Source organism: Mustela lutreola, chromosome 1 (assembly GCF_030435805.1).
Source record: "Mustela lutreola isolate mMusLut2 chromosome 1, mMusLut2.pri, whole genome shotgun sequence".
Taxonomy (NCBI): Eukaryota; Metazoa; Chordata; class Mammalia; order Carnivora; family Mustelidae; genus Mustela; species Mustela lutreola.
In genome coordinates, this window is record NC_081290.1 from 126,498,453 (window position 1) to 126,570,541 (window position 72,089).

At 37.5% G+C, this 72,089-nt stretch overlaps 2 protein-coding genes across 3 annotated transcripts; one reads left to right on the forward strand and one right to left on the reverse strand.

Moving 5' to 3' along the window:
• Positions 1-8,864: 8,864 nt before the first annotated feature.
• On the forward strand, positions 8,865-26,800 carry TDO2 (tryptophan 2,3-dioxygenase). Of its 2 annotated transcripts, none has more exons than XM_059173837.1 (12): positions 8,865-9,003; positions 9,223-9,328; positions 10,537-10,660; positions 12,800-12,870; positions 14,756-14,883; positions 16,493-16,679; positions 17,959-18,066; positions 21,086-21,197; positions 22,041-22,098; positions 23,618-23,697; positions 24,449-24,539; positions 26,213-26,800. In XM_059173837.1, exons 1-12 carry the CDS (start codon positions 8,912-8,914, stop codon positions 26,364-26,366), a joined length of 1,311 nt encoding a protein of 436 aa, XP_059029820.1. In that variant the 5' UTR covers positions 8,865-8,911; the 3' UTR covers positions 26,367-26,800. The 2 variants fall into 2 exon arrangements, with proteins under 2 accessions (XP_059029820.1, XP_059029830.1); XM_059173847.1 differs by having other exon boundaries at positions 10,570-10,660.
• A 2,803-nt stretch (positions 26,801-29,603) lies between these two features.
• CTSO (cathepsin O) lies at positions 29,604-53,984 on the reverse strand. The gene is made up of 8 exons (XM_059173856.1): positions 53,791-53,984; positions 45,515-45,623; positions 44,417-44,556; positions 42,010-42,177; positions 40,230-40,351; positions 34,384-34,547; positions 33,728-33,820; positions 29,604-31,268 (listed from the first exon to the last, which is right to left on the reverse strand). Exons 1-8 carry the CDS (start codon positions 53,935-53,937, stop codon positions 31,234-31,236), a joined length of 978 nt encoding a protein of 325 aa, XP_059029839.1. The 5' UTR covers positions 53,938-53,984; the 3' UTR covers positions 29,604-31,233.
• Positions 53,985-72,089: the final 18,105 nt, after the last annotated feature.

Sequence of the window (72,089 nt, forward strand, 5' to 3'; positions counted from 1 at the left end):
GGCTATAAACAAATACATAACTTTATTTTACCAACTACCAACATTTTTTTTCATTTGTTTTTCATTTTTTTGGTAGGAGCAGGGAAGAACACACTTCGATTTAATCAATTGTTTTAAAAACAGAGTCACATGATAATTTACCTCAAATATCGGAAGGAGAATGAGTCATTTGAACAAAACTCCAACAAATGACATCTTTGCTCTTCTTTTACCTTTTAAATTCTTCTGAAAATAGAGTATCAAAATGTTGAGGATTTATATATTGAAAATAAGTTATTTACTCCCATTAAACAGAATAGTTTTGCATTATTTACTTTCAGAATTTTAGTTGACACTCTTGCTTTTGCTCATGGCAAGAATGTTCAAGAGCAATAGGTCAGGGCTAATGAGAAGTCTGTCTTCACCCTCCCAGCCTTGAGGATGCTTTCTGTGTAGGCAGGAGGAAACTCTGGTTTTATTTCACCTATGAGAAGAAGAGCTAAGCTTTTTTTTTTTTTTTTTAATTCAAGTCATCACCCATTACCCAGTATGTTTATAACTGCCTGAGGCAAATAAGAATACTGGTGAGCTTAATAGCTATCTGACTTATCTTTTTCACGCTAAGTGAAACCTGGATGTGATCACTGTGTTCTGTTGGAACAGGTATTTCACAATTATAGGAATAGATAAGAGTGCTGGCAGAATTAAGTGTCACATGTCCCTGTCATTATAGGCAAGCAGAACTCAGAAATACCTGCATCAAAACAAGTATAAACAGTCGCCATGTGGCCAACTTTCAGTTTTGGCTCCGGTCATGATCTCAGAGTCCTGGGATCAAGTCCTGTGTCAGGCTCCATGCTAAGTAAGGAGTCTGCTTGAAGATTCTCTCACTTTCCCTCTATTCCTCCCCAAGCTCACTCTCCCTCTCTTTAAAATAAATAAATAAATCTTAAAAAAAAAATACCTATGACACTATGAAATAAAAAATACTATGTAGAAAATACTAAGCCCTTGTTTCTACATCAAATATATGAGTCTTTGGGTATTCTACTGATATTTTATTTTATTAATTTTGGGTATGTTTTTTCCAATTTGGCTGTTTAAATAAATCCGGCCTGGAAGCCACTTTGGAACTAGTGAGACTTATTCTTTTACAGATGCCTTATTTCCTGGAGAAGCTAGTAAACTTTTCACATAGGTTGGATTCTGGATATTGCAATTTTGTTATGTCATTAAACAAAAGTTTAAATCAAAGTCAAATTAACAAATCACTACCATAAAAAAATGATTTCCTTATTGCACAAGATAATTAAAGGTATTCCTAATTTCATAGCAATGCAAAACTTGGGACTTGATCCCTGATAAAGAGGAGAATCAGTAAAGTACACAAAAAAGAAAAACTCAGTTTTCTAGGAGTTGTGTGTCCTTTTAAACAGAACACTTTACTTTTGGTCACCAAATGTGTGGAGGTTTTCCCCCTTCCCAGCAATTCTCTCTTTCTCTCTCTTTGTCCCTAGTTATTACAACCAGTGAAGATTTTAAAATCCCACTTGGAGGGGGGCCTGGGTGGCTCAGTGGGTTAAGGCCTCTGCCTTCTGCTCAGGTCATGATCCCAGGGTCCTGGGATGGAGCCCCTCACTGGGCTCTCCACTCAGCGGGAAGCCTGCTTCTCCCCACTAAACCCCTCTCCCACCACTGCTCTCTGCCTGCTTCTCTGTCTACTTGTGATCTCTGTCAAATAAATAAATAAAATCTTTTAAGAAAAATTCCACTTGGAGGGACGCCTGGGTGGTTCCATTGCTTAAGCCACTTCCTTTGGCTCAGTTCATGCTCCCAAGGTCCTGGGATCCAGTCTTGGACCAGGCTCCTCGCTCAGCAGGAAGCTTGCTTCTCCTTCTGTCTGTCCTTCCCCCTGCTTGTGCTCTCTCTCATTCATTCTCTCTCTCTCTGACAAATAAATTAATAAAAGTCTTTTAAAAAATCCCACTTGTACATGAGGTGAGAGGAGGACAAAAGGTGGACAGCAAATTAAACTGCAGATTGAGTAGTCAGGAGGATGTGGCCACTTATATTTCCACCAGACAATGGCTACAGGAAAGAGAAGTGGCCCTCATAGGCAGGATCTCCATCAGAGTAACAGTGTACAGAGTCCACCATGAGCTCCCAGTTAAACACATGGGAGAGACAAGAACAAAAAACATTTAAAAGGAAGGAAAAATAAAGCTGCATGCCAGCCGGATTTACTACAGTATGACTCAATTCAACACTATCTACCTGGAGATAGTGTCAGATCCAATAGGTTAAAGGCTCAGTCTCACAAAACCCCCAATTGCAAGTGGGTCTCCAGGTTACCCCACAACTTCTGTCCAATGTGGCTCCCATAGGAGGTTCCCATGATGCCCTCCTCAAGTTCAACCCATTTACTAGGGTGGCTCAAAGAAGTCAGTGTATTATTTGCTAAAGCTGACTAGTTTATTAAAGGACATGATAAAGAATACAGGTGAGCAGGCAGATAAAAAGGTACATAGGGCAAAATATTTGGGGAAGAGTGCAGAGCATCTATGCCTTCTCTGACTGTGTCACTCTTCCCACACCACCACCAGTTCACCAACCTGGAACCTCTCTTAACCTCTTACTACTAGAATTTTTACAGAGACTTTATCACATAGGCGTAATTGATCATTAACTACATTTTCAGCCCTTTTACTTTCTCAAGAGAATGAGGGGTGGGGTAAAATATTCCAGGCTTCTAATCATAGCTTGTTCTTTCTGGGAACCATCTCTCGTTCAGGAACCACCAAGAAGTTTACCCGGAGGAGCCCCGATAGAACAAAAGACTCTCCTCTCACTCTGAAAATGACAAAAGTTTTAGGACTTGTATCAGAAACTAGGGTCAATGACCAAATATTAGAACCAAAAATGTTCCTAGTGCTCTTACCACTTAAGGAATTAAAAAAAAAAAAAAAAAGATATGAAGTCTAACAGTTCAGAATTACAAGGCAGCAGATGTGGGAGTGGAAGAAAGGGAAAATACTTTAGAATGAGAGTCATCTGCTTATATTTTGGCTCTGTCCATTACCAGCATCTGTGGTCTCAGTTCTCAGAGGACAGAATCCATGAACCTATGGAACAACTCTAGCATAATGCCTGGCATATAGCAGATGTCACAAAAACACAGTTCTTTTCTCTTTTCTCCAACCATTTGTGATAATCATTTCACAAATATTGGCCAATTACTTGGAAGGATCAATTTAGTCTCAAACTCATGAGAATTCAAAATGCACAGAAGATCATTAACCCCACCTGAACTTTTACTGAGAAGATACTTAGGAAATTATTGAGTCACTGACCTGGCTTTGTGCACAGATTAACTATTACTATACAACACATGGTACCTGAAGTTTCATGGTTTTGTTTTGTTTTCAAAATTATTTATTTGAGAGAGAGAGAGACAACAGAGAGAAACAAAGCAGTGGAGAGGAGCAGAAGGAGAGAGAGAAGCAGACTCCATGTTGAGTGCAGAGCCCAATGTGGGACTCAATTGAAGCTTCACAATTTTTAAACAAACCTCATTGACTGGTTATCTATGTTTTACCTTCTTCTCTCCATGTTTTACCTTTTCATGTGTCTCAGTATTCTCAATAAGCTACTTCTCTGCTTGATACATGAACTTTTAAATGCATCTTGGACTCTGTGGAACAAAGGGTGATGAAAAGATGAGATTCTGTTCGTTGGGAAATAGTTGTGTCTTTATTTACCTGGCTTGAAGCAAAAGTCAAGAGGAAGAACACACAGTACTACTTGTCTTGAGGAAATACGACCTAATGAGTAAGACAGGCAGAAAACCCAAAGATAACAATGACATGGGATTAAGTCTAAGAATTTAAATACAAAGTGTTGTTGCGTCACTGAAGAGGTGGTAATTATGTTACCTAGGGTACATCATTTTTTAAAACATATATATATTTTTAAGATTTTATTTATTTATTTGACAGAGATCATGAGTAGGCAGAGAGGCAGGCAGAGAGAGAGGATGAAGCAGTCTCCCCTCTGAGCAGAAAGCCCAACTCAGGGCTTGATCCCAGGACCCTGAGATCATGCCCGGAGCTGAAGGCAGAGGCTTTAACCCACTGAACCACCCAGGTGCCCCTACCTAGGGTACATTCGAAAGAGGAAGTGATACTTAAAATGTCTTTTAAAGAATGGGTAAGAGTTCAGTAGGTGGAGGGGCAGAGAGATTACTCTAAGCAAGGAGAATTTAGAAGAGTCCAGAACTTAGTATCTATGCTTTGGATTTATTTCAAGGCATTTGGGTGGGAAGTGATAGAGAATGAAAACTGAAAATTATACAGTCTAAGATTGTGAAGTCTTGGGTTCTTTGCTAATAAATTAAGGCATTATTTATATTTTGTTGAATATTTAAAGATATAAGTTTATTGCAGTAGCATCAGAATTTGCTTCCTCTTCTTTTTCAAAGAACAGACTTGTCTATTTGAGCATTTTGCAAATTTTCCAGAATCAAAACCCCCTTTAATAGTATTTTTATGCATAGTATTAAATATTACTTTAATGATAATAAGATGAACCACATGAAATTGCTGATATCAACCATTTGGACTTAAAAAAGCAGTAATTTCTAATGATTCAAACTATATTATGGCCACTGTACTTAAGCTTTTTCATCATTTCATTGATTTTATTTGGTCAATTGATTATAAAGTATGTTCTAATGTTTTCAAAACTGATGATTATGATGATTTTATCATAGTTTGCTTCTGTACAAGTCATACTAAACAGATAATATTAAAATCATTTCTCATTTATAAATATCACATTCATCTAAAAATTATATTAAATTTGATACTGAAAAACATTACTTTATGACAAATTTAAAATGATAACGTATCTACTTTGACCTGGAGTCAAGAATAAATGTTAAAGTGTCGATTGGAGTTTTACAACACTTAACATCATCAAAGTGGACAAAAAACAGTTTTTATAACCTTGAATTTGAAGCTACTACAATTTACTGGGATGCCTGGGTGGCTCAGTTGGTTAAGCAACTGTCTTCGGCTCAGGTCATGCATGATCTTGGAATCCTGGGATGGAGTCTCCCATGGGCCTGACTGCTCAGTGGGGAATCTATTTCCCCCTCTGGCCTCCCCCTGCTGCTACCCTTTCTCTCTCTCTCATTCTCTCTCTCTTAAATAAATAAATAAAATCTTAAAGAAACTATTACAATTCACATTTGAAATATCAATGGAATTATTTTTTTAATGTCCACGGTTTTTAAGAAATAAGGAAAATAAGGAAATACAATATGAGTTTATCTGTAAACATTTTCCACAAATATCACATTCCATAGTCCAGGATAATAAAAAGGTCACCTGGTGCACAGCTCTTTTCTGATACTTTTGCTTTGTGAGATACACAGTTTTCTCACGCACACAAGGCTTAAGGCCACCCTTACATAAACACATGTCTTAATGTATTCTTTTTTCCCCTTGGAAATTAGTTACCTTAAATCCACATGAGTAAAGAAATAATCTCTTAATTGATCCAACTAACATTATGAGTACCCCTTCCATCGAAATTAGTGTCCTAATAGTTTCTTGTTTGTCTTTTCTTGGATTTGTCCTAATCATAACAAGCAAATATCACTTATGCATGGCCATACTCAAGTTTATAGGATTGACTTTGAAAAAAACTTCTATTGTATAACTAAATCCCAGTAAAGGGATTTAATTCTCTTCGGGCTGCCATCTTTGAGAATCAAACAAAACAGCATCAACAACAAATGGCTACTTTATACAACAAATGGTAACTCACTATCTCAAACAAATGAATGGCTTCTTGAATGGCTGCTATGTTCACAGAAACTTCTTAGCTGAGAAATTTAAAAATATTTTGAAAAATAAAAAAAGTAACTATTCAGTTCCTAAATGTATTAGATCTCACAGTTAATAAGAGCTGTATGTATTAGTTTGGCTTCTCCAAAGCAACGCCTGAGACAAGGACCTGGGAGACATTCCCAGGAATAATAGCGAGAGAGCAGGGAGCGCGAGACGGGAAAGGGAAGAAGAAAAGCCAAAGGATTCCTTAGTGAGGTCAGTGCTGTGAATAACTGGGATTCCTCCAGGATATTTGGAAAAGAGTGCAGAGTGCCTTCACAACTATCTTCTGAAAAATAAGATGCTGGAGCATTTATCCATGAGAACTCCTTTCTTGGCTTACCTTTCTGTGTCTGCCACAACACTTAACTGTTGACTAAGAAAAATTGTTAACAGTTGGGTTATAGGGCAGGGGTGGAAGTTGCAGGAATTCTAAGCTTTGAGAGTTATGGAATAGAAGAACATGTAACATTTTATAACTGGTTACATAGAGCCTTTTTTTTTTTTTTAAACCAATACTGTGATGGTTGAAGGAATAAAGAAAATTCCTATTCACTTTGCAAATTTAGCCCAACACCTGATCCAGCTAATTCTTGTCTTTATTTCATCTTCCAGGCTCACTTCTCTATATCCTAATCTTAAAAAAACACAAGGAAGAACCAGATATGTCTGTTTTGGTTTTAGTAGTCTTAATTTATTGTTTATATTCTTTTATGAGATAAATTTAAAAAAAAAAAAGTTTCTTTCTTGCTTTTTCTTTTTTTGGAGAGGGAGAGAGAGGTGTCATGGAGGGAAGGAGTGGGAAACAAAGAATCTTAAGCAGGCTATAAAGAGCCCAGTGTAGAGCTCAATCCCACAACCCTGAGATTATGACCTGAACCAAAATCAAGGGTTGGACACTTAACTGACTGAGCCACTCAGGGTGTCTCTCAGGCTTTTACTACTTTTACTTCTAAAACAGATTATGTTGTTCCTAGGCTAAGAATTGGTCATGCTGTGTGTCTTCCAAATAGGCTTTAACACGGTCCTTCTGTAATCAATGTGTACACAGAACTCAATGCATATACAGTGAGTGTAGATCTTACCACAAATGGTTGCCTTTTACCCATACATTCTCCTCTATTTAACTGCTATAAAGCCTGAGGCTCTCATACTTATATTTGATTCTTTGAGTGAGAGTGTGTTTCTAGGAGGTTTGTGTAAAATATGTGTATGCAAAATATCTTGGGGGCAGCAAATACTGTATTGGTTAGATGTTTTTCATCTGATCATTAAGGAACAATTTTCTAATCTGAGGTAAAGATCGGATTGAGAAATTGGTTTCCAGGGCCCCTGGGTGGCTCAGTGGGTTAAGCCTCTGCCTTCGGCTCAGGTCATGATCTCAGGGTCCTGGGATCAAGCCCCACATCTGACTCTCTGCTCAGAGGGGAGCCTGCTTCTGCCTCTCTCTGCCTACCTCTCTGCCTACTTGTGATCTCTCTTTCTCTGTCAAATAGATAAATAAAATTGTTTAAAAAAAAAAAATAGAGAGAGAGAAACTGGTTTCCCAGTGGCAAGATTTAAGTGTTGGCGAGATGCTCACCATATATTTATATATTTATAACCAGTCATAAATCTTATAACACTTTCAAATGCAAAAACTAATGGGAATATATGTATTTGAGGGTACTCCCATTATAGTTACTGTTCCGGCTAAAGACAACAACACTTTCTTAGATTAATTTATAATTGCTCTAATGCATTAAATTTAAGCCTTTGAATAATTGGTTTCTATGTTGCTAACATGAACCGCTGAATGGACACTATTTTGAAAATCCAAGTGGAATCCTATTTCAAAAGAAGAAGAAGACGAAGAAGAACGAGAAGGAGAAGGAGGAGAAAAGGGGAGGAGGAACGTAAACTGCAGCAAACACGGTCATTTATTAAGAATTTCATACAATCAGGATGTTGGGGTGGGTCAGGATCTTTGAAATTGTGATCAGTTTAGAACACTTTCATTTCTTTGGGTGAGGTAGTTGATACTTGGAGAAGTTAAACCACTTTTCCCCAAAGCATATGATTCATCCGTGGCAGAGTAAGGTCTAGAAATAAAGTTTAGAATTTCGGTTTAGAACTGAGACCAATCAATAATGTGTTCGAGGAAAATATACTTTATCACGGACATTGTTCAGAACTGTGGGCCCTTTATTATTGTTCTTAACTTACCTCCAAAGTACCCCAGTGTGGATGACCCCCAGGGTCCTATAATTGCTGTGCTACAGGTAAACAGTAAATGAATGATGTCCATGTAAGTTCCAATACAATATAGCAGCCCGCAGGGTGCCTGGGTTGCTCAGCAGATTAAGTATCTGCCTTCTGTTCAGGTCATGACCTGGGGTCCTGGAATCGAGTTCCCTGTCGGGCTCCCAACTCAGTGGGGAGTCTGCTTCTCCCTCTTCCTCTGCTCCTCCTCCTGCTTGTGCTTACTCTGTCTCTGTATCTCTCTGAAATGAAAAGATTAAAAAAAATTTTTTTTTTTAATACAGCAGCCCAACTGCTGCTAATTAGATGAGATTTAGGCCAGACGAACAGTAAAAATGAGATGGAAATGGGATTTGTGCATGAACCCTGCCTCTGTCATGTTCCAGGTCAGCTGTTGGCTTAGCAGTTACAAGAATATCCCAATCTGAAACCGAGAGACTAAATATTTGTTTTTTTACAAGCTCACGATATTATATATGCTAACACTATGCCAAGTGTGTCCTTGGAATAGAGTAACTCAATGCCATTTTAAAAATTTGGCCTCCGTTGATATATTTAATGTTTGTTATTTTGGATATAAAAGCAGAACTTAGCTAGTCAAATGATTTGGTCTGGCAGAATGCTCACTTCTTTTAGCAAACATACTGTCCCCAACACGGATCCTCTCCAAAGTTTACAGAGTTCAGCTTCTGTCCCAATTGAAACAAGAGCCTATCTAAGAGCACACAGGGAGGGCTGATTGGCTGGTTCCGAGAGAGCAGGAGAGATAAAAGGCAGCTGGAGAACATCTGGGAAGGTCAATGATATCATCGTTCCAGAGTCAAACTTCAGTGCTTCACAGACGGTGCATTTTCACCATGAGTGGGTGCCCATTTTTAGGAAACAACTTTGGGTGAGTATTTACCTCTATTTGAAGGATGGTCAGGATCTTAGAAATGCCAAGTAAGAACACTGCAATTTCTGAATTTCCAAAGCATTCAAAATTGCCATCCTTCTCTTGTTAAAAATCTCCTCCAAAATCAATTAGCGAGAGAATTTTCTTCTCTCATATTATTAGTTATTATGCTTTCTCAAGATCTCCTGTTTTTCTTCTCCCTTATTAAATCTGCAGAGGGGCTTTTAAAAAATTATCCATAGAAGGCAATGAAGAAGACAAATCACAAACCGGTGTGAATAAAGCCAGCAAAGGAGGACTTATTTATGGAAACTACCTGCACGTAAGTGGTAGAGCTTAGCTTTCACGGTTAGGTGCTAAATTCTGCGAAGTGACATTTTCATGTTTTGGATGTTTTCTTTTATTTTTCTCAATCACCAAAAAGTTTTCTGGATGTAAAGACACAGGTGTATGCTTTTCGACTTTTGTTAGCACAATTCAGGTGACTCCTATATGAAAATTCACCTCTCTGACAGAGGTCTGGTCGAAGCAGAGTGCAGAATCTTAAGCAGAAGAGCGTAAATGATAAGATAAAGTGGAGATAACTGGCAGACATTGCACAGCTTGCATAGATAGGACATGGTCTGTATATCCCAGCCTGGATAATTGCAAATGTATCCAAAAAGATGATGTTTTTAAAATCCCTTATTGGAAAGTAGAAATGTTGAAGACACATGTTTTCTTGAAATCATTAGTAAATGCAAGAAGAATATTACAAATGCAGTATTTGGAGATCATAAATGTGGCCTGTTTGTCTTCTATATTTTTTAAAAAGTTAAATGTTTGGAGCCTTTGGTGCTTTCATTGATGGGTTTCTAAGGATGAGCTGATAAAGAATGTTAAAATCTTCTTAGAATAGGTTCTTTGGGGTATAAAACAGTAGAAGATTAAACAGTGAGTTAAGTAAGTTACCAAGCTTTTATCATATTCATTTCAAGAGATAAAAGGGTTATGATTTCTCGTTGAGTACAGTTGTATTTGTTACATAGAATCCTACCCAATACAAGTTGTTCTGAAAAGAATAAAAATCATAAATTTAACTCATTCTTTATGATTAAAACTCATGAATTGTTTAAAAGATAGCTTCTAGAGAATTTGGGAATTTGGAGATTTTTTTTTCGATATTGTATTCTACTTCTTATTAAAATTGATTAAAAATAAGATTTACAATTTCAAAATTAATTTTTCTTTTTTTAAAAATTTTTCAGCTTTATTGAGATATAATGGATGTATAACATTGTGTAAACTTAAGGTATATAACATGTTCATTTGACACACTTATATATGGCAAAATGATTATCAACATAACATTAGCTAACATCTGCATTGTATCACATAATTACCATTTCTTTTTTGTGGTGAAGACGTTTAAGACCTACTCTCTAAGCAAGTTTCAAGAATATAATAAAGTTTATTAACTATAATCACTGTGCTGTACATTAGATCCCTATAACATGTCCATCCTATAACTGGAAGTTTATACAAAATTAGTCTTTCTTTTTTTGTTGTTTGTTTTGTTTAAAGTTAGAAAAGGTTTTGAATGCACAGGAACTTCAAAGTGAAATAAAAGGAAATAAAATCCATGATGAACATCTTTTTATCATAACTCATCAAGGTAAGTTGCACAAAAGATTAGATGGTAACTATTCCACAGGCATTTCCCCACGATAATGAGGAAAGCATGCTGAAAGATCAAGGAATCACTTCCCTTAGAAACGCTTCAGAATATTTTGCTGCCGGGTAAATTCTCATAAGGCATCCCTCTAGAATTTGTAACAATCTTCTTTATGTTACTTTGCTGCTAATTGGATCAGGTAGAACTTTAGCTCTTAAATCCAAGGGAACTTTCTATCTCTTGGAATTCACAAGGAATTTGCAAGATAAGATGGTACTGTTTTTCAGCTTGGAACTTTAAATCAAAGAGTGTGTGGGTGGCTCAGTTGGTTGAGTGACCAACTCTCAGACTCCTGATTTCAGCTTAGATCATGATCTCAGGGTTGTGGGAGGGAGCCCCACATCAGGCTACTTGCTGGGTGGAGAGTCTGCTGGAGATTCTCTCTCTACTCCTTTCTCTGCCCCACCTCCTCCCCAAAAATAAATAAACTATTTTCAAGAATTAGACATTCAAATTTATTGTGACTTTACATAATTATATATAGATCTAGTACTAAACAAAAATATAAAATTTGTATAAAGTGTGCATTTATTCTCTCCAGTCTTCTTACCTCTGGGCAGTGGTTTTTAATGTAGCAATCCATGATTTCAGGAGTTTGGAAAGTACCTGACTCATTGAAATTGTGTGCAGAATTTCATGAATATGTGTCTTAAAGAGGTCTGTGACCCCAGCATATTAAGATTTACTCTAAGATTGTTGGAGGCATAATAGTGTCCTCTGTCTGACCAGGTCCAAGGATTCATACTAGTCAGTGCTCCATTTCGAGACCTGTTTTCTTTCCCTACCTGTTCTTTGTGTCTTTTCCTCAAATGGTTGCTTGCTTCACTGACTGGTTAAAATGATCAGCCCCTTGGGAGTAAAAAGATGAAGGTGGAAAATAATTGAGTTGATGTATCACCTCTCCTGTTTTCATGTTAACATTTTTATTGGTGATTTAGACTAAGACAAAAATCAATAGAAGAGGACTCATGGCAGGGTAGCACATATTTGGAATCAGAAAATTGTTTAGACTCCTCTCTCTACCACTGTAAATTTATGTGGCCTTGGTCAGGTTTCTTGAGCAATAATTCTTTCTCCATCTGTAAAATGGAGACAATTATTTTATCTTCTTATTCATAGAGTTTTGTGAAGATAAAATGAGCTCATGTGCATTGAGCACTTAGCCCAAGGAGTCTTGCACAAGATAAGCATACAACAAATGGGAACTACCATGATTTGATAAGGAAACTGTCCTCTCACCCTTCAGTTATGGCTCATGGTCAGTGGGTCATGGAACTAGGCACACAAAGTTAAACCTGAATAAAAAGATACAGAAACCGATGAATAAATATTTGATTTTCTCTTGGTCCAGATATGAAAATTAGATTCCTGGAAGACTTCTTAAATATAATTTAAAATTATGATCTGATTCCTCCACTTAGCCATAGCCTTTACCCGTATAATAGCACCAAATAGAATGCACCAGATATCTCTAAGATTTTTGATGTTCTATGCTCATCTAATGACTACACTGGCTATTTAGTTCATTTATTCATAAAATGATCACCCAATGTTTATCTTATGCAAGCACTGTGCTAGGTACTCAGAGAGTTAGATAAATACAATGAAGTTTTAGACTATTCACAAGCTTGTCCTCTCCATAATATTCTAAGCATCCAGAAAACAAAGTTTTGTCATATTCTTCAGGTTAGTGATTATTAATATCTCAGTATGGAATGGAGATGAGTGTCACTTCTGCTTTCCCATAAACCTCCAGCTTCCACACAAGAAATTGGAATTAGATTATGTGCTATATCTTAAAAGACATAGATAATTTATTTGTTGAAAGAAGTCAAAATAATAATAATGAATATGAAGCATATAGAAAACATGGTTGGCATAGTAAAACATTCAATGAAAGAAGACTATCATAACATTAACAGTAGTATTTGTTTTTAGTATAAATATAATATTATATTAGCATTTATTATTTTAAAATTACATTTATTTCTTTTTTGATGTGTTGACTTTGTCTTTTATATAATTATGGTAAAAATGCTACCATAACTTTCAACTTGACAATGGTTTTTCTCATTGCAGCTTATGAACTCTGGTTTAAGCAAATCCTCTGGGAATTAGATTCTGTTCGAGAGATCTTTCAGAATGGCCATGTGAGTTCTCATGTTACAATGTTGGATTTATACTTTTTGGGGGGGGGGATGTAGAATACTGTTAATTAGTAAAACTTATGACTAAATGATGGAATGATTACTTAATGGAAACATTTAAAAAACCTTTCTGAGTGGACAAGTGTGTAGTCATACTTTTTCAGTGCCTATTACCCTAGAGCTACACATTGCTTTAAGATTCAAATTTCAGTTTCAGTCCTCTTGTTTAGAACTCGATTTTTTTTTTTTTTTTTTGCCCTTAAAGAAAGTTGTTATATATGATGGTAGATTGCCAAAATAGCTAATATAGATCCTTTAAATAATAGGTACCAGAATTATATTTCGTGTGTGTGTGTGTGTGTGTGTGTGAGACTGTGTGTGTGTGTTTCTTTCAAGATGTTATTTCTAACAAATACTTGCTATGGGGAGATAGGAACAATGATGAGGAAGGTGAAACAAAAAGAAGAAGAGAGTGGTAGAAGAAAGAAAAAGAGGACACCTGAGTGGCACAGTCAGATAAGGGTCTGCTCTCTGCTCAGGTCATGATCCCAGAGTCTTGGGATGGAGCGCTCTCCCCACTTATGTTAATGGCCACTTTGAGGCTCTTGGTAAAAAGCAGGTTTATCCAGGTGTTGTTGGGTCCGTTATCAAAGGAGCGAGACTGACATGAAGTTAAGGTTTAACAAGAGTTTTATTTTATGCCAGGCATCAGGAACCAGACTGACCGGCCAGGGCCGCCTCTGAAGAGAGTGACGACCCCTTGGTCTTACAGGCTAGTTTTATAGGGTACATCCTCAGACCTTTACATATGTGGCTTTGGCTGATTGGATGTTTCCACCTGTCTGGCCTTGTTTTAGGTGTTGTGTTTTAGTAACAGTTGCCTTGTTTTAGGTGTTGTGTTTTAGTAACAGTTACCTTGTTTTAGGTGCTGTGTTTTAGTAACAGTTACCAAGAGCAGTAACTGCTGAGGCTTTATTAAACAACAAAATGTCTACCCAGGCAACATGGAGTCACTACAGCTAAGTAGGTCTAGGCAGGCCCTAGGGGTTTAACAGGTTTTAACGTGGAATCGGCCCCAACAGTGTTGCTTAATCTTCACCCAGAAGTTGTCATGTTTCCTCCACCTTTATTCCTCAAAGCCAACTAAGAGAGAGATTTACTTTGACATCAGTGGCTGTTGTGTTCCAAAATTGGCCTCTCATTTGCTTCCATATAATTTTCTCTTTTTAAAGAAATAGAAATGACTCCTCTTTTGCAGAAAATCTTCACACACAACTCAAAGTGGCTATTAATTCCATATATGTTTATGGAAATTTTTTTTCTATTTTTTTTAATTAAATTTATTTATTTTCAGCATAACAGTATTCATTTTTTTTTCACCACACCCAGTGCTCCATGCAATCCGTGCCCTCTATAATACTCACCACCTGGTACCCCAACCTCCCACCCCCCGGCCACTTCAAACCCCTCAGATTGTTTTTCAGAGTCCATAGTCTCTCATGATTCACCTCCACTTCCAATTTTTCCCAACTCCCTTCTCCTCTCTAACTCAATTTTTAATTCCCATGTTTCTCTTTAAAATAGAGAACTTTAAAAGTTTGGGGTGTCTGGGTGGTTCAGTGGGTTAAGCCTCTGCCTTTTGCTTGGTCGTGATCTCAGGATCCTGGAATCTAGCCTCACATCAGGCTCTCTACTCAGCAGGGAGCCTGATTCCTCCTCTCTGTCTCTGTCTTCCTCTCTGCATACTTGTGATCTCTGTCAAATAAATAAATTAAATTAAATTAAATTAAAATAGAGAAAGTTCATAGAGGTACACTGTTGTTGATAGTCTATTGTATCTCCCAGAAAACAGGATTGATTACTTGATGTTTCATTTCTTAACCATCAGGTCAGGGACGAAAGGAACATGCTGAAGGTTGTTACTCGGATGCACCGGGTGGCAGTGATCCTGAAACTACTAGTACAGCAGTTTTCTGTCCTGGAAACCATGACGCCCTTGGACTTCAACGACTTCAGGTGTGGACTGGTGGCTTTGTAAGGAGGGTGATGGATATTAAGAAGGGCACATGTTGTGATGTGCACTGGGTGTTACATTGAACACTACATCAAAAACTAATGACATTCTAGGGGTGCCTGGGTGGCTCAGTGAGTTAAGCCTCTGCCTTCGGCTCAGATCATGATCTCAGGGTCCTGGGATGGAGCCCTACATGGGGCTCTCTGCTCAGCATGGAGCCTGCTTCCCCCTCTTTGTCTGCCTGCCTCTCTGCCTACTTATGATTTCTCTCTCTGTCAAATAAATAAATAAAATCTTTAAAGAAAGAACAGAAACTAATGACATTCTATATAGAGACTAACTGAACATAATAAAAAAAAGGGGCAGTGGCGTTTACCCTTTCATTCCTATGGGGTAAAAGAGGAACATGTGTTCTGTGTAAAAAGCCTGTCCCACTGACACTGTGCCACTACAAACATGAAGGAGACTTAATCACAAAGCATTTGAGTTAATAAAAGTTAATAAAAATATTCCTTCACTCACTTTTACATATGAACATAATATGATCGATTAATTTCAATTCATTGTTGTGTGCCCTGTTTTTATCTAAAAAGGATTTTACGCTTGATCTTACTCAAAGGTTGAAAAGCCATTAAAAAGAATTTTAGATAACTTATCAAAATGGCAACATCACTGACACAAAACATCTAACTAAATTTTTAAAAATTTCAAACTAAAAATAAAAGAGAAACAGAGTTGACAGGAAACCGGTCAGCAAAAGTGTCAGTTTAAGTTATGGATTGAACTATAAATGTTAGCACTGCATTTCCAGGTAGCCAAAGCCATATATATATATATATATTTTTTTTTTTTTAAGTTTTTTTGTACCAAAATCATAGAAGAGCTTTTCTTAAGAACATTGGGTCCATTTAATCATGTAATAAGCAGTGTCTCAAACATGTGTGATAGTCAAGTAGAAATGTAGTAAAATTCCTTCATAGTGGTTTTAAAAAATTGAAGTCTTAAAACCAATTAGATGAAGGAACCTTAGAAGGATATAAGAGTCTGGGTGACTGTGGAGTGGAAGTAATAACATTTTTTGATTGCTTATTTTGTGTCAGGCAATATATCATTTGTTTTACTGATAATATCTCATTGTGTTCATAATGACGCTAGATAGTGAGATCAATGATGATATCCAAGAATATAACTTTTAGGAGGGATTGAATCTGTAAAGAATCTTTTAGTACTATAGAATAGGAAATATTGCACAATGTCCACGTGTCTTTATCTCAGGAAAAAATTAGTACACAAACACATAAACATATATGTGTATATATGTATGTGTGTGTTTATGTATATACATATGCACATGCATATATGACATTTCTCACACTGTGTACACACGCCATCTTTAAATTGATTAATTGACAGCAATAATGATGTTTAGGAGGCCCAATTTTCTTTCTTCAGTAAGATCAAATCGCAGGTCCAACTCTAGGCAGTGGTGTCCCTGTTCCTGGTGATACCTAAAAGAATAGAACTGATGACCTCTCAATAGAAGAAAGCATAACAATGATTTACAATGTCAACCCTCCTCTTCTTTTCTCTTGCCTTCCTCCATTTATCCAGAGAGTACTTATCTCCAGCATCAGGCTTCCAGAGTTTGCAATTCCGACTCTTAGAAAACAAGATAGGTGTCCTTCAGAATTTGAGGGTCCCTTACAACAGAAGACATTATCGTGATAACTTCAAAGGAGAAGATAATGAACTGCTACTTAAGTCGGAGCAAGAGAAAACACTACTGCAGCTAGTGGAGGTACATACTCAAATATTATCTTTGAAGTCTTACTCCCCGTGTCTTGTTAATTTAGTTTCTGTTAGATCAAAATTTTAAAACTGAAGTGTTTTGTCACATTCATTGTAAATTAAAGCAGAAGAACTTATAAAAATACTTAAACTCAACTAATTAAAATATTTAAAATATAAAGAACTCTCCTGAGAGTTTCAGAAATATTTATATAATCAGCTGTGTTAATATTTAATAACTTCATCTTATAAAAAATAATTCTTTTAAGCAAGCCTACTAAACCACATTTAATTAGCTGATTTTTAAGTTGAGTGTAGTTAATTATTAAATGAGGTTTACTTCTTTAAAATATTCCATTATTGAACAGTTCTACATGTTGCGTATTTTTCTCAATTAACTTAAATTACGAAGAGTATAGTCTTCAGAATTTGTTCTCTTCATAACTTAATTCCCTATGGGTCTATAAAAGGTCTTAAAGGATTACTGTTTCTTCAGAAGTAAATTATTAAATAAAGATTATATGGTCCTAATTTCTTTCACAAGAGGTTTTTTTTGGTTTGGTTTTGTTTTTTGTTTTTTTGTTTTTTACCTTTGCAAATTAACATTTTCTTTTAGGGACTTCTACTCTGCACACTAATCCCCTCAGTATTGTAAATGTGGATTTAGGTCAATACATTGTATCTAATGCCAGAACAACTCATAAAGATAGAGGAAGAAAGAATCACAAAGCTAATTTCAAAATGAAAAATAGGTTAAATAGGAATCCACAGAGATGCATGAATTTTGTTTCATTTTTACATTAAAAAAATCTTGTATATGTTCACTCTCCTGAAATTAAAGTACCTTTTTAAAATAAGTCTTATGGACTCTTAAAATAATTAAGTTATTAATTGATTTCAAAGTTGCTAAGTATACCATGTTCCTACATCCTTCAGCTCCTAAGCCATAAGGTATTTTGAGAATAAACCAGAAGACTTCATTCAAACAACATTTAGATATGTTCATAGATTTATAGAACAATGTTAGGATTTCTGTAATAATCTATTTCTTAACAAATAAAGAGAAAATACTTATCGATATGATTGCTTTAAAGATTAAGAAGTGAAATATAATAAATTGCTATTCTTTAAATGAAATAGAAGGGAAACATAATATTTACATACAAAAAACATGTGACAAATGTTTCTCAAAATTAAGAAAATTTCCTGTTTCAAGTTCGTAGATGTTAGGCACAATGTATTTTACATATTTTAAATTTTATAATTTATTTACTTAAAAAATACTTCAGGCATGGCTGGAAAGAACACCAGGATTAGAACCACATGGATTTAACTTCTGGGGAAAGTTTGAAAACAACATTGTGAAGGGCCTGGAGGAAGAATTCACAAGAATTCAGGTATTTATGATGCCATAACTAAATATAAGTTTATAACAGATGAAATATCGAGAATTTAACAAATCTCCAATTTTCTCTTAAACTTCTATTTTCCTTATATTCTTTTCCTTTCATAAATGTATCTGTAAGAAATAAATTACATAATAAATTTTATTTTATTTACATATCATAAAAACTAAATTAAGAAGTTCATTATAGATAAGATTTTGTTTTTGATAAATTTATCAGATTAATAGACCTTTTAACTTGTATTGAAAATTTCGTATTGTGACCAATTCTAGACAGAAGTAGGCTCACAAAAGACCAGTCAACCAAATATATTTAACCATATAGTTTTCCCAGGACCCGTACATATTTGCAGGGCCCTTCCTACTGGCTCTCAGTTCAAATTTCTTTCATCTTAAGAATGTTATTGTTGATTCTTCATTTCTCATCTTCTCTTCATGACTACATTTCTTGAAAGAATTGTTCCAATTCTATATCTGGAGAGGCTGCATCAGGTAGTACTTAAAGCTGGAACTTTTAAGTCAGTCACCCTGCATAGGTTCAAGTTCCAGCTTCACACCTTAACGACTGACATGGAACTTCTGTTAATTAAACTCTCTTCGCTTCACTTTCACCAATAGGAAAATAGGAAGTAAGAGTATCTTCCTTGTAGGACTATTATGAGCATTAAGTTAGGTGAATATCTGTTGGGTATTTAGAACATGGTTAGTGTAGGTATTTCTTTATCATCTAATCCTCAGCCCAATCCAGTCTGTCTTCTTGTCCCCTCATTGAAAGATGGCCTCCAGGTATATAAATCCGATGGCCATTTTCGTTTTACCTCATCTCCTAGTGGCATTCAATAATGACTACTTATTCTTTCTTGGATATTTTCTTTCCCCTTGGTTTGGCATGACATTGTCTTCCTTTAATTCTCTGGCCCTTATTGTCTTGATTTGTCCCCTTTACTGACTCAATTTTCTTCTCCGACTGATATATGATGGGATTTCCCAATGCATTGGCTTAGACACTTTTTCTTCTCTCTCTGTACTCTCACTACATGAACTCATTCATACCCACTGTTTTAATATCTGCTTCTAAACCATAACTCTCAAACATTCATCTCGAGCATAGATAGCTCTTTAAATTTCAAATTACATATTTCACACCCTACTTTATAATCTCCTCCTGGTCCTCTCAAAAACATAACCATAAAACCACACTTAAAAAATTCTCTCCTCCTTCCATGCTCCTATCAACTCAGTCTTCTACAAATTGAAGAAATTTTTCCCTTACAAACCACCTAATCTGTCAAGTCTGCAATGTATAATTGATCACTGGCACCTCCCTCTTCCTCAATCACTTCTTCAACTTATCACCAAATCCTACAAATTTCACCTTCTGAATAGCTCTCAGGTACCTCCATTTTATCTATCACTCTTAATCAAATCCAAACTGCTCTTGTTTTTCACCTGGTCTCGTAATTTCTCTAAACTATCCTTTACTTCTCCCCAGTAGGACTCCATTCCAATTTATTTTACATACCAGTTTGAGCAGTCTTCTCAAAATGCAGATCTGATCACGTTCTGCTTTTGCATGAAATGTGTTTGTTCCTCCTTATGGTTTTTTTAACAGTAGGTATTTTATTTTTTAATTTTTAAAAATTTTTAAAATTATTATTAACATATAATGCATTATTTGTCCCAGGGGTACAGGTGTGCGAATCATCATGCTTACACATTTCACAGCATTTCCTTCTTATTGTTTTTAAAATAAAGATAAAAACTTTAACATAGCCTTTCTTCAAAGTGATTGATGATCTCATGTGGCCCAACCATATTGAATTTCTTTAAGATGAATTTAGTTCGTTAATTTATCACCACAGAATCTTTTTCATGTTATTCTCTGGGCTTGAAATATTCTTCCCCAGATAATTCGTTCCATTCTTCAAGTTCAAGGAGAACTTATTCAGAAAGATCTCCCCCTGGGGCGTCTAGGTTGTGCAGTCTGTTGAGAATCCAACTCTTGATTTTGGCTCAGGTCTTGGTCTCAGAGTCCTGGGATCAGGGTTTTTGCTCAGCAGGCAGTCTGCTTGAGATTCTTTCTCTCTCCCCCATCCCCGGCCCTCTCCTTGCACTCTCTCACTCTCTTTCTTTCTCTTAAATAAATATATCTTTACAAAAAAGATCTCCCTTGACCTCGTGACTACTGTAAGTCATCATGGCATTATATGGCTCCTGTTTTGTACTGTCCACACTTGCAATGTAATGACTAGGTGATTATTTGTTCAATGTCTTATTCCCACCAGATGATGTACTGCATGAGATCAGGGAACTCAATTTTTGCTCACAATTTTATCTCTATTACCTTAGCATGACATTTACTAAATAAATGAGTAATTAATTGATAATAATGTGCTTACAAGTTCTGACCACATGAGTGATTGTTCAAACTAAAAATAATTGACTTAACTGATTTTTGCTTCAGCTGAATTGAGTTGTAAGTAAAAGATATGTAGTAGGCAGAACTATAAGAATTTCTTTAAATCAATCAATAGATAGCAAATGAAAAAATATCTGAGGGTGGAAAAAGTCTAAAAAATCATACTTACAATATATAATACTGAATATAGAATTTTAATTGGATAGTTTTTTTGACTAGAAAGTCTTATTTTTTCCTAAGTGAAATTACTTTACTTTCTGTTTTAAAAAATAGCTGTCTAAAATTAGAACATTGTCAGTCACTTGTAGTTATCTGCAGTTTTGCCCATCTGAATCCATTTCTCATGATATTTATGAAAATAATATTTGAGATTAACAAGTTATATAAATGAATAGAAGGATAGAACCAGTAGGAAAAAACCCATCTCATAAGTTACAGTTTCCAAGTTGTATTAGATGATGTGGTAAATATTCCAAGTGCACCTTTTCTGCTCCTGGTGCGTCTATTTCTCAGAAGACATGTTTTCCGAAATAAGAATCTATGAAATAAGAATCCCCTTTTTGGGGATATTAATGTGATATCTTCCTCCAAGGCTAAGGAAGAGTCAGAAGAAAAAGAGGAACAAATGGCTGAGTTTCAGAAACAAAAAGAGGTGTTACTCTCCTTATTTGATGAGAAACGTCATGAACATCTCTATAGTAAGGGTGAGTATTTCATTCTAAGCACCCTTTCCCCAGGATGTATGACTATGAGATCAAAGTATCAAATCTCACATGCGGGAAATAAAATGAAAATTGATATTACACTCATAGAATCAAGAACTGATTTAATTTTATCTGTTATAACCTTAAGTGGTAAGTTTACATGCCCAATCTATCTCAAAGATGTAGTCAGAAGATTTCATAATATGTGTCAGACATTCAGGATACCAGGAGAAATCAGATATGATTTTGCAATTTAGTTCACAATGTAATAGGCATGGAAATGAAGAAAAGCAGTGTAATTGTAAACAGTACAGTAGTACAGAGCAGAGGAATAAGTATTATGAGGGCAAGGGTGGCTTTGCAGAGAAAATCAGTTTCCCAAGGAGACCAGAGAGAGCACATATTTAGACTTTCCAACATAATTAATGTAAGGCTATTATTTTCTGAAGTTCATTGATCAGTGTTATCAATGCCTTCATATCTACACATTTCACAGCATTTCCTTCTTATTGTTTTTAAAATAAAGATAAAAACTTTAACATAGCCTTTCTTCAAAGTGATTGATGATCTCATGTGGCCCAACCATATTGAATTTCTTTAAGATGATTTTAGTTCTTTAATTTATTTAATAGTTGTACTCCTTGAAGCCAAGTAGTTTATATATATATATGCATATATAGATATATATATTAGTTTTATTTTTGAATTTAAGGAATAAAAAATTTAACCTGAAACATTGTTTTCTAAAAAAATATAAAACTTAATTATTTAAGGTGATGATACAAAATTAATATGACTTCCCTAAATTCCTCATTAAATTGAAACTCACTATGTATCCTATAGGTGAAAGACGACTGTCATACAGAGCACTTCAGGGGGCCTTGATGATCTATTTTTACAGGTAAAAGCAAAATAGAAGAGTATAACAGAAGCTGAGGAGTGGGTACAGATAATGTATCAGGTATAAACCTTATAAACTGCAATCATAGTTGTAAAAAGTCATTAAGTTTTGGAGGGAAGCTTAGAAAATAATTGTGAAGATTCATTAGTTTTTGTCTTTTAGATATTAACAGTATAATTTTATCCCTATAGTGGATAGAAATATACATATATACACCCACTAATTAATTAAATATCTTTTTTATTAAATTCTACAGTATATTATATGACATTAAGTGTCCTAAACTGCCAAAGTTTAATCAACCTCAGAAACTGTCACAGAATATCTTCCATCGTTAAATGATGTTGTAGTTATTTTTGTTTTATGAAATTTAAAAAAGTAGATAAAGTGAAAACAACTTTATAAATTGTTATCTTCTTTATTTTGCAACTTCAAGTAAAATTGTCCTCACTGTCTAAAGTGCATGAGGTGTCCTTTAAATGTCCATTTACTCACATTCCATGTGTATGAAGGCCTCATCTTCATGCTTCATAAATTAAATGTGTCAGAACAATGGAGAGCACACTAGCAAACATTAAAAACAAAACCAAAACAAAACCTCTGTTTATTGGACCTCTTGTATTTATTTGAGTTTTTAATCTTCCCAAATTCCGGGGCGCCTGGGTGGCTCAGTTGGTTAAGCATTTGCCTTTGGTTCAGCTATGATCTCAGGGTCCTGGGACCGAGGTCTGAGTCAGGTTCCCTCCTCAGCACGGAGTCTGCTCCTCCCTCTACCCCTCCCCATAGCTCGTGTCCTCTCTCTCTCAAATAAATAAAATCTTTAGAGAAAACTTCTCAAATTCATTTCTTCAGAAACATCCAGAAAACATTTTTGACTCTTTTCCTAAAATCCTGCTCAGTTATGCCTCTCAAGTTTATGTATCTGAAGCAGAAAATGTACTGTGAGTATTGAATAAATGGATGAAGAAAGAAAAAAAAATATGTATTAGAGGAAATTAAAAGCAATTTTTGTTTTTGAGTTTTTCCTAGAAGAAGCTGTATTTTTATTTGAGAGACAGAGTGAGAGAGCATGCACAAGTTGAGGGGAGGCACACAAGGAGAGGGAGAATATCAAGCAGACTCTGTGCTCAGCATGCAGCCAGGTGCAAGGTTGATCTCAGGACTCTGAGATCATGACCTGAGTTGAAACCAAGAATTGGAGGCCTAGCCAACTGAGCCACCCAGGCGCCCCCATGTCTACCTTTTAACGAGAATCAATGTTGGGTGTGATTCTGCCCGGTCACTTCACATATATTACATGGAATATTCTAGACCCTTTAAACAAATGCTCTAAGTTGAGTAATAGTATCCTCATTTTTGAGATGAAGAAACTAAGTTTGAGAATAATTCAGGGCTGCTCTAGGTCTCAAGAGGCAAAGTTGACATTTGTTTCCAGAACCAACAGATTATAAAACTCACGGCCTCTGAACACATTGGGTTTGCTTCAGTAGATTTCTTTTCATGATTATTTCTTCTTTAGGGAAGAGCCTAGATTCCAGGTGCCCTTTCAGCTGCTGACTTCTCTCATGGACATAGACACACTCATGACTAAGTGGAGATGTAAGTCTCCCCACCCCTTCCAGCACTACCACCTCAACCCCAGTAATCCTTCCCTCCCATCCTGTTCCTTTATTCCTTTTCTTCATCTGTCTGCTCTCCTTCCTGCTATCTTTTCTTTCCCCCTTTGTGGTTGAATGGGTTTGTTTTTTTGTGTTCTGTCTTTTTTAAATCAACCCAACATTTATTCTCTCCCAGGGCCATTTACCCATTATACACAACGAGCATAGTGCCTAAGGCCCAGACTCTCTGTGGAAGCCCAGGAAAATGTTTTATTTAATAATCAGAAGAAAAAATTAAATTTGGGTTAAGTAGAATGTCTTCATATATAATCATAACTTATTCATCTTTATGCCAATGCAATTTTAAAATATTCATATATATATATATGTGTGTGTGTGTATATACGCATATATATGTATTTTTTCCTTTAAATGGAGGAAGGGACCCCTGAAGGCAAAGGCAGTGAGGGCTTGTGAAAGTCATAATATTGCCCTTCTCTTCCCCTGTTGTGTCCACAGGCTGGTCCATCATTATGTTGGATGGAGTCACATGCATATAGCCTGAACCAAGTCGGGTGCCAGGCAACCTACTGGTCTCATCTGGCTCTCACATGCAAACCTTCCATATGGCTAAGTGATAAGGGCTGAAGGTTTTCTCAGAAGCAATAATCATTACCAACCCCTTGTTTTTAAAAAATTGTAGAACTAATGGCAGAAAAATATCCATGGAGTTAATCTGTGTGTTTGCCTAGATAACCATGTGTGCATGGTCCACAGAATGCTGGGTAGCAAAGCTGGCACTGGTGGGTCTTCTGGCTATCAGTACCTGCGCTCAACAGTGAGGTAAGATGGGGGAAATTCACCTGTTTTTCTTGCCAGAATTGCTGATTTTTGGTTTCTCTACCTACATTATCTAAGAAATGTGATTTATACTTGCTTCCATCTAAACTCTTGACAACACATTTATACTGGTTATATTAAGGTATTCATATTGGAGAGGTCATTTAAAAAATCCTTAGTTTTGGAACTTCATAATTCTGATCCTGAGATGAAAAGGGGCATGGTACCTGTGGTCGCACGACTTGTGAAGATATGAGAGAGTTCATCCAGGGAGGAACATTTCCAAAAGTTCAGATTAGATTCAAACAGTTATCATTCATTCCACTAAAGTCCTCTTGCCTGGTGGATGACACAGCTGAAAAATAGTTTCTTGATTTCTGGTATGACTCTATTTTATAAAAACTACTTCCATTTACTCCAGAGAGTTCCCAGAGGGTGTTTACAAAGAAACAGGTTGAGATTTATTTAGCACTTAAAACACATTAGAGAGATTTATGGGACATTTATATTGTTAATTTATTTACTGTTCCCAACATTATAGATGGAGATAGAGATAGTTGCATACATATGGAAATCAGGAAACTTACAAGGCCCCTCGGAAAGGGAGAATCAGCTCAAGAACAAATTAGATATTCACACTTAGTCTCCAAAATTCATGTTGCACATGGTTTTCATTCCTAATGTTTCTATAAGATTGACAGTTATAAGACATGCAGGTTCAATTTTTCATCCTTTTTATACATTTTCATTTTCCCTAGGGACAAACTCAAGACTAAACAACTTATAAAATTCATTGGTTTGAATTTTCACGATCATTCCCTATTTTCTCTTTCCCTGGGGATAAATTCTGTAAGCATGAAACAGTAAATGATTGTACCACATGGACCTATATATACACCAGTGGATGGTGGGAATAATGAGCACTTGCAACATTTCTAGTGTTCCATTGTCTCATGAAGTCTTCACAAAGGTCTGATCAGAAGAAGGGGTTGTAGTTTTTATTTTATAGGGTCTGGAACCAAGACACTGAGATTTAGACAACTTGTTCAAGGTCACATGGGTTTGCAAGTTACAGAGCAGAATTTGAGCTCTCATTCGACCTCAAAGGCAAATGCTCTTTCTCTATAAAACTGCAACAGTTAAAACAGTTGACTAACACACACAAGAGTGATTGTAAATGTTAAAACCACATTTGTAGATATTTATTAGGAATCTAAGTTGGCATTTCAATTTATTAATCCATTCATGTCAGTTACTTGACAGCTACTTTTCAGGTGGGAAATATTTTCTAAGGAACAACTAGGAATTTTGTATGCTTAAATGTTTTTGAAATTTTGCATATCATCCTTTCAAAGTCAGAAATAAGAACATACCCTTATCTTTATGAAGGTAGTATGACAATCATAAGACTATGGGTTTTAGTCTGAACCAGCCTGGTCAGGATCAATGAAACACATAATATTGTTTTATGGGCATGAACTTTGGATGTAGAATGAAAAGGAAGTGATTTTAATGTTAATATTCCTTGACTCCTTAATATTACATGTATAATATGCACAAAATATAATACATAATGTATAATGAAGCATAATATTAAATACTAAATCATTATCTGAGAAATTTTAAATATTTCATGTCAATAAATCTGCACCCTCTGTATATTTGTGTTTTTCCAGTGACAGATACAAGGTATTTGTAGATTTATTTAATCTTTCAACATATCTGGTTCCCCGACACTGGATCCCGAAGATGAACCCAAGTATTCATAAGTTCCTTTACACGGCTGAATACTGTGACAGCTCTTACTTCAGCAGTGATGAATCGGATTAAAATAATCTGCAAAAATCTATGAAGACATCGATTTCTCAGCCTGTCTTTTTAAAAATTTTCTATGAATTTTCATGATACACAAAGAGTCCTACTGTAATATATGTATATATATAGGTAAGCACTGTGATGCTCTGACTTAATCCTGTAAATAATTTTATTAACTCATTTTTGTGATAGTATAAGACTAAACATTAAGATAAGAAGTGAATTCAATTGAAAGGTAACATTGTACATAGAAGATTTTCCTATTGAAACTCAGTGTCCCCTTATACCTTAGTATAGCCACTTAACACAATCATTATCTCATTTCATAATTTAATGGGCTTGTAAACTTCAGCTATTTCAAGTATTTTATGGAGTAAAATGTATCATTGTGTACAAAGACTTACACACAAAAAATTTGAGAAATAATAAGAATCAGTCTCTTTTCCATATATTGTTTTGGAAACGTTGCTTGTATTTACTGGGACTCTTGATGACCAAGGGCAGAAATCTACCTGAAGTTTGCCTATATGGGACTTGCTGGACAATTCCACTAGCTTGAACAACTGGGAGGAGCCTGGGGATGGAGCCAGTTCCTGGAATACTATATTCCTGGAACACTTGGAGGAGACTTTCTGTCTCCTTTCTTCTTTTCTCTAAGAGACTTTATGTCTCATCTCTTCTTTTCTCTTCTTGGCTTTATTCTTCCTTGCTGTAGGCCAGCTCCTTCCTCAAGCAAGGTCCCAGCTCCCAGCACCTCTGGACCAGAAAGTCAAAGGTGCTCTTCCCAGCCCTAGGAAACAGTTAAGTAGCAGGACTGAAGTTGGGAAAGAGTGATATTTCCTTTAATTGAAGAATGTTGTTTCCAGAAGAGAGAAGAGAAAACACACTAAATAGTGATTTAGTTCATTTCTAGTAACAAGTACAAGATTAAGAGTTTAGATCAGACAGGAATTTTATTCTTTTTCTAGATTGGCCTGGATATTGGTAATACTTAGCTGAATTTCTTTTACAAAGGAAGTGCAAAATTTTATCAAAGGAATCCAAATGTATATCAACCTTGACCTGGGGTGATTATAAGCAAGCAGCAAATTCTTGATGGAATTGAACTATTCTTTGGTCTCAATTATAAGTTTCTTCTTATGAGGATCACGTCATCTAGTTTGTCTCTGGATAAACAATTTCATATAATTGCTTTTACCTATAACGCCCTGTGCATGTGTGTGATTGTGTGTGTCTGTGCATGTGCACATGTACAGAGTGCCTGAGAGTGTCTAAGCTGAAAAATACAGAGACAAGTAACATGGTGGCTAAAGACAACGGCTTCAAAATCAGTGAGCATGGCAACAAATTCTGGCACTGCTATTTATTAACTATCCATTCTAGTACAAATTCCAGTTTAAGCCCCAGGATCTATCTATATGATGGGGATAAAAATATTTATCTCAAAGGGCATTTGGGTGGCTCAGTTGGTTAAATGTCTGACTTTGGCTCAGGTCATGATCTCAGGGTCCTGGGATGGAGCCCCACGCCCAGCTCCCTGCTCAGCGGTGAGTCTGCTCGTCCTTTTCCTTCTGCTTCTGCCCCTTCCCCAGCTTGTGCTTTTCTCTGCCTCTCTCTCTCAAATAAATAAATAACATCTTTAAAAAAAATACGTACCTCAATCTTTACTCATCTCATGAAGTAATAAAAAAAATATGCTAATAGATGCTCTGTCACCAAGATGTCTTGGAATCTTAGAATAAATGCTATTTGTCAAGGTTTATTCTAACAGACTAAATGATTTAACTTAACTCTTTTTTTATTTCTTGGTGTGACTAAACTAGATAGTTGTAAGAGTTTTTTTTTCCACCCCCCCAAGGGATATATCAGTAATTCTTAATGGGGCGCCTGGGTGGCTCAGTGGGTTAAGCCGCTGCCTTCGGCTCAGGTCATGATCTCAGAGTCCTGGGATTGAGTCCCGCATCGGGCTCTCTGCTCAGCAGGGAGCCTGCTTCCTCCTCTCTCTCTGCCTGCCTCTCCATCTACTTGTGATTTCTCTCTGTCAAATAAATAAATAAAATTAAAAAAAAAAAAAGTAATTCTTAATGTAAAAGTCAAAACCATTTATAATGCCAGTTACTACCCTCGCCCCACTCAAACTTGCTTCTAGTGCTAACGATCCACTTTAAGTTATAATTTTTAAATAAGTCACAAAGTCTGTGTAAGGTTGCCTAATTTAGTATTCACTTTGAGATCTTTGTGAAATAACATCCAGGAACATCTTGACGATTTTCATTATGACTCCCAACTATTATGTGAAAATCTCGCTGCTTTCCCTTTAGCCCCACTGGGGGAATTTCAAGTAGCTTACTATGGTTGGAGCACAGCATATGTCCTCATAGAACAGCAGAGATTGAGGCAAATAGGTAGAAAGGGGCTTCTCTATGAAAGGTCATTCAAAAGAGTTGGCATGTTATCTTTTAGGCATTGGGGAACTCCTGAATGGTTTAAAGCAGGGAAACAACATAATATCTTACAGAAATGCAAATCCAGGGACACATAGTAAATGGATTATAATAGCATCCATCAGAATCACCTGGAGCACTTATAAAAATAAAGTGTCTTGGGGTACCTGGGTGGCTCAGTCTGTTGAGTGACTGACTCTTGGTTTTGGTTCAGATTATGAGCTCATGAGTCCTGGGATGGAGCTCTGCATTAGGCTCCACAGTCAGCAGGGAGTGCTGTTTCTCTCTCAAATAAATAAATAAAGTGTTTTATCAGTTCTCATGTGGCTTCGAGTCTTGGGACTATACTTTGAGAACCTCTGTGTTAGGAGATGTAAGGTTTGGTGACTACTGACTAGTAGAGTTGAGACATAAAGAACATGCATCTAGGAAAGGAGGGTAGAAACAGAGGGAAGGTAGGTGATTAAGTGGTGGGTTACTAAAGTGTAGTTGGCCTGATTCAGTAACATTTCCCTCACTTCTACTGACTGGGTGATTATATAATATTGATGCTGTTAACCAAAATAGAGACTCTAGAAGGTGTGTAAGTTTTTTCCTTTTCCTTTTTCTTTCTTTTTTTTTTTTTTCTGCTTTTTTTAGAAGGGGGGAAGCAAAGGGGTTAATTTTATAGACATTGAGGTTCAGGTGTCTATAGAGACAACCAAAAATTGAATATATGGATTTGGAACTGAGAAAAGCTTATGGGAATTAAGCACATTAACACTGTTCACAAAATGTAGGTCACGCTCTTATCAAGAGTCTACTTCAATCAAAGTCAAATATAGGTTGTTTTATTATAAATGTCATCAAAATCCAGAACAGCTAAGAGGTATTAATCATTTTGTAATTTAAAAAGTCTTTAACATTTGAAAAAGAGTATCAGGAAAGCACTTACAGTGTATAAAAATCAGTAAATAAATACAAGCTAAAACAACCAGCACAAAGTCCCCTTCTGACATATTTGGATAATTAAAATATTAATCAGAATATCAATATTTTTCTTCCTGGAACATTTCTAAATTTGAGTCAACAGTATTTTTTTTGAGATTGCTTCTGGTTGGTGTAAAACAAAGAAAGATAGTGTTTTGTTTTTGATTTTCACTTTCTAATAAAGGGGATAGATAAAGCTCAAAAGTGAGAGGAAAAATGGGAGGGCTTCAATTTTTTTAGTGGTTGCCGTTACATTTAAAATTTTGTTTTCATTAAGATAGTCTACATTAGAAAGCAACCATAAGTTTCAGAGAAGAAATGTTTACATATGCAGTATTTGATATGATTTTCTTACATGAATCCATTGAATATTGAATAAGTACTTATTGTACTTATATTTAGTCAGAAGATCAGCTCTTCTGCTCTGAGGTTCTTAGACTGCCACACACCCACACATGATGACTTCTGCTAAAGAAAACATTGGCATCGAGAACTGGAACCACGTAGAAGCCAAAAGGATACACAAAAACGTGGTTAGTATGGGAGTCTGAGAAAAGTAAGCAGAAAAGTGGGAACACAGACAGATTGGGAAAGTCAGCTTGACTGATAGCCCAGATTGCTAGGCTTGGGCTTTGAAAGGGGTGGTGCCTAGGAATGAGGGGAGGAACAGATAAGTAAGATCCTGATTTGATAAAGGCTTAGAGGCAAATGGAGCCAAGTAAATGATTATAAAATAGAAATGGAAAGTGATAAATGAGACTTCTCTAGCCAGGGAAGCCGAACCACCTGGAGCATTACAGTAAAGAACAAGAAAAAAGAGTGGGAGGCATCCCCTCAATACAGGGAGGACAAAGGAAGAAATAACACCCTCCCGGAAGCCTATTGACAACAAAATTTTCCAAATAGTAATTTGTCTCTCAAGCAATGCTCCTGGAATTTTTCCTACCACACAGTCACCATATTGGTCCTTTAATTTCAATCAATTTCTCTTAAAAAGTGGTTTTTGTCCTTTTGTTACTTTCTATATGACCTTTCGACTGTTTCAAGGGTAAGCATCTTTTGTGGAGGTAAAGCAATTGGCCTTTCAATTAAGAAATTCCGTCTCCGAGGGCTGTGATGATAACTGTGAGAGCACACCTTATTCTAGGCTGACCAATTTTGTATATCAATGTGAGCTATGGCTGGGGATGATATTGGACAGAGGAAAAGAAATTCTTATCCCCTCTAATCCTACTGGAAGTATATCATTAAAGACAAACAAAAACAACAATCAAGCCAGATAAAATCCTCTTCAAATCGAAGAGATTCCTAAAGTGTCCTTCATCCCAGGGTCTAGAAACTGTTCCACAGAGTCCTCCTAGGCCATGGAGCCAGTGGCCTGAAGGCGAACAGCGCTGGGAATGGAGTTCTTTGCCCCATCTCATTATGAACCTTCATTTTTATTGCTGTCCCTTGATCTTCCCAACATATCACACAAATACAGCAGCGACAGAATCTGCAATACCTAGAGAAAAAGAAAGTATTAGTGCTAGTCTATTTCCTTCAAAATAAAAAACAAAAAGTAATGCATGTAGCTGACAGTATAAACATGGTAACTTCAAAGACAGACTAACATTTTTGTTTCAAGAAACTACAGGGGCACCGGTGTGGCTTAATCAGTTAAGCAACCGAATCTTGGTTTGGCTCAGGTCATGATCTCAGGGTTGTGAGGTTGAGCCCCATACATGGCTCTATGCTCGGTGCAGATGGAGTCAGCCTGTCCTTCTCCTTTCCTTCTAGCCCCTCCCCACACTCATGTACTCTTTCCCTCTCTGTCTTTGCAAAATTAATAAATAAAATATTTTTTTAAAGAAACTGCAAAAAAAAAAAAAAACCCACAAAAACCCAAAGACTTATTATCTAAATAGATTAATGTATCTGAAATCTTTAGATTAATGTATCTGAAATACACTCATAGGTATTGCTTAGAGGAATACAATAATTTATAGGATTGTTTTAAATAAAATTTGAAACTTCAAACTCTAAGATCTGAACTTTAGCAAAATTTAAATAAATCACAAATATGCTAGACTTTCTTAGCACCTAAGACCATAGATCTCAACATCATGGTAAAAGCAATAAATAGTCCATTTGAAGACTGGATTTCACTGTAATTAGCTATGTCTTTAAAATCTCTTGGAGCCATAGAATACTATCTGTGTTGTTCATAAGAGAAATGTGATCATCATCAGGTATTAACTTTCAGGAAATATCCATTTTCTGGAATGATTTGGATCCCTGCTTAATTACTAATCAGGCAGGCACATAGAGGATCCCACTGGAACACGAGTAGAGAGGAGCGATTATTCCAGCTCACCCTAGTAGCTGGAGGCTGAAGAAGAGGTGGTGGGGGTAGGATACGGAGTCATAACGGAGGCAAGTATGAACGAGCATCTGAATTATGTTCTTGCAACTCTCTTGCCAGAGCCTTTAAAAAAACAACCTTCATCCAGATCCAAGTATCACCACTTTGACAGTTTGAGATAATTTGGGTTTAGCAGCAGAGGCTCAATGAACGGCAGCGGTAATGCATCTGCAAGTTCCAACAATGGAAAAGCCCCCATGATGCTAAAAAGTAGAGGCCTGACTGGTTTGCTAGCCCTCTGGCTAGAAGATTTCTGTAATGTTGACTCTCCTTCATAAGTAATTTCAGAAAAATATTTTATTGGGGTGATAGGCCAGACCGCTGATTAACTCTCATGGATTCTACTTTATGATACCTTTGGCCAGTGTTCACTAGCTTGAATAAAAATATAAACTCTTAAATTTTTCTTTCTCTCTTTTTTTTAAAAGATTTTATTTATTTATTTGTCAGAGAATGAGCACAAGCAGGGGGAGGAGTGGAAGGAGAGGGAGAAACAGAGTCCCTGCTGAACAGGGAGCCCAATGCAGGACTCAGTCCCAGGATTCCGAGATCATGACCTGAGCTGAAGGCAGACACTTAACCGACTGAGCTACCCAGGCATCCCAGCTCTCGAACTTTTCTATAACTCTCTATTCTCAGTCTCACTCTCCGGAGGGTTCTACAACTTTTAAAAAAGTTGTATGTACGTTAGGAATCATTGTAATAAGAAATTAAATGATTGCTTTCATATGCAATATAGTTTAGGTTAAACTTGATTAATAAACTGTGCTGATTTCCTAGATTAAAATTTTTAGAACATATGTTTACATATAGGTTTTAGAATAAAGTTAAAAATACTTGACTAGCTATTTTAATTTGGTTTGTGGTTAACCAGAAACAAAGTTGTTATTCAGCAAAAAAGCATATTTGGTATTTGTTTCAGCCCCTCAATTCCGGTGTGTGTTATGCTTGAGTCTGTAGGTAACAAGGGGCATATTAAATCAGAAACAAGCCTAATGCTCAGATTTTCATATATTTTGACACAAAGAAAAAGCAATTCTTGATATTCTTGAGCAGGTATTGTGGTGCACAAATTAGGAAAATTGATTCAGTTATAAAAAATAAATAAGGGAGGTGCACGGCTGGCTCAGTCAGTGGAGTGTGAAACTTTTGATCTTGGCATTGTTAGTTCAGGTCTCAGGCTGGGTGTGAAGCCTACTTAGAAAAAAATGAAGGAAATAAATTTTGGAGATGTTTTCAGAGCATCTCAGCCTCCTGGTAAATTAGTACTCTATCTTATTAGTAGTGTATCTTATTATATTTTGCACGTTATACTTGTTATCACTACAAGCTCTCTTCCTTTTAAAATGTGAACATGTGCAATGTGTCTCCTCAAGGAACACTATTTTATTTTTATCAGTTGGCTAGAGAATGAAAATTATTACTGTAAAAATGGTCTGAGTCCATTGGAAGCTGACTATGGACTTAAATTACGAGCATACAGGTTTGTAATTTTAATATGTTCCAAGTGTCTGCCTGGACATTTAGCCTAAAGTTTTAAACATTAATTCATGACTCACCACAAATATTGCCTCCCATTTTAACATGGGCATAGCCATCTACTCCCCATGAACTTCCCCATGAGTTCCGCACAATCCAATATGGAGTATTTCCTACAAAACATAAGATGGTAACAAACCATGAAAAGTTAAAATTTTGTTGTGAAGCATATTAATTTAAAGAGTTAGTTCTTGATAGGTATAGCAGCTCTGAGCAAGAGATTAAAAATTTAATGTGATTCTGGCTAAGCAAACTTGAGCTGCACTTAGTGTCACACTCCAGGTAATGGAAAAATATATATTTGAATCAGATAGCATGAAATGAAAACATACACACAATTCCTGGGAATTAGGAAAAGGAAAAAAAAAAGAATTTTTAGAAAAATACAATTAAAATAACAAACACTTCTTTTCCCCCCAAAATTATTCTAAACATTCCAGGTGGAGAATGCACATTATTTAAATCAAGAATTATTGTTATTTTAACAAGGTTGTCCTCAAAATTGATAGGGAGGACCATGACAGGGTATTTAACCTGGAAGTCTACTGAAAAGTTGTTAAGGTCTTAGGACGACTTAGACATGGAAGGACCAAATTTCAACATTTTAAAGGATGGTGATCATTTGTAAGTCAGAGTTCAAGCTGCAAAGCAACCAATCAAGTCTTATCAGACTTACCTATTTTATCAAATCCAGTTATGAGAACTGCATGATTTGCTTCTCCACTAGAGCAATGGTGTTGTATTATTCCTCCCAAATAATCTTGCCAGCTTACTGCATCTACTACCACTACCAAGGGGCCAAAGGTAAGAAGTGCTTTTGCCATTTCATCTTCTTGGTCACTACCAGAAGAGAAAATCCAAGGTTAAGGGGTTGTTTTTAAGGTAGAGCTAGTTTAGAAAAAAATAATCTATTTAATCCCTGTATGGTTAGAAGTAGGTTCGATTGCAATTACAGAAGACCTAAAGATGGAAACTAGAGGTCTGAGAGATTGGGTAGGCGAGGACTTCTGTGGGACTCCAAGGTATCAGGAAGCCAGAATCTTTCTGTATTCTGCTCTACCATGGGAGGTTTCCATTGTCAAGGTCAATTAATGGTCTAAGGTTGCTGCTGGAGCTCTTGCCATTTAACATATATTCCAGACAGCACAAAGAAGAAAGAAGTACAATATTCCTATTGAGAAGACTTCCCAAAAGTAAAACACGTACTCTGCGTATGTCTATATAGATAATACACACGCTCTGCATAGGTCTATATAGATCTCATTGGCTAGTACTCAGTTAACTTTAGCTCCAAGGAAAATAGGAAATGGAGTTTTGTAGCTAGCTGGCAAAGTATCAAGCTATAATAGGGGGATTCTGTTAATAAGGGAAGTGAGAAGACTAAATGCGTGAGATAACTGTGCCATACCATGTGAGAATCAAGAGACTGACCAACTTATGTGAATGAACGCCAAATGCAGAAATCAGAGGGGAACGTTACACAAAAGTGGCAAATGTCGTTATACGACAGAAGCAAGGATGTACTATGCAGTGGCTAACAGAACATAATTAAAAAAATAAATAAATAAAAAAGATCTAGAAAAATCTGAAGCGATACCAGTCAACTTATTTATATGTCTCAGTTTGGGGAAAATAATATCTTTTTCATAAAAGTGTGTTACAGGTTGCCATGTAATGGGTTTATTGCTATTATTTTAAAATAAAGCTATAAATGCAGAATTAAAAAAAAAAAAAAAAGATGCCAAGAGAACCAGGGCTAGATTGCGAAGTCTGTGAAAGACCCCGTTATTGCTCTCACACGTGGACACCTACTGATAAAGTCTGTTACATAACAGTTGGTCATCATCGATCTTGGAAGTATGTGATTAAACCATTATTTACCCTTTTAAAGGTCAGCCTGATGAGTGAAGGACACTGAAACCAAATTACTGATATTTCAAACCATTAAGATAGCATTTGGTATTTTATTGCTGCAGCAAGCCATGAGTAGATTAGTAGCACCAAAGAGTAAATAACCTATTATCATAACCTGCAGGGGATCAGTTTCTACCAAGGGGACGTTTTACCCACAGATGGGAAAAAGAATTGAGTGCATAAGAGAATTTACTGAGATAGAAACTGCATGCACATTCATTCTAAACGTTTATTCATATTGACCTGTTAATGTGAAGATCTTTTTCTGGAGATCTATAGGCAATCAATTCTAATTTTCACTGCTGTAATAATAACCTGTATCCATTAAGATTATCCTAAGACAGGCAAAATTACAAAATTCCTACAAGGCATCATGGTAGGGTATAGGTGTTGAAGTTCTGCATAGCTGGGCTCAAATTACAGCTATAGACTGGAGTCATTCCAGTGACACTGGAGTCAGTGACTCTAGCAGGTGACTGAAGTCACCTCTGTCACAAAAACAATCTAAGGAGAAAATTGCAGGTATAAACTTATAGCGTGGGGCGCCTGGGTGGCTCAGTGGGTTAGGCCGCTGCCTTCGGCTCAGGTCATGATCTCAGGGTCCTGGGATCGAGTCCCGCATCGGGCTCTCTGCTCAGCAGGGAGCCTGCTTCCTCCTCTCTCTCTCTCTGCCTGCCTCTCTGCCTACTTGTGATCTCTCTCTGTCAAATAAATAAATAAAAATCTTTTAAAAAAAAAAAAAAAAAAAATAAACTTATAGCGTGCCTAACATAAATTACACTCTGAATTTAAAAGAAAGCACTCCCTTTCCTCATTTCTAATTACCTGGTAAACCAGTTTTGTTCAGCATATGTTTTAATGTATATTTTATTATATTCAAATTTTTGAACATTTTGTTATCCAAATATGACAAATAGGATTATCTCCGTTAAAGAGTATACAAGCATCTCTACCTTTGTAAGATGACAAAAGATAAACTGTAAATACATGACATCAAAGCTCCAGGGACAGGGAGAGCATGATGGAAAGAGAAAGATCAAGAAGGAAAAATATTTTTTTAGAATGTAGAGGATAATTAACATGGTAAAATCAAAGCAACTGAGTAGTAGTCTCTGCTTTGAGGCAGAACTAAAAAAAGAGATCAAAAATATGAAACAGGATATGACATAGTCCAGAAATATTCCATTTAGTCCCAGAAATGACTAGCATTGTTATCTCTTGCGTTTCAGAAAGATGTTGGCAAGTTAAAATATACTCCTAACAGCGCTTTAATTTCCACTATTAGCCCAATAACCACTGAACTGGGGGTTAGGGTTGCTGAACCCCTACACAGTCAAAAACCCACAATTAACTTTGGACTTCCCCAAAACTTAATAGTCCACTGCTGACCAAAAGATTGACTGATGACATAAGCCATCAATTAACCCATCTTTTGTATATTATATGTACTTAACACTGTATTTCTACAATGAAGTCATAGAAAAAGTTATTATGAAAATCACAAGGAAAATACTGTACTATACTGTACTTTTGAGGGAAAAAAAATCACTTATAGGTAGAATGTACAATTCAAAGTCATGTTGTTTGGAGGCCAAATGTACTATCAAAATCCATATTGTTGATAATGGATATACTATCAAACCTTTTTCCATATGCTTAATGTGGCCCTATAGTTACCTTACTAGTTCTGTGACCCTCCCTGAGTCTCAGGAACCTCAGATGTGTCAGGGGCCTGGTCCGGGGCCTTACTACAGCAGTTGTTCTTAAAATCTTCCCACATCCTCTGGCCCTAACCATGGTGGTATAATTGGCCAGGTTTCCAACAAGGAGGCTTGAAGCTCTTTTCCAGAGGCCCTTCTCTCTTAAAGAGCCAGGAAATCAAGCTCACCCCACATCTCTTCCTTAGCAGCACCCTCAACTGACATGGAAGGGAGTAAACATCAATCTGGGTGAGATAACTCTGAACTGTCTACTTAACCTTGGCCCCAAGAGCTCCCCAGTAGGATCAGTAAGTACCCGCAGTACTAATTTGTTTGGTAAGGAAACCCTGCTTTCCTTGTTACTCTCATTTCTCGATTTCCCTACAGTATTTCTAGGGATCACGGCTTGAGGTTGATATTCCTTCCTGAACTTGTTCCTGTCTCAGACTTTCATGTCTCAAGTAAGAGTTTATTCCATTCTTTCAGTTGTTCAGGCCAAAAAGCCTAGATTCATCATCCTTAACTATCTTTTCTCTCATTCCCTCTATAAAATCCATCAATATATTCTGTGGGGCTTCATATTCTATGAGGGGTAATAACCTATGATGTCTCAGGTCTAAGACCATTTTTCTTTTTTTTTTTAATTTATTATTATTATTATTATTATTAAAGATTTTATTTATTTATTTGACAGAGAGAAATCACAAGTAGGCAGAGAGGCAGGCAGAGAGAGAGAGAGAGGGAAGCAGGCTCCCTGCCGAGCAGAGAGCCCGATGCGGGACTCGATCCCAGGACCCTGAGATCATGACCTGAGCTGAAGGCAGCGGCTTAACCCACTGAGCCACCCAGGCGCCCCTAAGACCATTTTTCTAACACTGCTCCAAGGGTATTACCCGATAACCTTTATTGCCTCATCTGCGACTAGTCTTGTCCATCTACAGTCCCATTGGCTTCCTCATTTTTCTTTAAATATGCCACACATGTTTCTGTCCCTTTGCACTTACGGCTCCTTATGCTTGGAACAGTTGTTCCTCAGAAGTCTAGATGGTTAGGTTCCCTCACTTCTCCAGGTCTTTGCCCAAAAGTCATCTTCTCAAGGAGCCCCTCCTGGTCATTCTTTTTAAGACTGTATACCCCCTGATGTTTCCTCTTCCTACCACTGTTTTACTTAGTTCTCTGTAGAAATAATTACATCTAGCACTCAGTACATATTTTTGTTTTATTGTCTGTCCCTATCACTAAAATGCAGTCAGGGTTTTTTTGTCTGTTTTGTTCACTGCTGAATCCCCAGAACTTGAAACAATGTTCAATACATATTCAAATGAATGAGTAAATCAATGAAAGATCTTCATGCAGAGTCTAATACCATTAGCACTCTATTACCAGAATGTTTATGTCCAGTGTAAACAATTTTTTCTTTTTCTTTCTTTTTTTTTTTTTTTTTTTTTTTTAATTGGGACCTCTTTCTTCTTAACCAAAGGGTTAGACAAATCATGCTTCAGGTCCAATGCCTGTGACTTTTACATTCTCTCTCTCCAAATCTCTCTAATTCAGACTCATGCTTATTCTTCTTCTATATGTCTCCCTATTTTTTTTTTTTTTTATTATTTTGCTACTCATGATCAGGGATTCCCTCAAGTTTTTAAGTGACATTTTTTATAACCTTTTAAGTGATATTTTGAAAATCTATTTACTTCTTGTGCGCATGCTTCACTTACACTCTAAAGGAATGGACAGCTTATAGAGACACACTTCCTCATTTTTGAGAGTGTGTTTCCCTCAAAAAAGATGTAGGACAATGTATTTGGTGACTCTGGACATTTTATTACAGACTCTTTGTAACCTGCCATCTGTGGAATTGGGACTCTCTGGTGTGTGGTTCCTAGGGTCACCCCAAGAGCCCTTGTTGTAAATGGGAGCTGTGCTGACAATCTGTCAGGCCTCTGGTACATGTATGCTTACTTAGACGGGTTCCATTTTGTTCAATGATCCAATTTCACCCTTGATTTCCTTCAGATCTCATGGGTTGGCACCATCTGGATCAAGAGATTCTTTTATATTCTGTATTGGTATGTTTGGGGGTAGTCTGTCACCTCAGCTGAATATAATTTACTTTCTGCTTTCTCTGTTTCAAAGGACTGTGCTAAGATTCCTTTAGATATATTTTTTAAATGAAAAAAGAAGCTATTTGAATTTCCTTTGTTCTATTATCCCTGAACCCCTGTTCTGTACTGTATCAAATGGTCACAATGATTTTCTAGCTGGATTTCAGTGTTTCATGCACTTTTAAAGCCTTTTGTAATGACTCTTCGCCCCTGAACTTATTCAAGTCATCACGCCATTCAACTTTCCACACTAGTCCCTTTCCTCTGCCTGTCCTCATCTACCCTGCACGCCCATCGTGCCCGTAGTGTGTGCCCCATAATCTACCTCCAGTAATATAGTCTCACTTGCTTCTAATAAGAATGTTTCAGTTCATGCTTTTCTTATGGTTGATGCCTTAAAAAAATGCAAGCATGTTCAAAAGGATACTTCTTGGTAAGGAGACTGCTTGATACACACTGGGGAGTCTATACAAAGCAATTTTGGATCACTTCAACAGTGAGACTGAAATATACAAATGATAATCACGGCAACTCCGTTTGTTAAAGCAAGGTGGTAAGGATAACTTATATCTTACACGGATTTAAATGTGTTAATTCTATTATAAACACAAATGGAAAAATAAGATCATATTTAAGAAACAACATCTCTAGACAGCACTCCATTAGTCTCTCTAGCAAAAAGTTAGGTCTTAAAACTATGACTTGTATTCAATAATGCCATCAATCCAGTTATTGATTCCAAATGGTCAATAGATCAGAGACTATGAAATGCAGACAGAGACACAACAGAATAAGACAATTACCTGAAGTCATATGCAGAATAACCTTTGATCGAAAATCCAGACTGTGAATCAGAAAAGTAATGGCACAGGCCATTCTGTGCTTTAAATGGGTACTCTGAATCTCTCACCAGTCTTACTTGCGTCTAAAAGAAAATAATCATCCAAAGGGTTCTCTATTTAAAACACAGTTGTTTTAGAAATCAAACAGCAATTACTATGATGTGTCCAAATAAGATTCAAGTTGGCCACATCCTCGTCATGTGGCTATTTTTAGGTTATCTTAATAACCTAAATTCATAAATAACCTAAATTCTTTTTTTTTAAAGATTTTATTTATTTATTTGACAGAGAGAAATCACAAGTAGATGGAGAGGCAGAGAGAGAGGGAAGCAGGCTCCCCGCTGAGCAGAGAGCCCGATATGGGACTCGATCCCAGGACCCTGGGATCTTGACCTGAGCCGAAGGCAGCGGCTTAACCCACTGAGCCACCCAGGCACCCCCATAAATAACCTAAATTCTTAAATTCAACCTTTAGGTGTTTGTTATGGACATACTAAGTTAACTCAGTATCTTTCTCTTCTACTCTTGTTTTTCCTCTAACTTCCTTCCTTAGAGCCTCCTTACATTTAATAATAGTCTTACCATTTTTTTTTCTCCTGAGGTTGCAACAGGGCAACTCATTTTCCTTCCAGAGCTTCTGGTTCCATCAGCAAGTCTCTGAGACTCACCCAGCCCAGGCAATGGCCAGATCAAGCATTCTTTCCACCTACATCTCTCTATGCCATACATCTAGCCTATGTCACAGATTTTTTAGCTGTTGGTAGACAATCCTCCTTTTCTGATTCTGGGCTTATAGAAGCCAGGGGACACACAATTCCTTGTTGTCCCTGATGTGTACAGAGAAGCTTCCAGCATGTAGTAACTCAAAATACAGCAAGCGAACAAGGAAAGAATATTCCAATTTGGGAAATTCCAGCTTGATGACTTTTACAAACCATAACAACATCCTCATGGTTTGGCTTCATGCAGTTGGCCCTGGATACAGGACAATGTCAGAGAGTCTCCCAAGAAATGGAGGACACTCTGGAGTATTGGATAAAGCCCTCCATTGAGATAGAAGACTTAAGACACAGTTATGGCTCAGCTACTGATTTGGCAACATGATCTCACCTCTCAGGTCTCATTTCTTCACCTACATAAAGAGTGGTTAAATTTGCTGATTTCTATTGTCCCTTATAATTGCAATATTCCAAGATTCTATAGAAATAAGTAATCATAGGTTCTCATCTTTCTGGGACATTAGGTGATCTATAACTATGAAAGAAAGTATTCACCTACTGAAAAATGCTGAGAAAAAACACATATTTTTCTGAAAACAAATGAAGGCAAGATTTTCCACACTTCGATCCCTGAGTAGCTGACTTGCCTGAAAGCAATTCATTTTCAAATCTTCTGAGGGATTCAGACTTTGGCCATCAAAATTTCTGAATTTAAAAACATTCTTTAGGGGTGCCTGGGTGGTTCAGTTGGTTAAGCATCTGCCTTTGGCGTGGATCATGATCTCAGGGTCCTGGGATGAAGCCCCTCCATCGGGCTCCCTGCTCATCTGGGAGCCTGCTTCTCCCTCTTCCACTCAGCTCGTGCTCTCTGTCTCTCTCTCAAATAAATACATTAAATCTTCAAAAAAATAAAAATAAAAACATTCTTTGGTATATCTGAGAGTAAACTGATTTAATTTTGAAGGCATGTTAACTAAACCGAAGAGGAAACGAAGAGTTTAGAAGGCTGAGAAACTAGTCACCTTATTCAGCCAGTTCAAAGCACTGAGAGTGGAGCCTCCCTGGCAGCCATAGTTATTATAGGAACAGTCGATGACCTGCTGTACACTCAGGTCCTCCAAAGGCTTGCCTTTTATTGCATATGCTGATTCCACAGCACCCACCACGCTGAAGGCCCAGCATCCTCCACACTGTTGAAAAAGAGAAACAGCATTGTATTTATTACCAAATAATGTTCAAACCAAGTTCACCCACATCGTTAATTATCACGAGTTAACAAGTCAAGTAAAGTGGGCAGAATCTGGAGGCCTACAAAATAGTAATGCGCAGCCTATAGATTTTCAAATAGACGAAAGAAAAGAAAAACCAAAATTCTCACTTCAGCCCCAAAATGTAACTTTTAAAGATAAATGGGCAACCACCCAGGTCAACGAGACAATGCAAGATGAAAGTGAGATTCAGAGAGTGAGAGAACACCTGGACAGTCTATTTTTTTTAATTAAAAAAAATTTTTTAAATTTTTTTTAAATTAAAAAAATTAATTTAATTTAATTAATTAAAAAAATTAATTTAATTTTTTTTAATTTAAAAAAATTTTAATTAAAAAAATTTTTTTTTAATTTTTTATTTATTTATTTTACAGAGATCACAAGTAGTCAGAGAGGCAGGCAGAGAGAGAGGGGGAAGCAGGCTCCCTGCTGAGCAGAGAGCCAGATGTGGGACTCGATCCCAGGACCCTGAGATCATGACCTGAGTCGAAGGCAGAGGCTTAACCACTGAGCCACCCAGGCACCCCCTGGATGGTCTTTTAAAGACTCATCAGTTCACTGGACATGACTTCTGTTTCTAGGAAGTGTGCCAACTCCCACCCACTCTTCAATCCCTCTTGTTTCTCCCCTGACCTTCTGCCTCTATGGCATCCACCATCTCCATCCTAAAGGGTAGAGGCAGTGATGAGGTGACATGGGGTGAGGATATATACATCATCCAAGCTGTGCTCATTATTTGATTGACTCAGGAGCTGAATGAATTACTTTCTAGGCTGCCAAAGTGCCAGCATGGGCATATCACAGATATGCATAAAACATCATAAAAATCAAAACCCATACTGGCCATTCCTCATTGAAATGTCAGCTGACAATCTTCCTCATTCTGGATCTAATAACTTGATTTTATTGGACTAACTGGAATGAAAGAATGAAAGGGTTCGTCCTGAAAAAATAGGGAGAAAATGGAGGAAATGAAATCAAGTTTCATGCACAAGGAAGAAGGATCCATGGAAAAGGCAGAGGTAACAGTAAGATTTGAAGTTGGGCAGAACTGACTTCATCCCAGGACATGGGCTACACAGTGAGGCAAAGAAAGGAAGAACAGTTGATTATCTTTGTGGGGTTGTGTTGAGCCATGTCTTATTATGTCTTTATGCCCAGTGCCTATGGCATAGGAAAATAGGCACTAAGGAACTCTATGTCCGGGTCTCCACCCTTTGAGAAAAGTGAGTACAGGTTGCTGACACCATACCTAGAGCTAGCTTATCTCCCAATAGCTGACCCAGGAGGGCAGCTTCTGCTCAAAAATATCTCTACAGTATATTTCTTTAACTCAAGATTACTAACGAAATTGTATTCCTTTAATACAAAGTAGACACTTCCTGGAAGGATTCTGTTTCTGACTAATTCACTCTTCTTTATGAATTCAATAATAAAGCAAATTATTCGGTGGTAAAACTTAAATCATAATAATACATATATTTGTAAAAAAGCGATAGATTTATATTCCGAGGAGAAAAGAATCATCCTAACTAGATGGTGACTGAGAAACTGCTTGGTCTAAAACACCTTAAATGGGAAGGCTGAATGACATGGTAAGGTTTCCACTCAGATAAACTGAGACTATACCACTGTAGTTATGGGGTCGATTTTCCCTGGTCAGCTGTCATTCCCTATGCCAATGGGGTGTAGAGGAGTAGGTTTATCTTTAAAATAAAAATCGGCCTCGGGGCGCCTGGGTGGCTCAGTGCATTAAGCCTCTGCCTTCTGCTCAGGTCATGATCTCAGGGTCCTGGAATCGAGCCCCGCATCAGGGTCTCTGCTCAGCAGGGAGCCTGATTCTTCCTCCCCCTGCTCCTGTGCTCTCGCTTGCATGCTCTCTCTCTCTTTCCCTCTCAAATAAATAAAATCTTTGAAAAAAAAAAAAAAAAAAAGAACCTGCTTTGACATCTGCCTCTCATTTCATCAGAGATTCTCCATTCATTGTCATTTCTGGGTATTTGGAGTGTGGATTTACCCAGAGATATGGCTTCTGCTACAAGTTTGATTGAACTGGACTTCAAAGATGACTTCCCATGCATGCTAAGATGATTTAAAAAAGACAAAAAAAAAAAAAAAAAAAAAAAAAGAAAGAAAGAAAAAGAAAACCCCTAAAACTCACAGTTTGTTGGTTCCTCACTTGGGTTACAGCATGTTTGTCCCGCCAGTCAAATCTTGATGGTAAAGATACATTGGGTATGGATGTTTGCACCTCTGTTCTGTATCTGGGCAATCTGGAAGACTTGCTTCTTAAATAAATAGCTGAAGAGAAAAAGGAAATGAAAATACAGCCAACATACGCCATAAGGAGGGCCTCCTGGGATTCTTTTTGGAGGCATTTTTCAAACACAAACAGAAGTTTTCTAGTATAGCCTGCTACTAGGTTTGTGGTTTTCCTTTATACTTTTTCATAACTCAAAATGTACTCACTGAAAACTAAGGAATTCCTACAACAGGACTGGAGCTGCCACATAAAATGACTTGTCTGATAGAACTCAGTCAGTAATAAAAATGAGTATAATTGATATCATTAGCTTTATCGTAACCCATGGAATTATGGATGTCTAGGATAGAAATAGCACTAAAAAATGCAGAAGGGGGCTCCTGGGTGGCTCGGTCATTAAGTGTCTGCCCTCAGCTCAGGTCATGATCCCAGTGTCCTGGGATCGAGCCCCAAATCGGGCTCTCTGCTCAGCAGGGAGCCTACTTCCTCTTCTCTTTCTGCCTGCTTCTCTGTCTGCTTTTGATCTCCATCTGTCAAATAAATAAATAAAAATCTTAAAAAACAATGCAGAATGGGGGCTCTTTGGTGGCTCAGTCGTTAAGCATCTGTCTTCGGCTCAGGTCAGGATCTCAGGGTCCTGGGATTGAGCCCGTGTTGGGCTCCCTGTTCTGCGGGGTTTCCTCTCTTGTGTTCCTGCTTGTGTTCCCTCTCTCTGTCAAATCCCTCTGTCAAATCAATAAGTAACATCTTAAAAAAAATGCAGAAGGGGTGAAACATTGGCCCTTACAGCTACATGGAAAAATCTATAACATTTAGATCTTAATTAGAAGATAATCCGAAGACAGTAGCCAGGTATTTACATGCTTGACATTTAGTATTTAACAAATGTTAATTATCACTCAATTTACTAGATTCACAATTAAATGATTCCTCAACAATTAAGAAAACAAATCAAAATCAGGAAACCAAACAACTAGTAGCACAATATCACAGTACCTTTAAACTCTTCCGGAAACAAATAAGAAAATTGATTTATTCCATAGATGGCACTAGAGTTGTCATGAGGGAATACAGAATTCAAGTATTGATGTCTATTAAGGCTTTCCTAAAAGAAGAAAAAAATTAATTCACATCACCTATGTTCACTTTTCAGAGCAATATATGTGTAACTAACTTGGACATATTTTTGAGGTATTAGAAGCAAAGCTTGATTTATTTCCTACTGATCACAGTGAAAGATTGCATAGGACCTCTAGATCAGATTTACAAACATTTGTATGAAAACTATTATCTGGTTTCAGGTATATTTTTGAGGCTGGGAAAGGTATGTCTTATCCATTTATAATTCCTCTTTACCAGCATGTTGAAAGCACTAAATACGTTTATTGCAAATAAACACTAGATCCTAGTAGAAACTGTCACAAAGAGATACTCATTAGGTTAAAAAATTATGAATTTGTAGTGCACGTATCTTTGAATTTCCCAGCATTATGTAACAAAGCACAAAAAAATCAGTAAATAATAAATATGATTCTATTCCAGCTTAATAGCTCTCTCCAGCTCATTACAGGTAAAAAGGCTTTGTGATAGCAATGCAGCTGCAGATGTTCCCAGAAGATAGATTAACTTGTGTATCTGGAGGGAAAACATGACCATTATTTACAGATTCCTCAGCTCTGAATTTTGTAATAATTTATCTTAAGCTTGTCTTTTGTGAGAACATGCCTCAATTTCCTGATGCTAACCAACTGTGTAGGATAAATACAACTTCAGGAGACTACCATTAGGTAAGTTTCCAACTCTAGCTCATATGTATTTGTTTATGGATCTACGTGTTTATTGTGTGTCTGTCTCACAAACCTCTAAGTAAAATGAGGGCGAGACCTGTCTGTCTTGTTCATCAGTGCACTCCCCACCCTGAGCACAAGCCTGGCACACAATGGATGCTTAATTAACATTTTTTGTTGAATAAATACACCAGTGACATTTTATATACATCATGCCCGTAACAGCTTTAAGCTATTTACTTTGAAGCAAGTTATTATTGGAACTTATCATCTTCTTACTACATCCTTATTGACCGTGCCTGGAAGGACTGTTAATGAAATAATAAAGAGTTACTAAATGAATTTTACGTACTTAAGAATAATCTTGATAAAGCAGAGTTCTGAATATAAGTTAGAAAGCAGATGCATGAATACAAAAATAGAACAGAAATAACAAAGCACGTATCTATATTCCATGTGACAAACATGAGCCAGAGACTGCTAGTTGCTAAGGAATTTAAAATTCATTCATTTTCTAAGTATTGGTTGAACATCTTTGTGGGCTAGACTAAGCAGGGCATTGAGAATGTAGGACACTAAAAATGCATAGGAAAGCAAATGGTAGCCGTGAGAATGGGCCTCACAGACTTCCATCTATGGGGGGTTGTGTGCTGTGTGCTGAATTACCACAAGAGAGGCCACAGTTCCCACAAGCTGCCGCTAGCCAATGACTGAGCCCTGAGAGTCTCTCTGACCCTTCCTTTGGCTGCACAGCCATCTAAAGCACTTCCCCCAATCTATCTTCCCTCCCTCCTTCACTCTAGATCAGAGTTGCGCTGCCATCAGGTAGCTCTCCCAACCTCTCCCCATTTCTCTCAGCCATTGGTCTTGTGATAGGAAATGAAAAAAGAAAGGATAAAACACAGATGATCAACATCAAGAACGAGGAAGGGGCTGTCACTATGGATGCTTCAGTCATTAGAAGAACAGTATTTTGAAAACGGTAAACCAGGAAGTTTTATGAATGTGTGCATGAAATGGACACACTCCTCAGACACCACCAATTGCAAAACTGAATGTATGAGAAATAGAAAACTCTAAGCCCAGATGTCTTGTTTGGTGAACTCTACACAATTAAAAAAGAAATAATATCAATCTTATACACATCCTTGGAGAAAATAAAAAAGAAGCGAATGCTTTGCAACTTATTTTAATTAATTAATTAATTATTTTACTTACTTACTTACTTATTTGAGTTAGAGAGAGTCAGTGAGAAAGAGAGCATATGGGGGAGAAAAAGGGAGAGAGGGAGAAGCAGACTCCCTGCTGAGCAGGGAACCCCATGCAGGGCTCCATCACAGGACTCTGGGATCATGACGGGAGCAGAGGCAGACACTTAAATGACTAAGACACCTAGGCATCCCTGCAACTTATTTTACAAGGTCAGTATTACACTGATTACAAAACCAGGCGAAAACATCTCAAGAAAATAGACCGATGCACCAATAGCGCTCATGGCTATTGATGTGGAATCCTTAAGAAAGTATTAGCAAATCAAATCCAACAATATATAAAAAGGACAATGCTTTATGACCAAGTGAGGTTCATTAAAAAAATACTACATTGGTTTAACTTTTGAAAACCAATCAGCATAATATACCATATTAATGGCATTTTTAAAAAGCAAGGAAAATCATATTTTCAGTCGATGCAGAAAATGCCCTTGACAAAATTCAAAATCTTTTCGTGACAAAAATCCTCACCAAACAGTACTTGAGAGCAAATTTCTGAGTCGTGATTGAGGGAATCTACGAAACCCCTGTATCAAATAGAGGCCAACTTCTAAACGAATCCCATTTGTGGATTTTGTATGTCATTCCAGTGCACTGATTCCTGTCATTTCATGGCTGTCCACAGCCCACGCTAAGGATATCTGATATTTACAACGTGACTTCTTGCAAAAACCAAAGACCTCTAAACCCCAAAGTGCTCCGTTTTGCCTTCTCCCCACCACTAATCCTCATCCTCCCTTTTCTGAATTTGCAAGACCACCAATAACATTAAAAGTACTTCCCATGAGAATTCTGAACAAAACATAATTCTCTACATTTATATGCACACACAGTAAATTTCTCTAATTTCTTCTCAGTTTTGTAACAAATGTCTTAACCACATTGTCATGCAATATTTGGGTATCTACTTAGCCTCTTGGGTCTTTATTTTTTTCATTGACAAATGGGGTAATTCCGACCTGACAGAATGTGAGAATTAAATAAGATAATGTTTGGAAAATGCAAATTACAGAAAAAATGTTAAATTCAATACTCCTGTGCTGTATCTTCTTTCACCCCTTAAACACAGACTATTTCTCCCCCTTTAAACACAGAACATTTGGACATAGAAAATGTCCTTCAAAGATCATGTTTTCAGGTTTTCTTAGATTAATATGGAGCTAATCTTTGTCATGCAATTAGAAATGACCAGTTATCGATCAAAAGAAACAGATTTCACAGTAAAATGATATTATCAGTATATCCAAGAATATTTATTCTCCTATTTGCTAGAACAGTAAGACATAAATCAAGTCCCCCTAACAGGGTTTCAAATCACGTAAATTTTAAAAAGCCCTGTATTTCATTTCTGGAATTGACTACTCTTCCAAGTGACTTTTCTGGTCCATTTCGATTCCTTCTGTGAGAGCAGATTTCGCAGAAGCATCACAAACTGTGAGTCTATGGAGCTCCTCATGTTAACTCGCTCTGTCATAGAATCAGTCCTAGGTAAAGGACCAATTACCACATGATCTTAACATAAGACCATGGAAGAGACCATAATGGTATTATAGTATGGTGACTATACCTACAGTCGAGTCAATGTGCCTAAAACCATATAAAATATTAAAATGAAAGACCTGAGCCTTAAGGTCACTTAGGAAAGAAGACAGTCAAGTTCTGAGGAGTATATAGCACACGGCATTACTAGTTTTGAAACGTGCAGATGTGTGAAAAACAGACGGGTCGTAGGATGGTGATCTATTTTGTACTTTCTCTGTGGTGTGTGCTCCCTTAATGAGTTCATTTCATGCTTTGCTGGGATAAGCTGTACACTGACGTTACTGCAGAAGCCACAGGTGCTTTGTAAGGTGACTTTTCCTTTAGGGCTCTAAACTCATTCCCACTTCTGTTTTTTAGCTTTTCCCTCAACAGCCCTCACTTGGAGGTTCTGAGGTTTGGTATAGGACAAATCATACATTTCACAGATGGATTTAAAACGTTCTCCTTGCTGGTGCTTTCGTTTCTGGAAGTTGCAGTAAGTCTGGGGATGGCCCGAGAGGCAGAATGTTTATATGCGGTGTGGGAGCATCGCTGAGAATTTCTCTTAAGACTTGAGACTTGTAAATCTTTGATCAGTGAATCTCAGCTGAGGGAAACTCCCTCCTTCCTCCTCTTCCCTCCCAAGGATTTTTGGCAGTGTCTGCAGACAATTTTGATAGACACTACTGGCACCTAGTGGGTAAAAGCCAAGGACACTGCTAATCACACTGCAAGGCACAGGACAGCTCCCCACAACCAATAATTATTGGTTCCACAATGTCGACAGTGCAGCTGTTGGGAAGGCCTCTACTAGAACAATAAAAATATATACTTTAATAAATTCCTGCTTTACAGAAGTCACCAGCACAAAGGATTTTGTATATGTTGTGCTGACATCTGTATAAAAATAATATGCATGTATGTTTATCATGCAGAGTAAAATAAAAAGAAATATGTTGTCATTTAGTATTTGCTTGTACATGCATATAAAGACTGAATTAAAGTGATACTCCTTTGAGAATTGATTGAAGGAATAATTTTTCTAGTGTATTACTCTTTACATTTTTCTGTTTGTTCACTGAAAAATGGATTCTAGTACAATGTTCAAGTATACAATATCCATTTGTTAGGCTATAATTCTTAGAAGTTGGCACATGTCTTATTCCCCCACTGAATCAGAAAACCCAGATCAGCTCCTTTCACATAGTGAATATGAAAATATTGGATAGATGAATGGACAGATGGACAAAGGTTGATATCCAGGATCTATAATTAACTCCTCAAACTCAACACACACGAAACAGGCAAACATATCAAAAAATGGACAAGTGAATGAATAAACTCTGATCCAAGATTTTAAGGTCCTCATATATTTTCATTTTGGCAATGCAGGCATTAAGTTAGAATCATTGAAAATGCCCACTTGAACAACAGTACCTTACATCAAATTCAGCTATCTATGCTAGGTAGAAAATGTGCTTTAAATCATTCTTGCCCAGAGTTCATTTGGAGGAGACAATCCAGATTTCAAGGGGCTGATTATGGCAAGTATCTGTGACTTATTAGTTAGGATTATTTATTGTAAAATTTTCTATTATACATAAACTACTATTTTATATTTATGCATAAACAACATGCCTAACAATTATATATAATTTTAACAATGTAACATATATCATTTTATGCCAGTAATTTTAAAGTGAAGATTCTAAAATTTTATGCACAAATCACATTTGTATTGGCACATAAACATCACTCTGAAGTGAGTGCATATGACTTTTATAGTTCCACTATTGGGTCTGTAACTTCTCAAAGGCATAAGAATATGAACTTTTCTGTGGTGAAATAATGAGCATCGGTAAATTATCAGTGCACACCTGGGTTTCAGCACAAAGAGGAGCAGGCTGAATCCTCCATTCTGATTTTCCTCGGCATTGAAAGTTTCTAAAGCAGTGGAAGAGCACAGATTGGGGATGCTATCCGTTTTCCCTCCATCAGTTATCCTGAGAAGCATACCATAACAAACCATAGAGTGGCCCAGTCTTCAACCAACAATAACGTGGTGATAGTTTGTCAACAAGTGTCATAGATGCCATCTAACTTCCATTTAAGAAATAGTCCTAGGAATTTATGAAAATACATATGGCAGGGATGACAAGACTCTTTCACCATTCTCTGAACCCAACACCATCAAAGACATTATTAATCAATTAGACATTTTCTCCAACTGTCTCCAACAGCAATTCTCTGAATACTTTCCAATGCCATATTTCAGGCAGCTACTATTAATCAATCCATTTGCAAACATGATGAGACCTATTTGCTATCCCTAAATAAGAAACAAAGATCCAGAGATTACAGCTCTTGGTCCTCAGGATTTGTCTACCTTTTAGGGCATCTATAGATTCTGGCCCAACACAGAGTGTTTTACGATTCTATTTTAATTTTTAAACTTTTTTTTAAAAAAGATTTATTCATTTGAGAGAGAGAGAATGCGAGATAGCGCTTGGATGAAAGAGTGGTGGAGGGGCAGAGCGAGAGGGAGACAATCTCCAGCAGACTCCCCACGAGCACAGATATCCCCACGAGGGGCTGGATCCCATGACCCCGAGATCATGATCTGAGCTGAAACTAAGAGTCAGAAGCTCAACCAACTGAGCCACCCATGGGTGTCCCAATTTTTTTTCCTCTAAACTTTAACTTCATTGTGAAACAAGGGCATTTTCTAGATTCTGCACATAATTTACCAGATGGTTAAACAGTGGGGAATCTCTGCCAATTCATAACTTGACATGATCTTAAAGGAGTAAAGCGTTGTAGAGTTGTAGTTATGAGTTTTGGTTATCACATACTTTAATCTCTCCTGCCTGGCCAGAAGAATTCTTCCAAATGCTCATGGGTACCATGGAAGCAAGGCCTTTTCTATCTTTGCCTGTGTCCAGCCCTCTACTCCAGGTCCGGACAACTAGAATCTAACACCACGAGGTGCTCCACTTTCCAGTGATGTGTTTTAAAGTCTAAACACTTTCATTCCTGGGTATCCATTTTGTGAAGTAAACTCCCACTAGAAGCAATTGGTTTGAAAACTTTCCCAGGCTTTTTCAACTCAAGATTTTTAAATGTACTAAAAGTCTTCATAACTGACCTCCTCCACTTAAATGTTCCATTTCCTGTTACGGATCCTTGTATTTTTCCTGAGAAGAGTTGAATTTGCAGACCTTTGTCTCCTGGGTGCAACCACTTCACAGGACCAATATGAGTAACTATATAAGTCAATAGATATATATTACATATATTTTTTAAAATTTTGTTTAATTTTTTGTCACTGTTCCAAAATTCATTTTTTATGCATATATTTAAAAATATATTTATTACTCTGGCCTCCTTGTGCCTCCAATCCTCCAACATGATTTTCTTGAGGAGGACAGCAGTGTGTTTATTTATTCAGCCAATGAATAAATTATCAGTATAGATAAGATTGACTTTTTTCCCCTAAAGGGTCTGGGTCACCACCATAGGCAACCAAGCCCAGGACAGGGGCCGAATACAGGGGCACAAAGTTTGTTTTCCAGCAATTGTGCCAGTGCCTCTGGTTTCAAAAGCTATAATGTAACTCAAAAGCAATAAAGCAGAGACAAGCCTACACATCTTGGTTTGGGCAAAAAACAAGAGCGGGCACAATCAGGCAAGGCTGCGACTTCCTAAACACTGGAATATTCTAGGGGAGACAGGAGGAGCAGAAAAGAGTACAGCTACAGAACTCCAGGAGAAATCCCAAGACTATACCAGCAAAAAACTAAATATCATTCCAACAAACAATACTACTAAATTTTTACCTTTGAGTCAGAATGAATCAATTTTCTTTTATAATAAAATGATGACGTCTTTCATGATTTAAAAAGTTGTTAAGTGGTCTCAGATATATAGAACACAATGAGGCAAGCTTTAAATCGGTATCTCTAGGTTACAGGAAAAACCTATTGATACTCTGCTACCTCGGGCCATTCCCGAGGTTTAACGCTGGGCTAAAATCTAAGCATTCTTATGAGGACTTTTGAAAATAATGTGAAAAGGAAATGAAATGCTTCCCTTTTTTCCAAATCCGTCTCCAGCAAGTCAAGACGAATTTGAAGGTTGCTGCACAAGTTTGAGGAGCCCCAGCTCAGGAAAATCACACAGAGGCAGGGCTCTGAGCTTTTCCAACGCGGGCTCTTTGTTTAGAACAAGCCGATCACAGGCGGGCACCAGCGCCCCCCTGCGGAAGGAGAACACCCGTCCGGCCGCTTCCGCTTTTAATCCGGTTCCAGAGACTCTGGATAGGACCCGCTTTGGAAGGCCATGAGGACGGTCCAGGGCACTGCCCAAAGGGGTGCTTCTTCCGATCGCGAATACGGTGAACACATCCATTGATTACTCTGGGCTCATCCCACAGGCCCACGGTGACAGATCTAACCTGCAACATCCCCTCTTTCGGAGAGCCCAGATAGGGGAGGGCTGGCACGTGCGGAACGGAGGGGGAAGTTGGCCTGCGGACTTCTCCGGGAGCCCAAACCCGTCACCGAAGTACGGGCAGGGTGACCCCCTGGAGTGGCGGCTCTCAGCGACACCCCGCCACCCCCCAACCCGCTGCCCCAAGCCCAGAGCCCGGGCAGCAGGGGCGACTAGGAAACAGAGAGCGGCGCGCGCTCGGTACCCGGAAGGCGGCTGCCTGTCGCTCGCGGCTCCGCGGCTCCGTCGCCGTGAGGGTGGCGCGGGGGTCCGCGGGGAGGCCGCGGCCGCGGCAGCAGCAGCAGCAGCAGCAGCAAAGCAGCCAGAACCGCCGCAGCGCCCGCAGCTCCATCCCCGCGCCCCGCGCCCGGCGGCCGCCGGTGCCCCCGCCTCCCCCGGGTTTCTCTTTCGATTCCTCGGCTCCTCCCCTCCTGGGTGTGCGGGGCGGGAGCGGCGGAGCCGGGTGCACGGCGCTGGGCGCTCGGCCGCTCCCTGAGTCCCCAGGGCCCCGGGCCTGGGGATGCGATGAGCGGGGAACTGTGGCGGTTTCGCGGATGTTTGTGGCATCTTCACCTCCCAGCTGTTCGAGGAGAGCTGGAGAGTCATTCCCCAGGCGATGCGCGAGAACCCAGACGGGTGTCACCTGCTTCGAGAACGAAGTCCTCTATTCTTCCTTTTATCTCAAAACTGAAAGATTCGGGCAGTATTTGAATTTTTCTTGGCCTTGTTCCTGCTGCGGAGGTCTCTAACGTTTAGGACCTAATTCCAAAATGTTAGCGAATTGACACAAAGACATTCATTCGTTCAGCAGATGTTTATAAATACGTTAACAGGAATTTGCAGTTATGAAAGTCAGGCACAATTTTTTTACCTGTTACATGATGGCCATTTCAAAACCTCTCAAGCCCGTTTTTCCATTTGCAAAGGTAGGTAGGGGTAGAACGTGCTTCTGAGGTTTGTGGTGAAATTTAAATATAATAACCCACCTTAAACACTTTGCAAGATGGCTGGCATATTTTAAGTTGTTCAGTTTTAGCTATTACCTGTTTAAGGTAGCTTCCCCCCGCCCTTCATTTTATTATCGTAATTGCTTTCCACCATCTCAGCTTAGTTCGTAATAACTCATTCTTCGTGCTCTTCTTTTATTTTTTTCACACCACATCACTTCATATTAACACAATCTTACAGAATGGACTACAGAGGGAACAAAAGTAATGTTCAAATCAGTTAGCATCCCAATCTGGCAACTTCTCAGATAAGAGATCTTCCAGTGGAAGCGGGGGGGGGGGGGGGGGGAGTCCCCTTGAAGGAAAAAAAACCCAAAAAACAAAAAAAACAAACAAAAAAACCCCACCTCTTTAGAATTTCCATTATTGTGGGTGTCCTGGATTACTTTTGGTTACTCTTGGAACAGTACAGGTCAGTCCCTCAAATTTGGAGTGTACAGAAAATGTAAATTCTAGCCCAGTATGTCTGGAGTGGATATATATATATATATATATATATATATATATATATATATATATATATATATACCACCCTCCCACTCCCCACCCCCAGCCCCAGGCTGCTGCTGGCACAGGCCCCAATTTCAGTAGCAAGCTTTATCCCACAAAGGCTTTTTTTTTTTTTTCCCCAGATCTCAAGGGAAGGGGAGTGTGGGGGAGGGGAAGAGGACTGGGGTATGTAGCTCAGAAATTTCTGTATGCTTTTCTTGTCATTCCACCTCTGTTTCTCTCCTTGGGCAATGAGTAGTAACTGAGTAATATTGTCTTCTTTGGGCCTCAGAACCAGCTGTGTAATTTGTAGCACCCTGTGTAAAATGAAAATGAAGGGTCCTTATTCATAAATTATTAAGAATTCCAAGAGAGCAACAGCAGAGCATTAAACCAAGTAATGGGCCCTTCTAAGTACAAGGTCCTGTGTGACTGCACAGGCCACACATCCATAAAGGCAGCGTTAATGGGCCTTTATATGAGAATCTTTTCTAAGCAAGCCTTCCAGAAGTCTTCAAAATTGATGTCATAGCCCTTTTAAACTTTTTAGAATCACCATTTGATTTATGTCTTTAGGTTTGTCTAGGTAAAGGGAGTAATACTATTCTTTGATGCAAACTTGGTAATGAAAGTAATATACATCTGTTTTGAGTATTGAGAGATATGAAAGTCTTTTTATATGCACATATGATGAGATATATTGCCCTTAGAATGTGTCATGATACAGATTTAATTTAGATAATAAATGCACAGATTAATCCCCATCTCAGTCTCTTTAGTTCTTCTGTACCTGGTCCTTTCTGTGAGTCACTCAAGCTAACAATTCTTATTTTTAAATGGAGCTTTGCTTTTAGATCATAGCTACTGTTTATGAACAACCTACTGAGTCAGAAAATTTTAGTACAGTAGTAATTCTTAACCCAGGGTAGTTGGTACTATAAAAAAGCTATTTGAAGTAAATTTACTCATGCCAACCAATATTTATTGAGCACCTATTAAGTGCCAGGAATTTTTTGTAGGTAATGAGGACATGTCAGTACAGTACACGACTAAAAAGACAAATCCCTATCCCATAGAGCTGGCACTTGGTGAGGGGAGATACACAGTAAATTAATAGAAGTGTTATGGAGCAATAACTTGGGATAAGGAAAGTCAGGCATGAGAAGAAAAGGGGTTGCAATTTTAAGTAAGGCACTTGGGATAGATCTCAGGGTGGAGGAGACATTGATTAAAGACAGGAGGTAAAGTGAGGTATTCAGGTATTTGGGGGAAGAGAAGGTAAGATAGAAGGGATAGTCCATGCAAAGGCCTTAAAGCGGAAGTATGCCCAGCATATTCCAGAAACAGAAATAAGAACTGAGTGTGGATAAAGCAGAAAGAAAGAGGGGAAAAATAGAAAGAGATGAGAAGCATACATACATACTGGTCTTTGCCAGCTAGTTGAAGGGAAATCAAAATGACCTATTAAAAATGGGAAAAAAGAAAAAAAGCAATTTGAAAGATTTAGATCTTGAAAAGTGAAGGTCACAAGTATTTGCCTATTTTAAAATAAACATTATAAATGGCACCTATATGGGAGGTGTAAACGTTTTTATTAAATTTGCAAAATAGCACATAGGGTTTCCTTCACCTGCATAGTGGTATCTGTTGCTGCATAACAGTAGCTCCCAAAATTAGCCTCTCAAAAACACTGATATTTTTTATTCCACATGGTTTCCCTGGGGCCAGAATCTGGAAACAGCTGAGCTAAGTGTACTTGTTCAGGCTCTCTCCCGGGGTTGCCGACAAGCAGTCCAAGGGGCTGTAGTCATCTGAAGGAAGACTTAATTTCAAGTTCAAATGGCTTCTGGCAGGAGTGCTTAGTTTTCCCGCTTTTGAACAAAGTCCTTAGATCCTTCCCTCCTGGGATCTTCAGAGGGCTGCTTGTGGCATGACAGCAGTCTTCTTCCAAGTGAGTGGCTAGAGAGAGACAGAACGAGCCAGGGAGTGATGGGGTTGGAAGGAGCAAGATCTTCCACGGCATAACCTTGAGAGTGGAACGCTGTTCCTTCCCTTCCTGTTTTCTCAGGTGAAGCCTGGTGCATTGTGGGAGCTGGGGATTGCCCTGGGTGGGGACACCAGAAGGTGGGCCTCCTTGGGGTTATCTTGAAGATCACCTATCCAAACCTCATCTTTCTTTGATTTTAGCAGCCCAGTGACAAAACGTGATCTTTTGGGGTTTTGTTTGTTGTTTATTTGTTTGTTTATGAAAACAATCCAGGACCTCTTCCGTTTTCACAAATGCTTCTTAACTTCTAGGATATTCCAATTATTATTTATTGTTTCCTACCTGTCAAGAACCTTCTGGGTTTTCTCCAGTTTTTAATCATTCTACTTCATTTTAAAATAGCTTTGTTATGGAGTTATTTTGTTTCTTTTTATTCTCACTTAATAAACCCTCATGTGTTTCTTATGACTGACCAAGCATGTACTAAGCACTTTACTTCATTTTATCCTCATAACATATACTTCCAATAGATAGTGTGATCATTTCTATTTTATTGATGGGGAAACTGAGACACAGAAAGGTTAAGATGTTTGCTGAAGCCTATACATCTAGTAACCGGTGTATCTAGCATCTGAGTCTGTGCTGTCTGGCACTGGTCTATGCTGTGCAACCTCTCCTGTTCATCATCATCGTATCTATAGAACTACGTGAAATCCTATACCTTCTCAGATAAGCATTATAAATCTGTTATCAGCGATCACTGTAATTGCATGAGATATCATAATTCAAGTAATCAGCTTAAGATTGTCAAATAATTTGAAACATAAGCTGAGAAAGATGTTAGCATTAAATTGGGGGAAATGATTGAATGGATATTAATTTTACAACAGATTAGTTCTTCAGTGAACGTTTTCATGATACGGGGAAGTTTGTGTCCCCGCAGACCTCACAGCTGCAGAGTTTCAGATAATGAATGCAATGATAAGGAAGTTTGTCCCTTGCCTCTAATACTTAACAACCCGGCAAGGTAGGAATTATCTTCACTTCACAATGAGGAAATGGACTTGTATAGCAATTAAAGAACTTATTCAAGATCCTATGCGGTAAGTAGATGCAGTAAGATGTGAGTTGAACTGGGAGATTTCAGAGCTCACTCGTGGTTTTTCAGCTACCACAGGCTGCCCTCGGTTACTCCAAGGCATATTACATGGTTGTTTCTTCTTCTTCTTCTTCTTCTTTTTTTTTTTTTTTGATTTTGTGTTGGCTTTTCCTTATTAATCCGACCTTTCACAGTACCCTATGAGCTTTCTACATTCTAATATAAATTATAGAAAAACATGGTATCCGATAATGTACTTGAGTCGTTGTATTACTGCCATGTTGAAAGGTTGGCTTTTTCTTTTTAATTTTCCTCCCTATGTTGTGGGAAGGGATATTATTCCTCCAGGCAGCTAATTAACTAGTATATGGATTGCAAGATTTGATTATCTTCAGTCTTGGGCTTACAGTGAAAATCTTACTAATGCCATGAAATCTCACAAACACACCTGCCCCCTTTTTTTGTTGTTGTTTGTAGTCATTGCTATTGTCCTTAACCTCTTGGATTGGCAACAGGTTGGAGGGATTTCATATAAATTTTGCCTAAGAAAAGGTGTTACGTAAATTTCCAGATTCGAGACTTTCAAATATCCTCTCTGGCCAAAGGAGAAGAAATGGTGTCTGAACAGCTACTGCTAATGGGCTCGATTTCTCGGGCTTTAGAAGTAGCTCATTCTAGTTTCTCCGCTGGAGGGGAAAGGCTGGCACAGGGGCTGCCAAAAATGTGGTAAAACAAAGGAGAATGTGGAAACTCCACCGACTAGCTTCTAACGAGGAGGGGAAAATACCATTAATGAAAAGCCATAATGCATACCTTCTTTCTCCAAACAGTTAATGGAACAAAATGCCTTGAGAAACACCTGAAATCACAAGTGGTTTCTATAGAAACCTCAATCCATTTCTATTTTGCTGACATTTGAATAAATGTGAACAGAGCAATGCTTTAGCTCTTCTACATTGCTGCACTGTGGAGACAGAGCTAATGGGTTATCTTAGAACCATGATTAACTACCAGAGCCAAATAGCATCTGTTCTCTGCATTGGTTGACTATTCCGTAATCTTAACTATTTCAGAAAAATCTGGGATTCACAGGTAAAAACAATGCATTTTGCACAACAATAATATTTTGCTGGAACCTAAAACTCCCTATTTTTTTCCTCATATAATCATTTCAAATAGAAATTTGTCATTTTCATGATATAACAATTCTGGTATCCTTTATTCCGAGTAGGTCATTAATACTAATGTACATTCTGTTTTATTAGCTCTCCATTCCCCTTAAGCAAGATGGATTCTGTGAGAAATAACATATATTTTGGCTTCTATTGCCTATGCAAAAATCACATTGTTCCAAAGATGAGTGTAAGAAAACAGGAGGACTCGCAGGGAGGGGACAAGTGTAGAGAAAACCGGGCTTGAAGTGAAAATTGTATAGTTGAGGGTGACTCATCCTCACTGGAAATTTAGCTTCACACTTAGCAATGATAGAGAACTGTCACTCAGGCAGCATGTGAAAAAGACAGCTACTTACATTCTAACTACAGACACAGATGCAGAATGATTTAATTGTATTGCTTTGAAGGATTATCTGGTTTCAATAATTTTTAATTTATGTAAATTATTGCTTACAAATTAATAAACTGTTTTTTTAGAGCAGTTTTAGGTTTGGAGCTAAATTGAACAGGAAATATAGAGTTCCCATATACTACTTGTCCCCACACATGAACAACCTTCCCCAGGATCAGCATTCTCCATTATAGGGGTACATTTATTACAATTGAAGACCTACATTGACATAGCATTATTCCCCATTGGGGTTTACTCTTGCTGTTGAACATTCTACAGGTTTTGACAAATGTGCAGTAACATGTATTTATTGTTATAGAATCATACAGGATAGTATTACTGTCATAAAAATCTTCTGTGCTCCTCTTCATCCCTCCCCCCATTGACCCTTAGTAACCAACAATCTTTTTACTGTTCACAGTTTTACCTTTTCCAGAATGTCATACAGTTGGAATCAGACAGTATGCAGACTTTTCAAATTGGCTTCAATTTCCCTTAATAACATGCATTTAGTTCCCTCCATATCTTTTCATGGCTTGATATCTCATTTTTTAGTGCTGAATAATATTCCACTGTTCAGATATCCACAATTTATTTTATTTTATTTTATTTTATCCTTCGCTTCCCTGCTGAAGGATATCTCGGTAGCTTCCAAGTTACCAAGTTTCAGAGCTCATCCATGGTTTTTCAGCTACCCCAGTTTTGTCAAATTCTAAAGCTTCTATAAACATGTGTGTGCAAGTTTTGTGTGCACATATGTTTTCAATTCCATTTAAGTAAATACTAAGGAGTACAATTGCTGTAGGTATATATATGATAAAAGTATATTTAGTTCTGTAAGAATTGTCAGCTGTCTTTCAAAGTGACTTTACCATTTTGCATTCCTACCATTAGTGAATGAAAGTTGGTCTTGCTCCACATCCTTAGACATAGTATTACATCACATCACATTTAATGATGTCAGTATTTTGGATTTTAGCTATTTTAATGTGTGTGTATAATAGTATTTCATTGTTGTTTTGATTTGTAATTCATAAATGACATATGATATTGAACATTTTTTGAATGCTTACTTTCTATTTGTGTATCTTCTTTAGTAAAGTGCCTTTAAGGTCTCTGGCTCATATTTAAATGGCGTTGCCCATTTTCTTATTGGTGAGTTCTAAGAGTTTGTTTATATATTTTGAGTAACATCCCTTTATCAGATGTGTGCTTTGCAAATATTTTCTCCCAATCTGTGTCTTATCTCTCATTCTCCTGACATTGTTTTTCACAGAGCAGAACTTTTTAATTTTAATAGAATTTACCTTAGGATTTGTTTCTTTCATAGATTGTGCCTTTGGAGTTGTATTTAAAAATCTCATCACTATACCCAAGGTCAGCTAGGATTTCTCTTATGTTACCTTCTGGGAGTTTTGTAATTTTGCTTTTTATATTCAGGTCTATGATCTGTTTTGAGTTAATTCTTGTGAAATGTATAACATCTATGTCTAGGTTTGCTTACTTGTGCATGGATGTTTAGTTGTTCTAGCACCACTGGTGTAGAGGCCAGTTGTATTGCTTTTGCTCTTTTGTCAAATATCAGTGGATTATATTTATACGGGTCTATTTCTGGGGTTTCTATTCCATTCTGTTGAGCTATTTCACCAATAGTACACTGTATTGATTAGTGTACCTTCTGTAAGTCCTCAAGTTGGTTAGCGTCAAGTTGGTTACTTTGCTCTTCTGTTTCAATATCAAGATGGCTCTTCTGAATCTTTTGCCTCTCCTTATAAACTTTAGGAACAGTTTGTTGATATCCACAAAATAACTTGCTGGGATTTTGATTGGGATTGTATTAAATTCACAGATTAAATTAGAAAGACCTAATATCTTGACAATATTGAGTTTTCCTCATGAACATGGAATATCTTCCTTCTATTTAGTTTTTTTGATATCTTTCATTAGAGTTTTGTAGTTTTCCTCATATAGATTTTGTATGTGTTCTATTTTTAAGAGTGCTAATATAAACGATATTGTGTTTTTAATTTCAAAGCTCACTTGTTCATTGCTAGTATTTAGGAAAGAGATTGACTTTAGTATATTAACATATTTTGCAACCTTGCTACGAACACTTACTAGTTCCAGGTTTTCTTGGGTTAAAGCTATTAGATTTTTTACATTGACAAATCTGTCACTGTGAGCAAAGACAGTTTATTTTCTCCCTCCCAATCCATATAGCTTTTATTTCCTTTTCTTGTCTTATTGTATTAGCTAGGATTTTGAGTATGATGTTAAAAAGCTGTGCTGAGAAGGAACTTCTTTGCTTTGTTCCTGATTATTACCATATTTATACCACATTTGTGCATCACAAAGTCTTCAAAGTAATCATTGGGCATAGACCTTGGTGGGTGGCATAATATAGTGGACAAACCATAGTCTTGAATTTGGAAAAACATGGGTTCTTGTATTTGTTTGTGTGCTGTCTGTGTGACCTTAAAAAATCATTTATCCTTCTTGAGACTTGAAATCATTATAGACACACAGGAAGTAATTTCTAGTTCTGGTATTGTTATGAGAATTAGAGGTAGCAGATAAAGAGTTCTTGGGTCAGAGAAGATGATTCATAATAGCTGTAACTATTTCGCTGTAATGTTTTCCTTTTAGACAAGATTAGGACCAATTAGTACACTTGTAGACTTTTTATTCTCTTCACTGTTAAGTCAAAAATATTTTCATATTTGAAGATTGTAGCTCTTCCTTGTTCTTTCTGCATCTTAGTGATCTTTCCTGGTGCCAACACTGTATTCATATTCATATAGTTTAATAGCTAGCTATCACTTTTTTTTTTCAGAGAAATAAGGAAATTTCCTAATGGCTCTAACTTTTTAGGTTTTATAAAGACAGCCATAATCTCCTCGTAGAAGATCTCCTAGACCCAGAAAACTTGGAGAATTTTTGCTTAAGTTTGTGTTTATTTAGAGATATTTAAGGAAATAGGGTCCTTGGAGTTTGGAATAGAAAAGAGAGGTAACATGATAGCAGAGCATGCTTTTTGCATGGAATTTGGGGAGAGAGAATATTATATGAAATTGAATCGCTAGTTCTCTGTGTCTGGGTGGTGCATTGAAAGAATCTGATGGCATGCACTATCTTGAAGATACTAGAGGCAGAGATAAGACCATTAACCTCAAGTCTCACAGAGGTGGTTGAGAAACAGCTGAGTAAGTTAAGTAAAGCTTAACAAAATAGAAGCCCTCTTCCTATTGGGCTTTTTGAAACAACCCACAGAGCCAAGAAGTGATTGTGACTTTGTTAACAAAAGTGGGCCAAAGACGAATGTGGCCTAAGATTTTTTAGAATGGCTAGGACAATGGAATGAATATAGAAGCTGGCAAAGCGTATGCAAATCCTAGAACCTGGTCCCTTTAATTAGGAACTGAGGACACAATTCTAATGAGATGAAAAACACCTAAAGTCACATAGCCAGCCTTCAGAGCTCCAGAAATTAGCAAGTTGCCCCATCTCCTGCTATCACACTTCTAACGTCTTATGTTGACCCTTTGAATGGATATACCCTCCCGTTTCTAAAATTGAAAATGTTTTTATTTTTCCTGCAACATGAAACACAGCCTCTACTGATCTGCCTTATGAAGGCATTCAATACAGTTGTAAATCTGAAAACAAAATCCCCTTCCATTATTAAATTTTTAACAGATCTTTTTGCATTCGCCCTGATAACTTTTTTACAACTGAGAAAATGAGTACTTATTGATTGGTATAAGATATTTAATCTCTTTATCAATTCACATCACTATCAAAAGTGAGTATTAATTACTAAATAAAGGATCATTATGCTATCAGCAATAGGATGCATAATTAAAATAAGTTAACATTCTTTGAGCTCTTATTTTCCTACCAGGCATTGCATTTTGTAGTTTTCATATATATTGTCTCATCAAATTTTTAAGAACTCATGTCCAGTTCCTTACGAATGTCTCCCAGAACAAAGGAATGTTAGGAAATGAGATATCATAAATATATAATGGTTGAATGAGAACACAGCAGTGAAAGAGTTTGGGCTCTTGGATTGATACTGGTCTTCCCATTTGTTTACTGTGATGTCCTGGCACTTGACCCAATTGTGTTTCACTTTCTGCATTCTGAAAAAATGATACATAAAAAAATAACCTATCTTTGAAGAATGAAGTGTAATAAAATATGTAAAATATGGATGGGATCCAACATTCAGATAGTGCTCATTGATGTTAACTGACATTAGTATTTCTGTTATTATTCCTACATAAAAACTCTGTATACTGTGAATGTGTAAAACCTGAACACTTTTAGTGGATAGGTGATTCAAACTGATTTTGTTACTGACCATTTATGAAGCTTCATTAAAACAAAACAAAAAAATTGTATTTACTGGTTTCAATAACTGTGTATTATTTCAAGTCTGACCACATGAGGGCAGCATGGTACCTTTTAAGACAAGGATATAGCCTGGCAGGAGGAGGGAAAAAAAAATATAAAAGCTTTAGGAATCATAGATACAAAATTAAAATTAGAAAACTCTTTAATGATTCCCTAATCCAAACTTTCATTTTATAGTTGAAGGAATTGAGCTCCAAAGAAGCCAGTTAGCAGGTCCCCCGTCACACAATTGATGTCTATTGGCAGTGGAGCAGGAACTGGTTCATAACATTATTATTAGCAACAATAGCTGCATTATCAGAGCACCTAAGGACTCTAAGAGACTCCTTATTATGTACTAATATTGTGCATGACAATATTGTAAAGGAAATCAAATAGTTCTGATAATGAATTCGCCACAGGAATGTTCCTTCCTGGTAAAATAGAAAAATGAAAAGATCGAATTTTATTTCTGGAAGACTTAAGTGTGAACTTGAAGGCAGAGGATTGAACTGTATGACTTCTCAAGGTTGTCATTAGTATTTTGCTCACAACTGTGCATTTGTGAATTGCCTTGAAACTGCGACACTGTCTCTAAGAAGCAGGAGCTAGCAAGGGAAGAGGACCCATTAGTTTTGCCTGGTGAGTGTCCCCATTTCTTAATCTAGTTTTTCTCTGCATCCCCATCCCCAGACATATAGTCATGTGAACACTATACGCGTACAGTTCAGTAACATGCAAAAAAACCCACCAAAAACCAACCAACCAACCAACAAAAAACCAAACAACAACACCAACAAACATAAAAACAACTCTCCAGGGACGGTACCGCAGTGGGCATACTCGGTAGGGGAAGGGTGTTTTAACTTTGTGTCCGCGGTCATCCGAGATGCTTGGCATTTAGTGGGGACTTAACAAACATGTGCTGACTGAATGAATACATAAATTCTTTTATTTATCTTGTGAAAGAATTTTTGTTTCTATCAGAGCTCTAACATTTTACCTTTCATTTGTATGTGAGCATTTTAAAGTAATTAGCTTAGTACAAAGAAAGTGCTAATTTTTTTTGTTGTTGTTGTTGGTAATATACTACTTTGTCCATCTACAAAGCTATGCCTATTACGGTTTTAGGCTGAAGGACAGACAGATTCCAAGTACGATTAACTTAAAATAAAGAGGCTTAGTAAAACAGTGTCAGTTGTCAGTCAATGTTAGACCATTAGATTTTTGTTTAATTTAATTTTTAAAGGCAATAATGGCATCTTGACAGTATAGATTCCTATCTTCCCAGGGAAGAAAAATGAGATCCATAAGACTGGTTCATTTGGTTAAGTTTGCATAGTTAGTGAATGAGAGAGCTATTACTGTAGATAAGGTCTCCAAACACCTGGTCCTTGCTGCTACTTCATAGACAAACTGCTTCTCTTTGTTGGCCTGTATATATGCTACCGCCTGGAAACCACTATCATTTGTGCCAAAACTTCCTTGAGATATGATCCTGCCCATCACCCTGAGACCTTCAGCTACTGTGCCCCCCCCCCCCTTGCTAACTGGGCACCAGCATCCTGCCTTGTCTTTCTCCTGTCTCTTGGACCAGAGGCTCCATTCAGACATGAAGGCCTTTCTCTTATTCCTCCAAGCCTAGAGATCTCTTCCTGAGATGTCCATATGGCTGCAGACCCACATTACTTATCTCTGTATTCCTTTAGATTTCAGCCTAAATGTCCTTCCTGAACCCTAATTTGAGTAGCACACATACTAGGAGTCATTTTTTTAAAAAAATTTCTCTGTGTGTTTTCTCCATAAAACATTGAACTATCCAAAAATTACTATTTTATTTTTATTTTGCTCTTTCTTATCTGTCTTCCTGGCAGATGATATCTAAAATATAACTGATGACAGAAGCCTGGTCTATACTGTTGGTTCTTTTAGTGTGTAATGTTCAATGCTCAATATATGGTAGATGATCTATGAATATTCTCTGGAATGACTCACTCTAAGTCAGTGAAGAAAAACAATATGAGAATGTAGTTCCTGAGAATAAGACTTTTATGTCAGAGGTTCATTGAAAAATATGATCCAATAAATAATAAATCTTCAAATGTAAAGCACTAACTAAATCAGCAGTTGTGTCCTTTAAATGTCTTTGTTAAATTTGTATGGAATTTCTAAATTTTCAAATTAGAGGGATTATATATGTGTAACATTGGGATTAGTTTTGAATAAAATATGTATTTTGTTAAAGGATTATTTATTTTAGAGAGCTCACGTTCATGAGCCCAGGAAGGGCTGGGGGAGGGGCAGAGGAGGAGGGACAGAGAGAATCCTTAAGCTGACTTCGCGCTGAGCACAGACACCAACACGGCTTGATCCCAGGAACCTGAGATCATGACCTGAATGGAAATCAAGAGTCAGATGCTCAGCTGACTGAGCCACACAGGTGCCCCAAAGATACATCTGTCTTTAATTAACAAAGGTAATGTTATGGCCTTGTCTCAGATATTTAGCATCAGTTGAGTAGGATTGTATGAAACTTCAAAGGCTCATCCTGTCATCATTCAAATAAGGCTACCTAAAGATCAAAACCAGAGAGATAGGTCATGTAAAAGGTAGACTATAAGTCTTAATGACACAGCAAGGATAAAAGCATAAACTCCCTTATTCCACCACATCTCATGGCTTCTCTGGTATTTAGGAAGCCCAAGAGCTTCTATTTGATCTTTGTTTTCAATAAAAATGAATATACAAATATGAATAAATGAATATATAAATACAAATAAATGAATATCTAAAATCAAACCACACTTTTTCTTCGTACTATCTTTCCACAGATTTATAACCTTCATATTTTGAGCATACACATTCTGAATAACAAGTGGGACACTTTCAAGGTAGAACACCCAGTCAGCCAGGAGTCTTGGTTGCCCGGTTCTAAGTACCAAACACTTCTGGTGAAAGATGGGATGCTGGGAATACCTGACCCGGGCTGAGCGAGTAAAACTGGAGGGTTGATAAGAATGACTATCTGACAAAGAGGCTGGAGCTAAACCCAGAAGCAAAGATGCTGTTTGGGAAATCATGGCGGAAATCCCAAACCAAAGGAAGGAAGAGAGGGTGTGCTAATGAACAGAGTCAGGAAAGCTTCCCCACCCATGCCTTAAAGAGACAACTGAATAGGTATGCAGCTGCTTTGGGGCTGGGTATGAGCTTGGGTCATCCTCACTGAGCAGTTTAAATTGCTACATCCTGACTTCTTTTGCAATTGTGATTTTCCTAGAGGCATGGTTGCACGTTAGCCCCAGACATCAGGTTTTACTATCTTATCTCTTTTATTACATTACTGGAATGGATTGTATTATGGGTCTATAGTTCTTCCTCTCTCCCTGCTATGCTATCACTCACCTGTGAATGAAGTGTATCTCCTTACCCCATTGACTTTGGGCTTGTCCAAGTGATACCTGCTTTAGCTAATGGAATATTGGGCAGAAATGACCACGCGTCTTTTCTCAACTTGTGCCTTAGTGGCAAGATTCAGCCAATACTCTTGGAACAGCTCCCCTTAGCCATAATGTATCTCAGGGAGCTATTTCTTCTTTAGCCTGGATCCTGAAAGGAAGATTCAAATCAGTCTGAAGCTTGTGATCCAGCCTAGTAGTCCAGGAAAGACAAGACAATCCCAGCTGAGAGCACTGGAATGACAGATCACCTTCCATTTGGGGAAAAAAAATTTTTGTAAGCCATGGGAATTGAGGGGATGTTTGCTATACAGCATATTTATGGCAAAACCCTAATTTACCCGCTGATCAAATACAGCCAACTAGAAGAGTGAATTTACAGAAGAGAAAAAAAATCATTGAAAAATGCTTCTAGGAATTGAGAAATCACACCCAATATTATTGACAAAATAATCTAATCCCTCCTTTAGATAGCCTGCTAGATCTCTTTAGGATGACTCCAATAATTGATCTATTTCAAGATCTAAAAGCAACCCAGGTTCAATATGGTAACTCTGGTCTGTGACCTGTTGTACCTCTTCCTCCAGGCCAGAAAGGAGTCCTGGGTTCAGATTCTATTTTAGTGAAGGACAAACCATATACTTGCACCAGGACCCTGGTATCTATAAATGGTGGTTTTCTGAGTTGGATTTTCCTGGGGAGCTCTTTAGAGGAACACTGTATTACCAGTTTGACTGAACCATGTACCCACTAGTGTGTGGAACTGTTGGTTCTTCTCATGTGGAGAGCCTATGGTTAGTCCTTCTGAATTACAACAGGATGGTCCCCCATCAATTTGCAACCTACTCTTCTTTCTTAGACTGTGTTTATTGCAAACAAGTGAAGAATTGCAGTAATATTCGCATCTCTGAGAGTGTTAAATTAGCTTTTTTTTTTTTTTTTTTTTTAGATTTTCCTATTTAATTTTAAACACTATGAAGGTACAGACTGTTGCTTTTTTTAAAGTTACTTGTAGGGAATACTAGAAAGTTCTGTGAGAAGTGAGTACTTGGTAGTTGCTCCTAGTTGCTTCTGTTCTCCACCTCACTTTGCTCCAGCAGACCTGGACAAAAACTCCTCGAAAACGAGTCTCACTTTTGGTCCATTCAATAATCATCCTTTTGGAAGAAACGAATATTGATAATTAAGAGAAGTAGTAAAAATGCATCACACATTGAAGGAAAGCTTTAGTTAGTATATGTATTAAAAAAAAATCATGATCCAAAATAAGACTGATTTATTTTATTGTTCTGAAACTTTTAAAAAAATTCTAGTTTTTGAGACAATTTTAGTGATTGATTTAACAGAATTCCTGCAAACATCAGTAATTGATGAATTTATTTAAAAAAATAAATAAGGGCACCTGGATGGCTCAGATGGTTAAGCATCTGTCTTCATCTCAGCTCATGATCTGCAGGCTTTGGAGTTGAGCCCCACATCAAGTCCCACATTGGGCTCCTGGCTCGGGCAGAGTCTGCTTTTCCCTCTCCCTCTCCCTTTTCTCCTCTCATATCTCTCTCTCTGTATCTCTCTGTCTCAAATGAATAAATAAAATCTTAAAAAAAAATAAAAAACCAGCAAAACTAACTAAACCTGGAAAATTTATTAACTTTAAAAATAAACTGTTTAAATTAACATAAGCATATTTTCAAAGATAGTTTGGGACATCAATACTTCTTCTTTTTTTTTTTTTAAGATTTTATTTATTTATTTGACACAGAGAGAGAGATCACAAGTAGGCAGAGAGGCAGACAGAGAAAGAGGGAGGGAAGCAGGCCCCCTGCTGAGCAGAGAGCCCAATGTGGGACTCGATCCCAGGACCCCAGGATCATGACTGGAGCCAAAGGCAGAGGCCCAACCCACTGAGCCACCCAGGCGCACCCTGCTTTCAGTTCTTTTGGATAAATACCAAGGAATGGAATAGCTGATCATACGGTGGCTTTACTTTTTAGCTGTTTGTTTGTTTGTGAGACCTCTATGCTCATTTCAGTAGTGGCTGCAACATTTCACACTCCCACCCACAGTGTAGAGGGTACAACATATTTCTTAAATTTACTCCAGCTACAACTTTGAAATACTGGCTTGACGCTTTTCAAATTTGTAAACTAGAGGGTTTGCAAGACAGTATCAATTAAAGAGGTGGAAGAATGATGACATTAATTTCTTTTTTAAAATAGTTCTTATCATCTATTTTGGAATTTCGTGGGAGAAAAAAATGACCTTTAGCTCAAGTATGTCGTTTTCTAGATGTTAAGTATATGCTTTCAACTATCAAATTACAGACCATGGATTAGAAAACTCTAAATGAAGTTAATGTATCTTTTTCCATAAAGAAGAAAACGACTATAAAATTTGAAGAAATTTAAATTTTTAAATTTATTTATTTATTTTTATTTATTCATTTGAGAGAGAATGAGAGCCAGAGAGATCACAAAGGAAGAAGGAAAATAACCATTTTAGAACTTTGTAGTTATTGAAAACTTTTTTCACCATTTCTCTGTCTTTAGCAATCATACTACAATATTGTAGTAAGATTTCTTTATATATTAAGGTGAAGCAACAAATCATGTAACAAAATGCCTACTAGAAATTACCAAGTAAATAATGATGGCTTTTTTCTTCTTTCTCCAACTATATTGGAGGTGATGGCCAACGTGGACAATCTCAGTGAACCAAGTATCTGGTAGGTCAGTCTCTTACTCCAATGAATATAGAACATTTCCAGGAGAAACTTAACAGTTATACAGAATCAATGACAAAAACACACACTAGTTTTAAAAATCATCCCACAGAGGACAGAGGAGTTACTAGTATCCTCATTAAGGGTGGAATAAAATGGTCAGATAGGGCAGTTCTCACAGGCATTTCCAATCCCATCTGGTTCCCACATGTGATATGCTGACTAAAAGGCCAGGGGTGTCTGTCATGGCACCTACCAAGGTAGTGGGGACATGAACCTGCTTTAAAGCTGTAAGGGTCAGGGGATCTGTTGAGGTTGTGGGGTATCTAGCTCTGCCCAAGCCAAGTCAGGTAACTGGCCATGGCTGAGCTGGGCACTAACAGATCTCCAGTTAGCTGCTGATTTAGCCAAAGATGCTAATTAGAACATCCTAGGAATGAAATCAGAAGCTACATGCACCCAGAAAACATCAGGCTGGCCACTGAACAATGAAGACTGATGTGGATCTTGAGAATACTGTATAGATCTGAGAATCCATTCCCCATGCTTCCCCCATGAGAGTCCTTGCACTCATACATAAAACACAGTCTTAGGAACATAAAGGAGAGCATAAAGGAGAGCTGGAGAGCAGAACTAATAGGCTGAATTTCTCCTACTACCTTGTGTGGGAGTGTGTGAAGACTACACCAGTTATAAAGTTGAGTCGGAGTAAGTTGGTGACAACACTACAGAAACTGTGTATACATCAAATATTTGTGTTTCTTGCCATGTATTCAACCTCATTATTTCTCAGACCTTCCTTTGCCATTTTTAAAAATTTGTTATGACATTGCAATCCAACACTATTAATGTTTTTCTCTTTCCCCTCAAATTGGGGGCCCGTATCCATAGCTGAAATGTAACAAGGGCATATCCCCCACATTTCAAAGAGAACTACTAACACTGTAGCCAGAAACCTGCAGAAGCAATCCCATGAAAATGAGAAGACCTGGCTTCCAAGACTGAGGGGATGCCCAAGGATGGGAAGAAAAAGTCGTTATTCCTCTAAGAAGTATAGTATTAGTGGCGAGTACTGAGTCCTTCCCTTCCCAGCTAAGGAAGAAGCACTCCAGTCCCAGTCCCCATGTTTGTTGACACCAGGGAGGGTTCATGGGAAAGGCATAAAAGAGGGCTTCCCTGCGAAAAATGGAAAACCAGGGAAGGCTGGTATTCTGATCTGCATCATTGCCTGCTTAGGCTACACATCAGCCTCTCTACTGGGTGCCCATCTGAGCAGGGCTAAAGGTGATCTGGGAGAGGAAAAGTAGGCCAGAGAGAGAGAGAGAGAGAGAAAAGAAATGGAAATGGCTGGCCCCAGCATTGTAGTATAACGAGAATGTGTGTTTTTCACAGGTCAAATGGAAATCTCTAGAAGGATTTGAGCTGAGCTCGTTCTTGCACATTTACCACAGAAGAGGATCCTAGTAGCAATGGGTTCAAGGTGGACCATCAGGGGCTGGAGCTGGATGGGGTTCTAGAGACTGTTGACTGAACCCACACCAGTTTCTCATTTCAGGGAACTGTGGACTAGATGGCATGGGAGAACCTTCCAGAGACCTACAGTTGGGCTCAAGGAGTGAGCCAACCCCGGGATGTCTGCATCACAGAAGACAGTGACACCAAGGGCATGGGGAGGTGAGGAGTAAAATTGTTGGCCATTTTTCTTTCCTTAGACCATTTCCCGAGCATAGCCAGAGAGAGCACATGGGAATGCACTGAATTAGATGTGGAATTTTAACTCAAATGGC

Coding starts and splice junctions, on each gene's coding strand:
- TDO2 (XM_059173837.1), top strand. CDS start 8,912: ATGATATCATCGTTCCAGAGTCAAACTTCAGTGCTTCACAGACGGTGC. Junction 18,067..21,085: donor AAGAATTCACAAGAATTCAG/GTATTTATGATG, acceptor TCTTCCTCCAAG/GCTAAGGAAGAGTCAGAAGA. Junction 24,540..26,212: donor TACCTGCGCTCAACAGTGAG/GTAAGATGGGGG, acceptor GTGTTTTTCCAG/TGACAGATACAAGGTATTTG.
- CTSO (XM_059173856.1), bottom strand. CDS start 53,937: ATGGAGCTGCGGGCGCTGCGGCGGTTCTGGCTGCTTTGCTGCTGCTGC. Junction 42,178..44,416: donor AAGTGAGGAACCAACAAACT/GTGAGTTTTAGG, acceptor CTTTTTCAACAG/TGTGGAGGATGCTGGGCCTT. Junction 31,269..33,727: donor AATGGGAGGCAATATTTGTG/GTGAGTCATGAA, acceptor CTTTTTCTCTAG/GTATTGCAGATTCTGTCGCT.